We start from the raw sequence: 72,089 nt of genomic DNA on the forward strand, positions 1-72,089 counted from the left end.
TTGGTGGGGCCTGCGACTTTGTCCAGTGGAACGGTCCCCGCATCCAACCTCCACAGCATCGCTTCCACCCTTTTCATCAGCTGCAGCAACCATGGTAAAGGAGACACAGAACAGCAACATCAGTGTACTACGTAAATGCCGGTGTTCAACAAAATTCAAAGGAAGATTAATTGTCCAGGCAATACCAGCATCATCCACGCTCAAACACATGGAATTCACATCCAAGCAGACACAACAACCCAGAATCAATGTCAACCACAGTCGTGACCCATCTACTTGTGAAAGGCAGCCCAATGTGGGTAGTACACAGACACATACCAAGAGAAATCACATGTTACAACGTGACCCAACGGCAACCTAATGCACATCCATTGTGGGCAGAGAGTAAACGGGTATGATGTATACATGTAAAGCATGTGAACACAGATGTGCAGTGCCACTGCCAGGGACACATTTTGGGCAAGACACGTAGTGGAATCCTGGCCACCAGTGATCAACCATGATTGCACCACTCACAGCATGGCCATTCCAACACCTTCCTGGGCATCTCTCCACACAATCACATCAAACTACTTGACTCTGTCACCCCCCCACCCTGTACACATGCAATACATACATGCATCAATTTCACAGGCATATGTGAGGATGCCATGCTGCCAAGCACATACACATGGCATGCACACACTTCAAACTCTGAGTACACAAGTTGCTGCATGTAAAATCACATCAGAGGCCCAGAAACTACAATGTCCCAACTTCTCGATGCCAAACATCAAAAAGCATGTGTCACCTTCAGATGTGGGGGAAGCAGAGTCACACATTGCTGTAGTCTGCACATCATGTTCATCATGCACGCACCTGACATGGGCACCACGCAGTCACCCTGCAGGATTTCCATCAAAGCACATCTCAGCCACAAGTGACATTGCATGTGCATGTTTTGCACAACTGTACAATGACACACACTGCAAATGCTAGTGCATGCCCAATCCACAAATGTCAGACCTCACACATGGGGAGCATTGGCCAGGACCTGCATGCTGCTGTCAATCCCAGAAATATACATGCTGCAAACATAAGGGTGTCACTACAGACATGCAGGCATATGCACAACACACATGCACCATAGAGCAGTGAACCACATGCCTACTCAGCAGCAGACTTCATACGTTGTTGCAGACATGGGTGTGCAGCTCCAGGTAGAACCTTGCGAGGACCTGCATGTCATTTGAGAACTGGAACCTGCCTACATAGTGCACCTCCACTGTTGCACCAGCCTTCAAGGTGCACAGGGGTGTGGGTCCTGGGTTTGAGTTCCTCCCAGTGCATGTGGATGGTCCTGTATCAACAGACTGCCACCCACTCTGCATTGATAGCAGCTGTTATGTCCACCCAGATCTGCATACATCCTTCCTTGCCACATTGCTGTGTTGGGTCGAAGGGGACATCATATTTCTCCAAGATCTTCTTCACCAGCATGCCAACTTCCCTTGAGCTGAAGTTGAAAGCCCTCTGCCTCACTGCCGTGGGGTTGCTGCTCTGGTTGGAGGAAGATGGGGCTGGCATGGCAACCCATGGCAGGTGTGGGTGGGCAAGGTGTTTCTGGAGATGGGCTGTGGAGCAGTGGTTGTGGAATGGTACGGTTAGCGTACGACATAGCAGCTGAGGTGGTCACAGGCCCATACACAGAAGCATTGGCAATGGCTAGACAGCAGGGACTCCCAACACAGTGCGGGTGAGCAGCAGGAATATACACTGGACAGGCAGCAGAAGATGACATTGTGGAAGGCAGCACAGGGCAGGAGGAGGATTGTAAAATGGCATGGAGTCAGGAGGGTGGTTCTTCCTTGTCTAACTACGAAGGCAGCCGGAAACAGAGTAAAGGCACTGAGCACGTAAGTTACATGACACACGCTGCACACAGAGCACCAGTGTTGCCCAAGGCATTGACGGGGATACATAAGGATGTGGAAATGCAACACTGTTTGTGTGCATGAAGGAACGAAGATGGACAAGTGTAGTTAAGATGTATTTTGGGTGCCACGAAATCTGTTACCTTGAGGTACCACACACATACTTTTTTGGGGGAGGGGAGTTTAGCCTATGCGCATATGTGCACATTTTCCTACCAGTGTGAGGCCTGTAGTGTGTCCCATGCGCAATATTTGTGTCTGGGGTTGCCACTGCGTATTGCGTATCACTTTTTTTTTGTCAGAAGCCTTACTAGTGTCACATACACAATTTTTGTTTTTGGGGGTACCACTTTGTATCGCGTACCGTTCTATTTTTATTCTGAAGGTTTCTGGGTATCGCATACGCAATTTTTGTTATTCAGGGTGCCACTGCGTATCGCATACCATATTTACCTAATTTTGGGGTACATTTTAGCCTTGCTCAACCGCACATCTACATTGCACATCACGTAGACTGTTCACTTACTCATATTGCCTAGTCCAATAACTTGGGGGTGCCTTCCATTCATCCCTTACACATTTGACATGAGTGGAAAGGCCCAAAGAGGGAAAGGGGATAGATGGGATCGGGCTCTGGATTTATTTTTATTTTTTACATTTGTAGAGCGCACTGCAGCCTGCGGGCATGGAGGCCTTGTAAACAGAGCGTAAGAAGGCTTAATTAAGGGTTACATAAAAGCCACCCAAAGAAGTGGTCTCGAGAACGATACAGTGTTACATATGCAGCAGATACGGTACAGATTACTTTGTTGCAGACAAACATGCACCATTATAAAAAGAGACTAGTTTTGATGGCCTTGCGAAAGGCTGCATGCACATCTACTTGCCTGATGTGAGGTGGGAGGTAATTCCAGTGGGTGGCAGCCATAGTGGAGAAGCTGGTGCCACCAGCACAAGCTCTGCGAATTTTGGGCACAGTTATCATGTTTGAATATGCCATTCTGGGTGACCTGGAGGCAAGGGGTTTAGAGAACCTTTGAACAAGATACGGAGGGGCCAGATCATGAAGACACTTGTGAGTTAAGGCAAGAGTTTTAAAAAATGATTCTTTTCTTAACTGGTAGCCAATGGACCTGTCGCCTGAGGCCTGAAATATGGTCCCTGCTTGATAGACCAGTGGTGGCCCTAAGAGCATTGTTTTGGACTAGTTGTAGTTTAGCAAGGTTTTACCTGGAGTTCCTATTAGAAGGGCATTACAGTAGTCCAATCTTGAGTCAATTATTGCCCTGGCAATGGTGAGGCAATTCTGTTGGGAGAGATATGGTCTCATTGCGTTAAGAATAATAGGCTCAGGAGGATGCAATGGCATTAACCTGCATAGTCATGGTCAGGTTAGGGTCCATGTAGACTCGCAAGGTCTTGACCGTTTGGGAGACAGTGATGGGAATTTTGTCTACGGTGAAGGAATTATACTGCTTGTCCAGCTTGCCCAGGGTGGATGGGGAGCCAATCAGCTGAAGCTTGGTTTTCTTACTGTTGAGGCATAACCAGGGATGTGGTCAGGGCACATATTCCTCATTCCCAGGGGGTCAGAGACATGGTGTGGAGACATCTGCCCAGTCCCGAGGGGTCAGGGACGTTGTGTGGAGACATCTGCCCGAGCCCCAGGAGGGCAAGGCAGGCCTAGGTCCACAGGAGGCCCGGCACCTGTACGCCAACGTGGTTTCAGCCAGAGAGGGGCAGCACCAACACCTCATGCCACTCGTAAAGAGGAAGAGGCTCAACCACAAGATACGGCACAGGTCACTGGCCTGCAGAGGAAGAAGAACTTCACCGATGAAGAGCTCCAGATCCTCACTGACCACGTGACCAATCTCCATCGTGACATGTGCTTGTATGCGCGGAGCACACATAAACACACACAATGTATGGTGCATTGACAGCGTGTCACAAACCAGATCAATGCAATAGCGTTGGAGATGAGCATTGCAGAACAGGTTGTGAAGCACAGGTATGATTTCACCCGTTGCACCAAGCACAAACTGAGTGTCAAACTGGATTCTGCAATGGCAACTGGAGGGGGTCCAGCAGAGGAAGAGCAGCTGACACCGCATGAAGAGACAACATGCCAATTCATTCTCCTTGAGCCGGTGCAAGCATGGGAGGCCTGGAGAATTATGAGGACACATCAGTTGGGTGGCCATCTTTGTGCATCCTGTGTTTTGCCAGTAATACATCACCCACATCATTTGTGTATTGGCACATCTGCCTGCATTTGTATGACAGCCATGAGTAAAGCATGTCATGTGATGTAGAGACTCATTCCAAATGGCCATCATACTGGGAGTAACCCATGTGGTGGGCATTAGTGGCACATATCTGTGTGACAGTACACATCTTTCACAGGGTATTCTCCTGGTACCTGGGCACCATGAGACACCTACATGTACCATTGAGTGCTACATTCTTGTTGCATGTCACTCTGCACTGCCAGACAGGTGTAAGCGAATAAAGTTTAACTTTCACGGCATGTCATGCAGAGTTTCATGTTCCATTTGTCACCTGCTACTATAGGTTTCCTTGTCACGATGCAGATCTGAGCTGTCTGTCAAGGCACCTTGTGGTGTTCCCCGAGTGAAGTTGCATAAGTGCCCACAGATCACATCCCCAATGCCTCAATTCCAGTGACACAGAGAGCCTACTCATTGTGACGCCTGATCCCGCTTGCCCTCCCACACTCGAGCCCCACTCCATGGGGACACCCCCCTCACCCTCTTGTGGCTCAGTGAAACTTGTTTACACCGTCCAATCCGTTCTCCATCCCTCTGCACTTCACGGACCTTGACTAGATGGCCCACTTTTAGTTGTACCTTTCATGGGCTTTTCCCCTTTCCCCACCTTCCTGCAGGGCCTAATTGTCTCCATTTACCTGTCCCAGACCTGATTAGTGTGCCATGTGTTGATCGTGGTGTTGTATGTGGATATGGATGGGTGGCTGTTGCCATTTGATGTAATTCAACATTTGAATGTCACATGTGCATTGCTTTTCCCCTGGTATGTGTGACTCAACAGTTTCATGACTCCTCATTGTGCGTTAACACCACTGTTGAATGTCAATGTGTCCACTGCTGGCATGGGCATGATGGGCATGGGCATGATGGGTACGCATAATTGCATATGTTGCTTACTGAACAACGTGTGTGAATACACAATGTCTCATGGGTGCATGTCCTGCCATTTGTTGATTTAGTGCACTTTGAAGTATATGTGCATTGTTGTCGAATTGAGCTCAATCTGTCTTTCTCTGTCCATGTGCAGGTGAGGATGCACCAGATACAGGAGGAGGAGGATAAAGAGTTAGTGGTCCATCAGACCACCAGTGGAGGACGTGGTGTGGTATGCTATGATAGGCCAGTGGTGCCCCAGACCATCCTCAGTCGTGCTGCAAACTTTTCAGACTCTTCGTACTCAGCTGGCTTTGATGCTGAACCTGATGTCTATACCTCAAAGAGGGCGACAATGAGTGCCCCAATGGATGTATCAGATGGGGCCTGTGAGTCTAGAGCAAGGCAGCTGACTTCACAAGTGCAGTCAGTGGTTGTCCTCTGTCTGAGGTGGTTATGGCTTCAGATCCTGGGGCTGATGTCCAATGGAGGGTTGTAGACCTGCAGACAACAACAGGGTCACCAAAGCAAGGGGCATGATCCCTTGCATCAGGCCACCATGAGCCCTGCACACTTGAGGGATGTGTGCAGGCTGGAGAGACAGAGTGAGAGGAACAAATGTTGCGTGCCACCCTCTGACATGGGAAGTCCATGGCTCCACGGCCAGCGGTCCTGGAAGAGCAACAGCTGCAGGTCATGCGGTCCCCATGCCGCTCGCACAGACTGTGCATGGAGACCAACATCAAGGGCCAATGGGCTGATCTTCCGGCACACAGAGAGACCCTGAGGCATGAGATACGGGCCACAAGGACTGTTATCCGTGAAGAACTCTCAGCCACTAGGACACTGATCCATCACGGGTGAGCGTGTATACAGACTCTGCAGGCATCTGTGAGGAAATGCATGGAGACCTTACCAACCGCACTGTGCTGGTGCATTCAAACATGTTCACGGTTGGTTGTGGCCAGTGCAGACCAGGATCCAATACCACGTCCCCTTGCAGATGAACCGCAGGATGGGGGTCCCAGCACATACCTGTTCCTGGTACACTGTTGCTGTGAGGTCCATGAGCCCATGGAGGACATGTTTTTTTCTTTTTCTCACATTTCTGTGCCCCCTTCTGTGGACATTTGCATGCACCCTACCCCTGCCCAGTCAATGATGGACATATTTTGTCATATTTGCTGTCCATGGCAAGTGGTTTTTCTTGTGTTTTTGGTCCGCTGGATTCAGCGTGGACGCTTTCTGTTTTTCTTTCAATTCCCCTAGACCAGATGTTGGCATGTATTTTTGTTTTGCCCTTTCCAAGGTGGATTTTTTTTAATTTACATTTATTTTTGTTCTCCCTTGAGATGTGCATTTGACCTCTCAAGGGCATGATGAATGCAGTTGTGGACAAGCAGCCATGCACAGTGAGATCAATTGACATGGTTGCCTCGTGATCAACAGGATGGCATGTGCAGGTAACATTGGGTGGAGGGAATATTGACCAATGTGGGCTGCATGATTGTGAACTATGTCTGTTATAATGCATTGTCCCATGTTGTTGCAGTACCCCTGAATCATGCGGTGGCGGCTCTCCATGGGATGTCCATCCTGCACCCTTTCACATCCCTAGTCCACATGCCCTCTGCTAGGCACTGGCCCTCCTCTTACACATTTGGAGGCACAGTTCCTGGTGGAGGTGATGAGGGACTCACATAATGTCAGTTCAGTGAGCAGGTAAGCATGTGCACTGTCTCGCATGTTGTGTCTGTGTTATAAGTCACCTTGGTATTTGCATGCAGTACATATCTTGATGAACTGGGGGCTTAACCTTGTGTCACATTGAATGTATGTGCAGATGTGTGTATGTACACATGCATGAGTGTATGTGCAGTTGCACTTCTATGCATGTGCATTGTTTTGGTGGATGCCCTTGGATAAGTGACACCATCATTGGAAGTGATGGTGTAGCACTATTCACACTTTACACATTGGCAGTGTTTCATTCAGTGTGAATGTACGTACTGATTGATGGCATGCTTTCACTGTGCATCTGCACTCTGTGTATTTTTGTACTCCAACACTTGCCTCACTGACCGTGATGATATCTCCTTACTGCCTCCCCTCAACTCCCCCTGTCCACATTGACCTGTACAACTTCCCAATCCACTCTCTTCTCTACTTACATGACCTGTCCAGCCATGCCACTGTTCAACATGTACCACACACGTTGATTGACATGTATCCTCACCCTCCGCTACAGCACTTCATGGCATAGCCTATGGTGACTCAATTCTGGCATTTTGTGTGCATTGACCCCACAGGACATGTTTTTCACAAGTAATACATGTTGGGTTGAACAGATGTGCACATGTGTTCCCATGACTGACTGCTTCTGTGTTACCCAATGATTGTACTTTTTTTACAGTGTTTGATTCTGTTGGTTATCTGCACCAGGGTGTCTTACATGTTTCATGGTGTTGATACCTTCTTCATGTTATCTGCCAATGTCAGTGAGTGTACATTGTGTGCCCACAGTGTGGTCACATGCATGCGTGAGATTGTACACTCCCAGCAGCTTGTCTTCATCTGTTCTCCCTGTGTGAGTTGCAAGTGCAACCTGGAATCCATGCACACTTACTGCGACAGTCTCTATCAGGGTGTGTGGTGTGTTGGGAATGAGTGAACAGCTGCATGTTGTCAGGAGGTCCTGTTGCAGTGTTGTAGAACAGGGATGTATGTTGGTTAGTTTAGGGTATGGGTATATGGTTGGAGTTGCAGGGATGTAGCGTACATGGGTGTTTTTGTGATTTGCATGCCATTGTGGGTGTTGCCAGTGGTATTTTTGGGATATAGAGCTGATGATTGACCTTTCAAATGTGTCCATTCTTTGTCAGTCTACCCTGTGGCTAGTCCCTTACCGCATACCGGGTCTGGGTAGGCGGTACGGGGACTTACCGGGTCATTCCAACCCTGGAGGACCCGGTAACTCCCCATTCCAAATACCATTCCCCATTCCCATTTGAGCCCCCGTAGGGCTCAATGGGAATGGGGAAGGAGCTAATAACGGTACCGCAATTTGCAGTACCGTTATTAGCTCTGAAGTCCCTCAGCGGTTCCCGTCCTTAACGCCTGGTTAGACCAGGCATTAAGGACGGGACCCGCTGAGGGACCTCGTAGTAGGGCGCTAAGGGATTACCGAAACCGATGACCTTACCGGTGCCGGTAATCACTTAGCGCCTACCGTGTAATGAGGCCCATGATGTTTTTAGGCTGGTGTGTCTATGCATGCTGTTTTCTCAAGACAATCATGGTGGCCCTGTTTCAGTGATCCTAGTTGGGGGATGCTATCAATGTAGGGCCTTAGTTGGTGAGTTGCATTGTGGGTGGCTGGCCCGGCTGTTTGTGTGCTGTGACAAGTGTTTAAGGTTGTGGTGGTGAGTGTTTCCTTGCACTTTTCACATGTCTCTTGGCTTCCACATGGCGTCCCATACAATGATTTTGAATAGTAATTCCTACCCGCATAGGCAGTCAAATTTTGGTCTTTCTTCCCTTCTGGGGGTGCTGTCGCTAAACAAATCACCACACATCACAGAATTGCTGCACAGTTCTGGGATGCAATGTTCTCCAAAGACACCAGGCACACATGATTTTCCAGTCTTTGTTGGTTTCCATGGTGAGCCTGTACCTTGCACGGTGCACCGCCACTTTTTATGAGACCTGTTGACAGCTACTGGGTGCATCTCAATGCACATTTGACCCAATTCAATCGAGTCCCGGTGAAGTCTGCGTTCCCTTGCACTTTCCTGTTGCCTGCTCCCATTTGTGCATTTGTCCTTGGCCTCTATTTCTCATTGCTTTCTCCTGTCTGCTTGTGTGTTTCATGCCAGTTGACTCGATGCACTGCCGTCCAGCTGCCTCTGTGAAGTGTTGCCTTTTGCAAGATCCTGTTTTCTGTGCAATTGGTGAGATTTTGTGTTCACGTCTTCTTGGGCTTAACATCATCTGATCCCCTACCAGTGTTTACTGAATTGTCCCACTGCCACGTCGATGAGGGGATGGCATATCATGCATTGAGAATATTACAAAGCTGCTACTGGGGTCTATCCTCTATGTGCTCTATTTTGCGGGGTCCTCTCAGTGTCATGCTGAACGTTGCCAGATGCATTTGTTGGGAAGGTACCATCAGCATGATGATGGGTAAATTTGTTGTTCATGTTGCATTGGCATGAGGTCGGTGGATGTGGCTGCACGTATGCCTGGGCACATGGGGATGGGTGGCTGGGGAGTTTTTGTATATACTTGTTCCATGTCACTGAGGGGGTACATGTTGCTTTATGTTTGGGTGCATGGATGTGTTGCCAGCGCGCACATTGATTTGTATTTCTCCACAGATGAATTTGGCATGTAATGATGGATGCAGGAATTGTGGAGGAAGTAGCTGCTGTATGAGTGCACAGGAAAAAGCTAACATGTTTGGTGGTTTCTAGGATGAGAAAGGCGGAGTTTGGTGGACTGCACAGTCTAGCTGCTGCATGCTCACGTGGGATGAGGTAAGATGTGCATGGGATGAGGAAGGATGTGCATTTCTCTTGCAGTACACTTTTTTCTTTCTGATTCAACATGACTTCTTTGATTTGACTGTGTATTGTGAGCATAGTGGTTGTCAGGGAATGGGTTGGCCACTGAACCTGTTCATTGTTGTTCCAGGGTGCATTGTGGGTCTAGGGCTGTCCTTGCATGAGTTTGTTGGCATCAATTTTGTATTATGCCTTCATACTTGTGGTCTCATGTGTGTGGTTTGATGTCTACATGCAGTACAGTTGTTTTCCATGTGACGATGGTTAGGGACTTTGTTGGTTGTACGGTGTGCTTTTGGATGTACTACATGGAAACTGTTTTTTAAAGTTTCTATGCATGTGTTGTTCATTTGTGCACTGACATGCAGATTAGGTACATGCGTCACAGGCTGTTTTCATGTGTGATTGCACCTTTATTTGACACTTCAGTGAATGTGGCCCTTGGGGTCTGTCAACCACTTTTGCTCACTTATAAATTTGCTCTTATTCAGTGTTTTATTTTAATGAGGGGTGAAATGTATTCCTACAACCGGTATGTATGTAACATGTGGAATCTTGCACCCCTGGTTTCACGCACACAGCAGCATGGATATGTATGTGTCTGTAATGCACATGGCCCCACAGGTGTTCAATACGATTTTGGTTTGCTTGTAGGAATTGGTGATGTTGCTTTTGGTGTCCATGAATGGCTAGGTGCTAAGATTTGATTGTTGCCTAGTTGACACATTTTTCTGTAGCAACATATTTTTGCTTGTTCTTGTATTTTGTGCATTATTACAGTTGTTCAGCTTCAAGAACGATTTCAATCCATACTTCGCAAAGTGGTAGTGGTATACTCCTACTTACAAGTCTTTCCTGGGGCCTTTGTTTGTGCATGTTGTTTTATGTCTAATGGACACACACAATTTGGCACTCCTGGCACATTCTCAGGGTTTTGTTGTGGGTATGGAGGATAGGCCCCAATTTGTCATTGAATGGCACCTTGGAGGTGGCTTCAGTGTGTGTACTCCACAGGGGATGGTATCTAGTTGAAGTATGATTGCACAAGGTGTGTGCGTGCAGCCTCTGCATGTGCCCTTTGGCCAGGCATGGTCAAGGGTTGTGCATGTGGGTGCGGTCGGTGTCCCATCCTCATGTCCACTGGTACCCCTTTCTGTGTGGCAACATTGTGCAGGACACATCTTGCTGAATACCGCTGTGTCTCTTCTCGATTGTGCTACGATCCGCGGCTATTGGCCCTCACCAATTGTATTTGACTTTTACACATGGGCATCCTGTTTGCGACCTTAACCCTCCATGCTACAAACAATCTGCCAATAACTTGCCATACCGATTGTATCACTGTGCTAATTTTTCAGGCACCATTGCTATTCCGTTATTTAACTTGTCAGCCCCCCATCTATAATGATCTCAGCATTATGCTGCCAGTTATGCTGCATGGCTTACTAAACCTTGTTTGAAGGTAGCACAATCTTAGCCATGCTACGCACCTGTTTGCATTTTATTGTTTCCACATTATATCCTGTGATCTATTACATTTTCAGTGATATCTAGGTTGCGGACTCCCCAGGTCATCTGAGAGAACCCATGAATTTGCTCTTACCAATAGACTGTGACAACTCTTGTACCTATATTTGCATTACCATACAATGTTACTATTCACAAGATGGTATGAGTCCCTTTTTCATTGAATGCCCTTACTCCTTTATTATCCTCTCTCTGCTTACTACTGCTGCACTCTATCTGAACAATGTATGCCACAACAGACCTGCCGTTATTACTATCATGTGCCATACTAGCCATAACCCAACAGGCTACAGGTAGAGCACCAATTTCATAGGCCAGCAAGTCTGGACTATGGTGAACAAAATGTTCCATTCAGAGGAGAACAAACCTACCTCTTTCCTGCCCCCACTCAAAATCGGCCTACAATCACAGGGTATTAAGCCTACAAGATTTCTACCTACGATTCTTCATACTAAAGCCGACCAAGCAAGTAATTGTTCTGATATGAACTTTCTCCCATTACCTCTCCTAATGACAAACGCCGCCATAATCAAATCCAATAGACCATGCCCTTTATTTTCTAGAAACAATAGACTCTGCGTCAGATTACCACAACTCTATGAGCCTCCTACTAGTACTTTAGCAACCCACGCCTTGTCAGTAAGAACATCCTTAATGCCAAAACCTACGCCAAAAATAACAATGTAGCTACATCTAACTTTCAGAATCTCAAAATAAACAACCACATGAAGATAAAAGTAAGTCAGGGTAAACCTACGGACCATCAGAAAACCAATAACACTGTGAACATCAAGGGTGCCCTAATTAATGCTAGATCCTTATTGGCACATGTCACTGAAATAGCGGACCTCATCATAACAGACAACCTTGACTTCTTAGCTAGTATCGAGTCATGGTTACATGCAGAGGCAGGCCTTGCACTTTCTCTAGCAGTTCCAGACAACTACAATATTCTAAGAGTAGACAGAGCTGACGCTAGAGGAGGGGATATTGCCCTCATTGCTAAGTCTAACCTAGCTATAAGAATAGTCCCTTCACTAGTATTCAAATCCTGTGAACTTCTCACAGCCAAAGTACCTATCTCTAATTCATGTACCTTAACTGTCCATCTGGTATACACACCTCCTGGACCTATTGGTACTTTCGAGGAGGATATCTCCATAATACTATCTGACAAAACTAAAGACTCTTCACGAATATTACTGTTGGGGGATTTTAACGTTGGATTCAATGATCCTAAAGACCAACAAGCTATCGCTGTGTCAAATGCACTTAAGGAATTTGGACTTAGTCCAAGGGTGACCCAGCCTACCCAGGTCAAAGGTGGAACACTAGATTGAGTGGCTGACCTGATCTGAGAAACCTCAATCACGTCCATAACCCCTCAACTTTGGACTGATCACCTCCTGATAACATTCACCTTAGCAGAAAATAGCACAGTGTCCAAAGTTAAACCTATAGCACTGCCACTCCTCACCAGGAATAAAAGAAATATCACAGGGGATAAGATCCTACCTCACATTATCCCCTCCCTCAAATCATCGTCGACCACCTCTGATCCAGATACTTTAGTTGATGCTTGCAATACTACTCTGACCAAAGCTCTAGACTTAATTGCCCCACTTAAAATGCGCAAAAGCAAACCCAGAGCTCACTTGAATTCCTGGTTTACGCCACATCTAAAAGCCCTTATAGCAGAAAAAAGAAAACTGGAAGTCACCTGGCGACACCTTACTTCTGAGGAAAACAAAACAAACCTGATTAATATCTCCAGCACTTACAAAAAAGAAATAATTTGTACCAAAAAAGAAACCTATAATCAAAGGATTAATAAAGTGAGTTCAAGCACCAAGGAATTATTTATGATTTTAAGAGAAATGGAAGCTCTTAACCCTCCCACAGGCAACTGTATGAAGGATAAACTCTGGTGTTCTAATATCCAGAATGCCATAATGAATAAAATTGCCTTGCTACAAAATAAGATTGCCGACAAAAAAGCAAACCTGCCCAACCCTGACATGCATGTTAGAACGGCAGATGAAGCCGCAACAGTTCAGTTTCTCCAAAGTCTCTATCCTTGAGGTAGAAAAAATTATTTCCTCCCTCAAACCCTCTAGATGTCAGGGAGACAGTTGTCCAGTCCCAGATAATTAAAGATGCAGCCAGAGATCTGGCACCATTCATTTCTAATTTAATTAACACATCCTTTTCATCAGGTATTGTTCCAAGCAACCTAAAAGAGTCTTGGGTCTTACCTCTGCAAAAGAAAAAACTCTGGACCCTACCATTCCCAGTAATTACAGGCCGATTACAACGGTACCTTTCTTACTTAAAATACTTGATAAAGTTGCATATCAGCAGATACAGAAGTATTGAGAAACCAATCATCATCTAGCCGTCCGCCAGTCGGGCTTTAGGCCACAACATGGCACGGAAACAGCACTAATCGATCTAAAGACTCAGATTGATGAACTTAAGGACAAAGGGAAAACTGCCTTGCTACTCCTCCTTGACCTGTCTGCTGCCTTTGATCTGGTGGACCATAAAGTATTATGCAAACACCTAGCATCAGCAGCTCACTTTTCTAAGAATTCGATACCATGGTTCCAATCCTTCTTGAATAACAGGACCATGAGAGTCTTCTCCCCGTCAGCCGCGGCAGACCCAATCCGAATAACCTGCGGTGTACTACAAGGTTCCTGCGTCTCACCAACAATGTACAATATATTCACAAAGCCTCTGTTCGACAAACTGGACAATCTGGGTGTCACCTAAACTAATTATGCAAACCACACCCAGATCCTCATACCTCTCTCAGGAGACTATGATAAGGACATGGCCCTGGTGAATAAAATCTACCTAATCATTCAGGCATGGATGGCAGCCCATGGACTATGCCTGAATGAGGAAATGGAGCTCCTGATACTTGGAATCGTCACCAACCTGAACAAACTAAACACCAAATATGCCTCTTTCAATATTGACGGGAACAATATTAAAGTTGTAAAGTTGTAAAGTTGTAAAGGAGGTAAAAACCCTAGGATTTTACCTTGATTCTGCCTTGATTCTGCCTTAACCCTAACTAAACAAGTTAATGCTATGGAATCTGCTACTGCCTACACTTTTAAGTTAATTAGGGCCTGTAGGCCTTTCCTAGTCAAAGAAAGTTGCATCATCCTGGCAAACGCCCTGATCCTCTCAAAGTTGGATTACTGCAATGCCTTGCACTTAGGTGCGAGTAAGTACATTGTGAATAAAACCCAAATCTTACAGAATAACGCCCTCAGGACTGCATTAAGTATTCCTAACAGAGAGCATATCTCAGAGTTGAGGAGACAAAACAAAAGAATGTCCGTCAACGACAGAATCCTGCTCAAAACCGCCTCCCTAACTTACAAATGCCTCAACAATGCGGCACCTTTATATCTGGCATAGAGAATAGTCAAAAAATCTACATCCCGCCTCACTAGAGCAGTCAATTCCTTCTGTCTGGTCATCCCCAGATTCAAATTAAAAAAATCTGGAGGAAGTAGCTTCCCGGTTATGGCAGCACAGACTTGGAACGCACTCCCATATTCACTGAGAGTAGACCAATCCTTCTACAATTTTAGGCGCAATATTCTAAATTGGCTTAGAACAAATGACAAGTGAACCCTTGTCGCCTGCTTGCTTCCTGTACATTTTTTTGCATTATGTAAGATAGCTCTTATTCCTGTTTATCACCACTACTTATGTTAAATCCTTGTCGCCTGTTTCTTGCACATACTACTGTATTATGTAATATAGCTCCTACTCTTGCTTATCACCACTATTTCTGCCTCCTGCACTGACCACTGGTTTATGTATTGTAGTGTCCCCTTTTCTATCTGTCTTTGCAATCTCAATTACATTCTAATTATATCATGTGTATATCCTATTTTGTAATGTCTGTAAACCCTAAGCTTAAAGTATACTTGTAACCCTTGTGCACCCAGATGCCCCTGGGTTCGGTGCGCTTTACAAATAAAACAAACAGACAAACATGCAGCCACAGTGATTCTACAGATTACTGGTGGTGCATATAGCAACACCCCAACAGAGTGTTCAAAGGAGTAGAACTGTGACTTTAACACTCCAAATGTGTGCTCCACTATGCACCTAGTGGCTACATGTGCAGTATTATATCTCACCTCAGCTGGTATTGTGGGGTTCCTTATGGGTGTCATCGTGAAGGTAGTCAGCAGGTAGGCCCTGTCCCCTGGAAATGTCGACATGGTTGTTATTGTCATTTATTGGCAGGGTCAATAGTTCAGCGAGTGGCATGCATGCATGTGCATGACCGTTCATACTCACCAATAAGCCATGCATTGCCATGTTTTCCAGACTCCAGGGCCCGGTGCAGTGGTGACATGCGGAAGATGTAGCTGTCATGTGTGCTGCCCGGGAAATTGGCATAGACTTGCATAATGATTCCCTTGGCATCACACACTACCTGTACATTGATGGAGTGCCACTGCTTTCTGTTCCGGTAGATGTGCTCTGTCAATCGGGGTGGCTGTAGAGCAACATGTGTGCAGTCTATTGCACCTAGTACACGGGGGAGGCATGCCATTGCATAGAAATCCTGCATCCCTGTCTGCTTTTCCGCCAAAGTTCAGGTCATATATATGTGCCTGTGCACACATGTACATGCTGTTATGTATAACAGCACCTGGTGTAGACAGCTTGATTGTGTGGCCTGCAATATCTCACCAACTATTGCAATGTTCCACTGGAAGAACCCAGTGGCAAGGAAATGGAGTGCATTTAGCTGTTTTTCTAGCGTGGTAAGGTCCTGGGAGCAGATGATAGGTGATCTTAGGCTATGTTCCCACTCCCTGACAAGGTCTAGGACTATATGGGGGGGAACCTGTACCTGCCATAGACCTGGTCATCCAGCATTCCAAAAAGCGCAGTGAGTGTTGTGAAGATCCGGGCCCTGGGCATCCACCTCTTCCTGCAGTGTCCTTGCACAATAACTCTGACTATTGTTGGATTCATCGTCATTTGGTGTCTATTGTGTGCTTTATAGGCATTGAATCCTATGCGCATTGACGTCTACGCCTGCTATCATGTGGCGTATGGGTTCCGGGGTATGCTTTTTCACGCTCTGATGTTCAGATTTCAATTCCATGAATACGGTTGTATTTGCACAGGTATGGGCGTGCAATTTCTTGGCCGTGCACCGTCCCTCAACATGCCCATATTTTTGCGTGTTCTTTCTCACTCTGCATGACCCGCCCCCTATTTGGGTTGCTGCATAGGTCAGGCTGACACTCTGCGTGGAGTCACGCGCAAGGCACTCGTCGACTCACAGAGATGCTTTGTGCCTGTTCAATTATCACACAAGTCCCGGAGAAGTCCTGTGCAGCTGGTTCCATGGATCAACGAACAGGGATTTCAGTACAGATTGGCATGCAAATCCTCGATATTCCACGCTAATATTTCCATGAATCAGGCCCATAATCAGAAAACATGTTTGGCAGTGTTTCTGCCTCACAAACCACCAAACTCAAAATGAGGACCATGAGCGACAGGCCGTGAATGTAGTTTTCTTTTCATTAAAATAAAGTAAACCAAAAGAAAACCATCATGAACAGTTTTTCTAAACATACAAGGATTTAACTAAATATAAAGAGCACTTTTCAAACTAGATGGTGATTTTTTAGAAAGAATGGCTTTTCATGAAGCACACAAGGCCTATTTCCCTGCTCCCACCGTAATAAATTGACCCACCGCAGGAAATGATGGTCTATTTGCATTCTTTCATCAGCTACCACTCTTTCAGAATACAGTATTGCCACAGAGTATTATTTGGCCTGATCCGAACCATCTAATATTTGTATCTATACGAGCAGACTGAATTCTGATTTGAAAGCTTCGAACCGTTTTGAGCTTCTGCTCCAAATGCTAGATAGGTAGTTCGATAGTTAGGTATAGAAGTTATAACGCACAGCAACATGCCTCACCAGAGGTATCGAGGAGCAAGTGGTTTGAATCATTTCAACCTGTTGAAATCCCTGTTGTTTAAATAGACATGAGTCGAATTCCAGCTGGTTCACCCATCCCTAGTTAAAACTCAGAAGCACATTTTTAAAGGCCAAGCATTCCTCATATTTCTGGTCACCAGTGCACTATAGCAATTTACAAACACACCTACCAGAGGTAAATTAAATAATTGCCAATTTCTTACTGCAGCAATGCAAGAACTCAAACAACCATATACATGGCATCTGTAAAATGATAGATAACAGCATCAGAATAAAACTACATGTCCTAATTGAGCTACTCCCCCTTTGACATTACCATTTTAAAGCACAGTTTACTACTCTATTTATAACGTGCCTATACACAAGTGTTTCAAGGCACGACGCAGCAAGGGAGGGGGAACAGAGGGAAGACAGACAACGATCCTACTAGGCCAGGTATAATTCAGATCACGCAAGTGCATGGGAAAGGGGAGGGGAAAGTGCAGTACATGGGATTAAGAATAATAAACAGTAAGTAACGTACAGCGAACTGTTGGCAAGTGCAAGGGTAGTGCAGACATCAGGTGTCAAGTGCTGGTGGTGGAACTGTAGGGATACAGAAACAGTCCCTAAGTGCGGGGGTTGCCAGGAAGGCAGTGCAGGTATGCTACTGGCAGGGGGGGCCTTGGCCAAAGATCAGGGGGTGGCCAGGTAACCAGTGCAATTTCAGAATCGGCCAGGAAGTCAGCAGGGGAGAGAAGGAGAAAACGCAGAAGCAAAGAGAAAGGTTTTGAGGTGCTTCTGGAACCGGAGATGATTCTCCTCAAGTTTCAGGGAGGCAGGGAGGCTGTTCCAGAGGGAGGCCCCAGCCGAAGAAAGAGATCTACCACCAACTCGATGCTTGGAGAAGCGACGGACTCTGAGGGAGTTTGAGGTAGATAAGCAAAGAGCTCGAGAAGGAAGGTATTTGGGGAGAGAGAGTTGAAGGTATTGAGGCCCGAGGCCCCAGAAGGCTTTGTGGACGATGCAGAGGGTTTTGAACTTAATCCTCGCAGCCACTGGGAGCCAGAACAGAGATTTCAATCCTGTAGAGATACGATCCCTGGGCTTGAGGCCAAGGACAAGTCTCGCAGTCGTGTTGTGGATGAGTTGCAGGGTGCGGAGAATAGAAGCAGGCAGATAAAGGAAGAGGCTGTTGCAAAAGTCCAGCCTAGAGAGAACCAGAGCTCTGGAGACAGCAAGCTTTTCGGGGAAGGGGAGGAAAGGAAGAATACCTCAGAGGAGGTGCAGCTGGTAGTGTGACTTCTTAGAGATGTCAGAGATGTGAGGAGAGAAAGAGAGTGTGGAGTCGAAGATGACCCTGAGGTTTTTGGCCTCACGAGTAGGAGCAGGAGGAGGGACAAGGGAGGTCGGCCAGGGAGTGACTGGAAAGGAGAGAGCAGGTGTTCGAATAAGGAGAATCTCGATCTTACTGGCATTAAGGCAGAGATCATTGGCGGCACACCACTCCTGGATGTTGGACAGGCAGTCAGAGATGGGAGAGGGAGAAGAGGTGGCTGGGGTTAGCCTGAAAATGAACTGAGTGTCCGCATATCACTAGAAGTTGAGGCAGAGCACAGCAATGTGGTGGGCAAGAAGTGCCAGGTATAGGTTGAAAAGCCAGGGAGAGAGGTTAGACCCCTGGGGAACACCACAGGTAGAGATAGAGATGGAGGAGAGGAAAGACGCAAGTTGAACCTGGGAGGGTCGATTGGAGAGGAAAAAAGTCAGCCACGCCAGGGCCTGACCAGTGATACCCAGGTTATCATGGAGACATTTGAGTAGGATGGCATCGTTGACCGTGTCAAAGGCAGAAGAGAGATCAAGTGGGATGAGGACACAAGGGGTATTGGAATCAAGGTTGGAGAGTAGGTCTTCACGGATGTTCAGGAGAGCAGTTTCCGTGCTTCTGGCAGCTCTGTAGCCAGACTGATGATCATGGAGACAACCAACAGATTCAGTGTGAAGATTGAGCTGGCATATGGCCAGCTTTTCCAAGAGTTTGCCCAGGAAGGGAGTGATGGAGATTGGGTGATAGTTAGCAGGGCAGGATGTGTCGACAGAGGGTTTCTTAAGAATTGGGTGCACAAGGGAGTGCTTCAGGGGGAAGAGAAGACTCCAGTGGCGAAGGAGTGGTTGCAAAAGTCGGCCAGAGCAGGAGCCAGGGAGTCAATGTGGTCCTTGATGGTTTTGGAGGAACAGGAATGAACCTGAGAGATTATTTTCGGTTGCATTCTGACATAAATATTGTCCTGAGAATGATATCACCAACTGGCAAAAAGAGGATTTAGTGTAACTTGTGAAGAGGTTATTGTCAGCATGGAGTACTTGCATGACATGCATCATACCAGAATGCTGCTTTCCTACCAGGAAGAGAACACTTAGTTGTGGCAATAGTAGAGAAGTATTAGAAATCCAACTTTCCACATGTATGAGGTGAAGTGTGTAAAAAAGGTATCACACACCAATGTCCACTCCAACAGGATAAGAACACTTGTCTGTAGTAGTAGACTGATTTAAAAATCATCTGGCCAACAAAGTTCATTAAGTTATGCCTTTGCACCCATGAACACCTGACAGCAGATTTTGGATAGGTAAAGTTATACATATGCATTAATCAAATTCAGCAAAGCCTTCCCCCTTTATTTAGTGCCTTTCCCCTTGATTAACACAATTAACTCTAATGGGAAACAAAAAACACAAATCAACATTTACTGGCTTCTTATAAGCCTTATAAGTACAAATACAGTGCACACATATGTGGAAACATACTTATAGATGTAATTCACTAGCATATTGAACCGCTAACAAATGTACTGATGCAAAATGCTCACCATACGTTTCCTGAGTTTAAGTGGTTTCTGAACCTTACATTTCTAGCATTCTTGGGGTTTTCCTCACCATCTGGAAGTTTAAGTGGTTTCTACACCTTACATTTTTAGCATTCTTTGCGGTTTCCTCACCTAGGTTTTCAGTCTCAGGTTTAAGGCTTATTGCACCCTGTTTCACATAGTTCTCATGATCTTTGTCTCTTGCAAAAAATATTTGGAGCTTGTGGTTGAATTTGATAAGCGGGATTGTGAAATCCATGTCTTCTAGGATTGATTTGAGCCTGAGGATGAGTGGAAGATGCCCTGACACTGGGAGAGGACTCTCACTTGGTTCTACACTTCTTTCCTCTCTGTCAGCCTCCTGCTCCTCCAGGTAACTGCTCCGATCCTTCGCTCCACCCTGGCGTCTTCCATCAAGATTTCCCTCCACAAATCCTTGCCCTTTGGTTTTTGTCTTTTTAGGTATACCCTTTTGTTGCTTCGGGTCCGCCTCTGTCTGTCTTCAGAAGTCTTCACTCCCCACTTTGCTCTAATACACCTCACCTCCTCAATATCTTATACTAACCTGTCACTTAACTCCTGAAAGACACACAACATTCTCCTTCACTTCTTTCTGTGACCTCCTTTTCTCACTTCTGGATGGTTCTGTACTCCTTCAGATTCTTTAATACTTACTTTTGTCTCCTAGTCTTTTCTTATCCATCCCTCATCAATAGCTCTTTCGATAGCTGTTTGATTTTCTCCATTTCTTCACCCCCTTGACTGCTTCTATTATGCAATTATGGTTCCCACTTTCACCCCTAACCATCCAGACCTCTTCATTGATTTGGGCACCTTCTTCATAAGCACAAGTGTTTTACACTTCTCCACTCTCTTGGACACATTCTAGATTTTCCTTTCCCCAGCCTCCTGTGCCTCTTTCCCCCAGTCAACTGTGTTTATCAACTCCCCACCTTTAGGATCTACCATTACCCAGACTCATAGGTCCTCTTTGTAGTCTTCTGTCTTCTCTTTACCGCACCCTTCTGAGACTCTCCTCCTGTCTCTGCTTCGTGCTCTCCCTAGACGCTAGGGGCTCTTCTCCAGTCTCCAGCTCCTTCCACAGCCTCTTCTGTATATCTCTGGCCATTTCCATAGGTGCTCTTCATCCTACCACCACCAACCACTAAATGTGCTCTTGAGTTTCTATTGTGCTTTATCCCCTCCTTCATGACTCCCTTCAGTGGAATGGGGATCGGCTGTGGCGGCTTTGCATGGGGAACCTTACTTGTACTTGTCTGGGCCTAGATGGGTCTGGACAACAGCTTTTTGAATCATGTCCACCATGTTAGCATTTCCAACTCCCTCTTGTTCTTCAAGCTGTTGACTGTTTTGGGGACAACTTGGCATAGCTCAGGTCTCTCTCTTTGGATCCTGTAGCAAAATCAGCACTAGCATGAGGTAAGACAAGAATATCAAAGCTGCAAACCATTAGGAATGTTCTTTCTCAACTTTTTTAAGGAGGCTGAAGTAGATTTACTTTTCCTATCACGAGTGCCACTTTGGCAACCCATCCATCCACCCACTCTTTTTAACACTGCACTTCACTAAACCAATGCATAATTGTCAGTGATGCACTCATGTATGTGCCTATTGTTTCATTGATGTAGCACTGCAGGTTGGTGTTGTAACCTTCAGAAGGGGTTGATTTGAGTATGATTTGGGTCATGAGATGTGGAGTCCCTGGACAGAGATACTCTTCAGTACATCCATGGTGGTGGCTGCATGTATGCCATGCAGATCACATGGTGTGGTCCATGCATTGCATTCTGGGGTGTCTCTAATATGTGGTGACAACTGCATGCTTCATGTTGTTTTGCCTGGCATGGCCTATGGTGATCGGCATGGGCCATGTCGACGGGCTTGATTACCTGGCTTGAGAGGTTGTGCCGAGTCTCTTGTACATGTTTCTTTGTTGGGGCATCCTTGCCTATGTGCTGGACGTATCACCGGTTGTTGAGCTGGACCTATGTTGTGGTACTTTAGTTTTTCCTTGTGGCGTGCACACGTTTCCTTTTGGTATGTCTGGATTACATATGCCAGATGGATGAGATTAAGTTTGAAGGATTGCCTTTGGGATGTCACATGTAGAGAGGTAATCCAATTTGTTTTGCAGGAACATTTTCATTGGATGTCATTGTAAGGTGTTGGAAAAGAGCATGTGGTGATTTATCAATTTCTGTTCATGAGTTGTTAGGTGTTCAGATGCGTGCTGGTGGATCCCCCTACAATGTGTACTTGGGTGGCAGTTTGTTAAGGTTGTTATCTGCTGATTTCAGTTTTGGCTACTGCTTGTGGTTCTACCGATTGCAATGGATATATGGAGGTATTGTTCTGTGGGTATGCTTTACAGTTTCGCAGGTTGTTTTGTGTGCATGTCAACTCACACTGCTAAATGTTGTGCTGCTGTTTGGAGTGTGGTTTTGGGTTCAATACAGCCATGTTTCCTCAGGGTGCATGCTTTACAATTGTGTGTTTTGCATTGTTGGTATGTGGTGGGTTGCCACACCTCAGGAGGGAGTATTTGGTGGAAATGATGGACATGTTTTGCTAGTATGCCAGTTCACAGTTGGTTGTTCCTGTGAACATAGATATGGTTGTTGTTGGTTATTTGTAATTCTACTGTAGCTTGCATTGGTGTTTTCATGGGCATCGCCATGGGATTTTGGCCATGGGATGCTGTGTATGTGAAGTGGTAACTGTGTGTTGTGTGTGGCCTGGCTGGATTTACCTGAAGGTGTGTTCTTTTGGGTTTTGTTGGTATGTGGAATAGGAGGTGCACTGCACTGTTATTTGGCAATGGGCATGACATTGTTTTTTAGGTGAACCACACTTGGTAGTCCATCATGACATGCTGTATGTTGGAGCAGTTATCGGTTCTTTTTTTTGCTCCACTCAGTAGCTAAATTCGCCTATTTGGGTCATTGTTTACTTTTGCAAAACCCCTCTTCGACCTTCTGGACTCCTTGAGTATCTCCGACACCAACTATGCGGATGTTATAAAAATCCTCCTACCCATCTCAGGCACCAATGACACTGACTCCAACACACTAGGTATGATATGATATTTATTTGTAAAATATACCAAACTATTCAAGCCTGGATGGTGATCTAGTCCCTGTGCCTCAACGACGAAAAGACTGAGTTGCTCCTCATCGGTTCGCAGACTATAATAAACATACTTGATAGAGCCTATAAATCTTTCATCGTTGATGTTAAAAATATCCCTTCACCAAAGAAGTAAAAAAAAATAGGGGTCTACCTGGACTCCTCGCTATCGCTAATTAGACAGGTTAATGCAATTGCCTCATCTGCAACATATACTACTAAACTCATACATTTATGTAGATCTTGCCTCTCTGCGGACAGCTGTATCACAATTGCCAGAGCACTGATTGTCTCTAAGCTTGTCTATTGCAATCCCCTTTAGCAGGTTCTTCCACTGGGAACATAAAGTAATTACAAATTATTCAAAACAATGCAGTAAGAGCAGCACTAAACATCCCTAAAAAGACCACATTTCAGAGGCGAGAAAAGATATTCACTGGCTTCTCTTGCGAGAAAGCATCCTGTTAAAAACTCTCACCCTAACACACAAATGCCTCTCAAACACACTCCAAGATAGTTATCCAGCAAATTCACCAAATCACAGTCCAATAGACCAACCAGGTCCTCCCACTCATACTTGATCTCCTTAGCTAGATTAAAATTAAAAAGTGTCTGGGCTAAAGGTTTCCCGGTAGTGGCCGCCAAACACTGGAATACCTTATCACTACCCTTAAGAAGTGAACTCTCCTTCTTGACTATGCACAAATTGCTCAAAACGTGGTTGCTTACACAAGATCAATACACGAATAACACTACATGCATTGTATTTATGTAACTGCACTCTGAAACTGTCCTACTCATCTGCATAAACTGTACCATAAGTATTCATTCACAAATTACCCTAAATGTAACCATCGCTTGGTGCCTCCGGGCTTGGCGCGTTATACAAATGTCAAATAAAATGAAAAATAAATCCTGCTGTTCTGCATGCCATCCTCTTGTTTTGCTCACCATCACTGCTATTTGGCACAGCATGCTGTTGTTTTGCGGGACCTGCGTGAAATGACCGAGTGCAAAAGTCTGACTACCAAAAGTATGACTTTCTTTTTTTTTTCTTCATTTGTTCGCAAGTAAATATGTGGAGGGAGACCCACCACAGCCCCCCCACCTTACCCCTATACATTTTTATTAACTTTACCCCCCACATATATATCTGGGAAGAAATAGGGGTTGGACTTTTGGTCCTCAGACTTTTTGCCCTCTGTCATTTTGTCCTATTCCGTTTTGCTCAGTACATTTGCTGGGTCCAAGGCACAATGTCTGCCTAACAGGGGGGCATGTTGTGGGCACCCACGGCACAACATTTTTTCATTTGTGCTGTTGGAGTTTGTGCTGCATTCTCTTTGTGAATTGCCTCATTGCAATGTAATCGTGCAGCACAATATTTGTCCTGGCACTAAGACCTTGTGGTATTTTAGTGAATGAGGTCCATCCAGAAAATTGTGACATTTCATAAGAGTATTGTTAGTGACTGTACAGGCACCATCTGTCATTAGCAGCATGATCAGCGTGTACTTACCGCATTGGCGCTGCTACATGACAGAAAGAAATGTGCTCTTTATCATCGCTTGATCATCGGTTCTAAGCGGAGGGAGGTAAACAAATGAGGAATTTTCCCATTCCCGGGAATGCGTGGTCTACATATTTGTTAGCTGTAAACAATCGTACAAGAAACACAAAAGATCATGTCTAATTGGGTACTCTCTGGTTGAGAAGGCCAACATATATTTTTTTATCTTTTTTCATTTTCAGAGCGTTTAAAGCCCTGAGTAATCGAGGCGCTGTGCAATGGTTGCAGTAAACATATACAGTAGGCTTAAGGAGGACACGGTTGCTCTAGGTAAACAGCCATGTTCTTTGGCTTTTATACAGGATGACTAGTACAATTGGTCTGCTCTCAGGTTGGGCGGTACAATGTTCCACAGTTTAGCTGCGGTGACCGGGAAGCTGGATCCTCCGGCTTTGGTCAGCCTGAATTTTGGTAGAGTCAGGCAGTTGGTATAGGCGTTTCTTGTTGTTCTGGATGCTTGGGTTCTGGAGAATTTCTGGATGAGATAGGGGGCAGTCATGGAGATGCATTTGTGGGTGATGGTCAGTGTCTTCAAATTAATCCTTTCTTGAATGGGCAGCCAGTGTGCTGCTCTCCTTGCAGTGGAGATGTGCTCCCATTTGGGAATGTTTAGGGCCGAGTGGAGGGCATTGTTTTGTATCACTTGTAGTTTGTAAATGTTGCACTGGGAGGTGCTGGCAAATATGGGATTGCAGTAGTCCAGCCCTGCTCCTATGACTGCCCACGCAATGGTGAGGCAGCTGTCGGTGGAGAGGAAGGGGCTGCAGACATTGATTAGTTTGATGGTGTGCGCGGCAGAGAAGGCTGTTGTGCTGATTTGGCAAGTGAGAGAGAGAGAGAGAGGCATCCAGGTAGACTCCTAGCATTTTTACTGATTTTGAGACAAGGATGGTGATGCCGTCTATAGCGAAGGAGGCGTATTGGAAGTTTGTTGCCATCCACGCTTGGATGATTTGATAAACAGAGTTGATCTTGTCTGAGTTGCAGGAGCCTTGGATGATACCACATGTGATGGGTGTTGGTGGCACACTCGTGTTTTCCACAAAGACTCTAAAGGTTCTGTGTTTTAAGAAGGAGACAATCCAATTAGAAGGTTCTGGCAAGAAGTTGGCGGCTGAGGAAAGGTGTTTGCTCAGAATGCCATGGTAAACCAGGTCAAAGGCTGCTGAGTGGTCGAAGGAGGAGCAGGAGGGTGGATCTCCCTGAGTCTATGATTTCATCTAGGTTGTTTTTTTCAAGCCCAGTAGGGCTGATTCTCTGCTGTGGCATGGGCAGAATTCGGATTGGCGGGTGCCCAGGATGTGATCGCCTTTAAGGTATTTCTTAATTTGGTTGTAGAGAGCCCTGTCATGGATTTTGAGGAGGAAGGGCACTGTTGTGACGGGCCGGTAGTTGGAGGGGGCTGTTGTATCCAGTATGGGCTTCTTTAGCAGAGGGAGAACCCATGCCTCATTGAAACTGGATGGTACCAGACATGATGCAAAGAAATAATTGGTCATGAAGGGAAGAAACGCTTCAACGCATTCTCTGCTAAGAGTGGCTGCGCATGTGTCACATGTGCCTATGATGGGCTTTAAGCCTTTTAGTATGGTGCTGACTTCGTCCTCAGTGATCATCCTGAAGGCAAAAAGAGGGAAGTCTGGAGATGTGGATGGGTGGCAAGAGGGTTGGGTGGGTAGATTGATGGTGACAATGGTGCTTTAGTTTTGCTGTATTTTGGAGTGGGGTGTGTCAGTTTTCCCTAGGGGGTTGTTTTGAATTTCAATGCACCATGATCCATTTTTTTTTTAGGTCCGGAGCGGGTGCAGTGGGGCTGTCTAGCTCACATAGGATAGTGAAAATCTCTTTGGGTTTTGATTGGCGTTGGCGATTCTGTTGTATGTGGGGCTTTGGCTTGAAGGATTGCATGCTTGTAGGTTTTCACGGCAGTGGTGAAATTGGCTTTGAGGGAGGGGGAGGGCGTCTTCCTCCAGGCGGCCTCAGCAGCATGTATAGTGGCACTGAGAGTCAGGAGGTCTGGGGTAAACCATGTGTTCTGGTGGAGGGAATGTTTGGTTTTGCGGGCGGCTAGAGGTGCAATGGTGTCACCTGCTAGCTGTAGTGTTGTGGTGTAAACGATGGCTAGTGTTCTGCCTGTAGAGGGCTGAGCATAGGCAGGATTCAGTCTCTTGTACGTTTGAAATAGGAATGGGAATGCAATTGACTGCTTACATATTTTGAAACATTGGCAGACAACTCATGCGTCTCTTATGTCAATTATGTTGTGGGATGGGATATTGCACTACTGTCCTAAGCACGCAAGGTCCAGCCATTGCCAAACCAGCATGACCAATTTTACCGGCTTATTCACCATGTGCATTCTATTGTGTGCCACCAGATCTTTGCAAATGATGGCAATACGTGAGTGAAGCAAAGGAAATGTGTCTTTTCCCCTTTAAAGCAAGTGAGGTCTGATACTGACATTGGGAAACCTCCTTAAAATCCAGGTCTCAACCCAATGGTCAGATCCGGTTGAGCCTCCAATAAGTTAAACGAAGACATGGCAAAGTCACCACAGTATTTTACTTTCGTAGGGTTATTGATGTTGCATGTGAATCAACTAAGTAGTAAGCATGTCCCTGCATGCCACATGCCACATGCCATTATCACCGAAGCCAGGTTCCCAGAGACCCGCGTTGGCGCTGACTGGAAGCATGTTTCCTCTGGACTCTCCATTTCATGCCCTCCCCCAGTGCAACCCTGGGTCTCCAGGCCCAGCCCCTTTCGGTTCTGTTTCGCGCATCCCTCATTCCTTTACCCCTAACACATGTGTACCTGACCCCGGTCCCACTACTTACCTCTATTATAGTCAGCAGCCGCTTCTTGGTCTCCTCTTCCCCATGTGCACTAAGCATTTAAGCTGTGCCCGTGCAGGCTGTTGTTAGCGAAGGAAGCTGGTCATAGAATTCCTTTCGATTAAAGTGGACAGAACTGTATGTAGCACCTCAAATCCATACTGACACCCTGGCCATCCCGAAAGAACGCAGAAAGAACCACCTAAATCCCAATTCACTCTCTGTCCAGCTGCAACCGCACTCTAAAAGCATATAGAAGCTAGGGGAGAGGATGGACAACAGAGCTCATATTTATTAAGTTTGCAAGTAAGCCTATCCTAAGGTTCGGTCCATTAAGTTTCACATCACTCTTTCTCTCTCCAACTGAAGTCTCCAGCCAAGCCCCAATGAGTGCAGTCTAAGAGCAGCAAAACTATCACCAGTAGCTTTTACAAAGGTACACGTCTTCCCACATGATCCCCTTACCACAAACACAAGCCAGCAGGATTGTTCAAGTTATCCTCTACCACCTTGAAACTGCACAACAGGAATTGAGTAGCACTAATCACCATAATCACCATATCATGTGCACCACTGTCCAGTGTCCTCTCACCTGAAATACAGACCCCTCTTTGCCTTGGCCGCATGCAGCGAAATGTCTGACAAATTAACCTGACAAGAACTGTACACATAATCACAGTGTTCTTGTAGAGCTGCTGCCTTTCCGCCCAATACGATTGCGATTTCTCAGCCCTGTTCCTGTCGGAATCTTAGAAGGCTTCATAGGGTCACCGTTTTCTCTTATTGGGCAGAGCCTTAGAAACTACGTTTGTGAACTAGTCATGAAGACAAGGACACCCAATCTGTCACGCTTTGAAACACTTGTATATAGGCGAGTTATAAATGCCATATCATATATAGCTATGAGGTTTCCACTGTAGTTCGAGTAACTTTTCTGTTCAAAGCTGATTACAAAGGAGAGTAGAACAGGTTTACAGTGCTGCACACTGTATTCGAAGAGATTTAGGGCCTAATTCAGAGAAGTGTTTTATAATGGCAAAACCCCATTGAAAAATGCTCCGTGAATAAGGGTCTTCATTTTGAAGACATTGACAATGTATTTTCGATAGCCCCAGTAACCTTAAAGAAGGACCCCTAGAATTCTTGGACTTTAATTCTAGCGTAATGCCTAATAGGGCGATCTGCGACAGGCCATTATGGAAAGGAAGAAGGGACTACACGTCGCCCCTTCTTCCTTTCCATGGCAGCCATTTTTTTGTTAACTTTTTTAATGGGCGCCAAGCAAAGAAAGAGGGGACTACATGTTATCCCTTCTCCCGTTTTTGTTTACTTGTTTCTATTTTTTTCAATGGCTGTCATGGAAAGGGAAAACAGACTTCGTTTTCCCTTCCCTGGCAGGTATTTCTTTTACATAAACAAGCATTTCGGAACAGAAAGAAATCCTTTTAGTACCCCAGTCTTATAGCCAGGGTACTAATAGCAATAGGTCCCTCGCAGGGGAGACATTACCACCTCAGGTAATGCCCTGGCGGCCTTCGTTAACTATGGGCTCCAGGGCATTACCTGAAATGGTAATGCCCCCCTGGTTCAGGACCTATTGCTTAAACGTGGTATTACCTTTATGTTACTTTATGCATCTTGTGATCAATCTTATGATAATTACACTGGGTCATAAACCTACTAGTGTGCTATGTATCCCCATTCACTCTATCATCACACTGATTGATCCCAGTAAAGGGTATCTTGACAGACGTTCACTGATACCTCACGCCTTTGTAAGGCTTCGTAAGGCTTTGTAAGGCGCACTTTTTTTAAGACTCACATTACAAACGTTTCTTACTCAGTACAGCACTTTCTCTCTGGGATAATTCCTTTGACTGGTTAACTATAAGACTCACATTACAAAGTTTCTTACTCAGTACAGCACTTTCTCTCTGGGATAATTCCTTTGAATGGTTAACTATCTTCACCATTTTAGCGCAACACGTTCTTTGCTAATTTACAATGCACATCCTTTATTTGAAATTTGAACACTTTTCAACTTAGCCTCTGCCCTCATGACAGATGTTTCTAGACATGGTTGTTTAATGAGACATAAAGCTACACTCTTACGTGGACAATGGCCCTCATTCCGAGTATGGTGGTAGCCATGGAGCAATTAGCTCCATGGCTACCACCCATACTGGTACCGCCTACGGTGTTGTTCAATGGGAACTTAACGGTCCATTCCAACCCTGGAGGGACCAGTAAGTCCCCATTGAACAAACCATTCCCCATTCCCATTTGAGCCCCCATAGGGCTCAATGGGTATGGGGAGGGCGCAAATAACAGGCTCGCAAATGGCAAGCCCGTTATTTGCGCCCTGGTCCCCTAACAGGACCCGTAAGGGACGTGTGGTCCGACCACACATCCCTTACGGTTCCTGTTAGGGGACCTCGGAATCGGGCAGTATGGGATTACCGGCCCCGGTCTCCTTACTACCGCCAGACTCGGAATGAGGGCCAATGTGCCCACCAGCCCAGCCGGCTTCCTTACTTGTGCCAGTGACTTCTGCACTAAGCACATGTGCAGGGTGTGTAGGTGAGCATCAAAGCGTTTGCTTATTTTTTGTCAATGAGCCACACTGTTGTAGCAGACATTAGCATTCCTAGTCTCAGTCGCTTGCCTCCCTCATGGTTTTATTTTCAGCACCTGCTTCTGGCTTTGAACTAAATGGACAATGAAAAATGATGGGTCGTCCTTTATAATTGCCCCATGGCTGTCAACACCGGCTCACCATTTATTTGGCAAGAAATCCCTGTCACTGATTTATGTCGATTAATTTCACATACACATATTTTAAAACATAAACATTCTTTCCTGCTTGTATACCTGAAACACACACAGACTTATTACATAGCCACAGTAGTGGCTCTGTAGTTATGGTTAAGTTGCTAATCCCATAGGAAGAGCACTTTTTAGGCGGCTTATAACTTCGCTCCCCCTGGACGAATCCTCACCAAAATGCAAAAAAAAGTATATGGCCCACTCTGAATTGTCAAAGTTATAGGGGGGTCCCAAAATGTATTTTTTTCTCATAGACATAATGGGAAAAAACTTTGCGCCACGCCTACAGCTCAAACCGCTGGACGAATTTCCACCAAATTACCGGCAGGAGTGGCTTAATCCCAAAAGTGTGCTTTTGTTAATTTGGTGTAAATCCGTCTTGTAGTTTTTTTTAAAATGGCCAAAACGTAAGGCAAAAATATTAGTGATATCTATGTCCACTCCGAGGACACACTTCCCTGTTCGCTTCGCGGACAGGACATCGATTGGTTAGTCGGCTTGCGTCATGTCCGTGGACATGCAACATGTTCGCCGATTGGCTAGGTGAGGCGTGAGGCGTGTCACATTGTTTTGATGCGCCCGCCATCTTGGATCCGCAGACAACGCGGCGGCGAACAGAGGCAAAACAATGCAATTTTGGGGAGTGTTCGCCATGCCCGCGGTCGTAGCGGCTGTCCGTGGACATAATGAATGCACTACTAGCTATTTTACTTTAGTATGATGTTGGTTTTGGGTTGTTAGTACAGCATTGTTTATAATTAATATGATCTATAAGCAGCCCACATACCACAGTCAAAATGTTTGGTATTATAGGTGTGTTATGCTGCAGTGATTGTGGCCATGTGTTAGGTCACCCGAAAGCCTGGCTACAGAAAACCAATAGCTTTTCAAATTTATTGTTGTCAATATTGGTTGTAATATGTTTATATAGATAAAATCTACTATCACTTGTCACTAATAGGTGGTGGTCACTATTCAATTCCAAAGCACCAAAATGGAACTATATTTGTGAAAAAACTTTTTCGAATTTACAAATTTAAATGCAAAGGTCTACAACATTGCAAAAGCCTTTGATAAAAAACTAAATACTTTGGGTTACTAATCCCTCTATGTTGAGATGCATAATTAATAAATGCAACTTTACCATATGTGAATATGTGAATCTTTAATTCTATTTGTGTTTAGGTTTCACCTTTATTACACATGATTGAATACCTGTGACATGACTAAATAACTTAATGTGTACTTCAAAAAAAGAGTACCCCCTCTAAATCTAGTTGTCAGAGCGAACCCACTTGTGTATTTTGTGATTGTGGCCAGGGCCTAGAGTCCTGTGTACTGTTTCATTTGTAGAGTTTGTATGTGAAGCTTTGGCTAGGTTATGCAGTTAAGATTGTGGAGTTTGTAACAAGGAGTGCAGTGTTTCTGAGTTTATTTATTGGATACTTACTGGTTCAGTTTTTTGTGGTTGTATGTAGTTTTTTCATGACATGGGTAACTGGACCAGACATACTTTTTTGATCTCTGTGATAAAAGAAAAGATCATATGTTAGAGCAGGTAGTTCATAATGAGTTATTCATTGCATAATAGACATTTCTGTATTTTGTTGACCATCATATTTAGTACTTTACAAGTACTATATTTCCAACCAGTGTACTGTGCATTTTGCTCCGTTTCTGTGTTTGTTTTCTAAATCATTGGGTCTGTGTGAAAAAAAAATCCATGCTGTATTAAAAAAAAAAAATCTTTCATGGTTTTACTGTTTATTTCTTGTTTCTTGCTAATATTCTATCTTTGGCTTGTTGTAGATTTGTGGGGCAATTAGATACCTGTTGGCGTATTCTAATTGTTTATTTTTACTTTTATGCTATTCATCTATCTGTTAGGTTGTTGCAGATTTTTTGGGGCACTTAGGTACCTGTTGGCGTATTCTAAATGCATATTTCTTGTTTGATTTTAGTAGTATTTGTTTATCTGTTTGCTTGTTGCAGATTTTTGGAGCAGTTAGATACCTGCTGGCGTATTCTAACTGTATATTCCTTGTGTGATTTTAGTAGTATTTATTTATCTGTTTGCTTGTTGCAGAAACTTGGGGTATTTAGATACCTGTTGGCATATTCTAACTGTTTATGTCTTGTTACATTTTAGTGATATTTATTTATCTGTTTGCTTGTTATAGAATCTTGGGGCAGTTAGATACATGTTGGCGTATTCTAAATGCATATTTCTTGTTTGATTTTAGTAGTATTTGTTTATCTGTTTGCTTGTTGCAGATTTTTGGGGCAGTTAGATACCTGCTGGCGTATTCTAACTGTATATTCCTTGTTTGATTTTAGTAGTATTTATTTATCTGTTTGCTTGTTGCAGAAACTTGGGGTATTTAGATACCTGTTGGCATATTCTAACTGTTTATGTCTTGTTACATTTTAGTGATATTTATTTATCTGTTTGCTTGTTATAGAATCTTGGGGCAGTTAGATACATGTTGGCGTATTCTAAATGCATATTTCTTGTTTGCTTTTAGTAGTATTTGTTTATCTATTTGCTTGTTGCAGATTTTTGGGGCAGTTAGATACCTGCTGGCGTATTCCAACTGTATATTCCTTGTTTGATTTTAGTAGTATTTATTTATCTGTTTGCTTGTTGCAGAAACTTGGGGTATTTAGATACTTGTTGGCATATTCTAACTGTTTATGTCTTGTTACATTTTAGTGATATTTATTTATCTGTTTGCTTGTTATAGAATCTTGGGGCAGTTAGATACATGTTGGCGTATTCTAACTGTGCATAGTCTTGAAGTTGAAGTTTTGCCTATGTTCATACACAGATTACGTATTAAATTTTGGTTTTAAGAATATTAAGTAAGTGTTTACAAGATTTGCTGATAATCTCTGCTTTAGAGTAATGGTACTATCATTACATTCGAACCACCCACAATTCTTTTTTTATATATGCAGTGTAGTGGCTTGCATTGGTTGTGGCTCCTGCGTGGTAGATTATACCTATTGTTTTGAAGGTTTTCATACCAAGTGATACTTGACCATGTGTGAATCCAGTCAGCTTACAGTTGTTTTTGGTATCATCTGCATTTTAACGTAAAAGCATTACTATTATGTATTTACTATGTGTCTGTATTTGTAAGTTGGAGCAATTATATGATTTGCAGGTAGTACATAACCTGCCATGGTTTGCATTTTGTACAAGTTGCTGAAATGGAATGGATTCACAATTAGGTATGGATATATACACAAAGCGGTCATTAGGGACTTCTTCCTGTGATTCATGGTTAGCTTAGAGTGCAAGTATGTTTCCACATGTATGAAATCTGAAAGATTTCATTTATAGGTACGTTTTTGTTTTCCAGTACTTGTAGTAAGTACATTAGAAATTCTTGTGGATCTTCGTGTGAGTTTATAGTGAATTTGACAATTTCAGCACAGTAGTCCAATTCTTGTCTTATTCCATGAACACTGTACGTGTTGTCAGGATTGTTGGTTGCATTTCTATGAAGGACTAACATTTGCAAACACAATTGGTCTGTACTGTGTAAGTAAATGTTCTCAATAATTGGTGGCAATTGGAATAGAATATGTATTGCTACATTTGCATAGCAATTTACAGCAGTTATATTTGAAAATTTGAATGGACCTGTGTGGAAGTCATTTGTTTGGAGTTTGTGTTGCTTCTTTGAAGAAGTAGTTGAGTTACTTTGACCACTAGATTCTTGTTTCATTGTGGTACTTGATGAAGTATTAGTTTTTTTTTTTTCTTTAGAGGAATTGTAGTGATATCCTGTATCGTTTCAGTTTGAGGTAGTTTTCTTTTACAACGTTTTGCTTGTTGTGGACCAGGATAGGTATTCAGATGGGGGGGGTGGAGTGAACGCAGCCTGTGTGGAAGTCATTTGTTTGAAGTGTGTCTTGCTTCATTGAAGAAGTAGTTGAGTTACTTTGACTACTAGATTCTTGTTTGATTGTGGTACTTGATGAAGTATTAGTTTCTTTTTTTTTTTTGGAGGAATTGTAGTGATATCCTGTATCGTTTCAGTTTGAGGTAGTTTTCTTTTACAACGTTTTGCTTGTTGTGGACCAGGATAGGTATTCAGATGGGGGGGTGGAGTGAAGGCAGCCTTTTGTATTTTAGAATGCAAGGAATATCAGCATTTAGTTTACTTGCATGAAAGTTGATTAGAAATAGCCTGTCAAGTGCCTTTTAACCAAACTAGCTATCAACGACAAAACCACTATTAACTTCGTTGTCATATACAGAGCGCCCAACTCAAATAGCCATGCTGAAATAGATATCTATCCCCCTCCTGCTCGCCCCACTAATCAAACCCAATACCAAATGCATCATCCTCGGAGACATAAATCTAGGATTCAATAATAGTCGCGACATCAAAGCAGAAGCCCTTCATTCAGCTCTTAAGGATATGAGCTTTACACAACATATTAACACCCCTACTCACATCAAGGGCAGACCATAGATTGGATCCTTACGCACAACTCCACCATTGTTTTTGATTCTATATCTCCACTCAGCTGGACAGATCATGTCAACGTCCAGTTCACTATTATTTGTGATGAACCCCTCCCCACTGAACAATAATCTACTCACACTTATGAAGCTAGAAATCATCGTAATCTCAAACCAGATAACATTAGCCCTATACTGAGTACAGCTTTCACCAGTGATAACCCTTGTCTCCTAGCGGGCATTTACAAAAACTGTCTTACTGCTACCATTAATGCGGTAGCACCCCTAACCACCAAAACGAAACGTACCGATAAACGGTCATGTTTCTGGTTTAATGATGATTTAGTCGATCTTAGAAGAAAGAAACAAGCCCTGGAACATGCCTTCAGGAAAAATCCAACACCAGAATCAAAAAAGGCCTTCATATTGTTTAACACAAACTACAAGTCAGCAATAATTTCAACCAAAGCGAATGCCTATAACACGTTGATCAACAACGCACCCTCTGATTCCAAAGAGTTATTTTCCATCTTGAGAGAATTGGAAAACCCAATCCCCATGTCTAACCCTACTCAACCGAGCAAAGAATGGTGCACCACCATACAAGATGCTCTAGCAACCAAAATTAAATTGTTACAAACTAAAATTACTACCAAAAAGGAACTGCTAGCAAGCAAACCGACCAATGACAAACACCCTATTAACCCTATCACTAATACCAGCCCACTATTCGTCTTCACTCCAGTCTCCCAAGAATTAGTTTGTGACACCATCTCCAAACTTACAGCTTCCAACTGCAAAGGAGACTCTGTCCCAGCTCACATAGTTAAATCCTGCGCCCATGCACTCACACTCATTATTACTAACTTTGTAAATGCCTCATTCAAAGCCAATCTGGTCCCAGCTAGTATCAAAGAAGCCTGGGTCATCCCATTGCTAAAGAAGCCTTCTCCCAAACCTGACTGTACCTACAAATTACCGGCCAATAACGACAGTCCCCTTCCTACTCAAAATCATTGATAAAATAGCCTATAATCAAGTACAAACCCATTTAGAAAACAACCAACTTCTTGGATCAAGACAATCTGGGTTTAGGCCAAACCACAGCACCGAAACGGCCCTACTGGACCTCAATATCCAAATGGACACCATTAGAGACACAGGCAAACTATGTATCCTCCTGCTATTAGACCTTTCTGCTGCGTTCGATTTAGTGGATCATGATAAACTCTGTGCCACACTAGCTAATGATTTTAACTTTTCCACGGATGCAATTATGTGGATTAAATCCTTCCTAGCTGACTGAACTTCTAGAGTCACTATAGGCAAAGAAGCAGCTGACCCCATCCCCGTCCCCATTGGAGTGCCACAAGGCTCCAGCCTCTCACCCACACTTTACAACGCATACACTAAGCTCCTATTCTCAGCCTTAGATGATATGGGTATCATCTATACCAACTTTATCGGAGACACCGAGATCCTTATCCCACTCTCAGGTAACTACTTCCAGGACACCTTACTCATTAATAAAATCTGTGCTATTATCCAAAACTGGATGGCCCTAAATAGCCTTTATTTCAATGATGAGAAGACTGAAATTTTCATCGCGGGCTCCCAATCTAACATTAGTACCCTCCACCCTGAATATGCATCCATCAACATCGATGGTACCACCATACCAGTTTTGAAACAAGTAAAAACCCTAGGAGTTTACTTGGATGCTAATTTTTCCATGACTAAACACATCAGCAGCCTCTCGTCCACTAGAGCATACACAGCGAAATTAATTTCACTAAACAGACAATTCCTCACCCCTACTAACTGTGTTGCTCTGGCCAGAGTACTGATTCTCTCACGACTTGACTATTGTAATGTTTTACAATTAGGTACCTCAAAATCTAATTTAAAAAAATTACAACTGATACAAAATAAAGCCCTAAGAGCAGCTCCAGGCATCAGGAAATCAGACCATATATCTAAGATCAGGAAAGATCACCACTGGCTACCTGTTGCAGAAAGAATCATCTTTAAAACACTCTGTATAACCTACAAATGCCGACAAGACACAGCTTGCAAGTACTTAAACAAAGCCATTCAAAAAAAGTATTCACAAGAACACTAAGGTCCAACAACCTCCAACTGCTAGAGACAACTTGTTACAAGAATACTAAAGCAGGGGGCAGCAGCTTCCAATACTTAGCCCGCAAACACTGGAATTCCCTCCCCAACAGCATCAAAGAAGAATGTTCCTTCTCTGGATTTAAAAAAAACACTAAAAACTTGGCTCTTTTAATAGAAGAAAGGATAACGGTCTTGAGTGGGTGTAAATATGCTTCATTCAACCTGTATCACCCATCTTAGTGTAACTGAATGTAATCATGTTTTTGAATGTCTGCATTGTGCAATATGTGAATTATTGGGTGTAATATGCTAATTGTTGCTCTGTAACCACGCCGTGATACCCAAGGGTCTGGGTGTGTAACAAATGTAATAAATAAATAAGTGCAAGTAAGCGTGATAGTGCTACATAGCTCATGCCTTCTTTAAAGACTGTGCTACCAATATATATTAATGCTTTAGCTAGGGTAAGTCCTTGTGATTTGTGAATGGTGACTGCGTATACTAGAGTTAGTGAAAATTGTTCTCTGTGTGCATACATGTCTTTGAAAAGAAGGAAGCAAGCTGTTAGAGCTTCCTGTCCTTTTAACTTCTTATAGTTTGTCAAAGAGAATATTGACAAATTGAATGTTGTTGTCACGTCGGTATGTTTGAAAGCCAACAACTGTACCAAGTGCTCCATTAACTAGTCCTTCCTACACGTCAAGATTACGTTTACGCATTACTCTACAGTTTAAAGATATTTTTAATATTTTCTCCAAACCAGCTGTGTTGGACATAGAGTTTTCTAGGGTATTTAGTCTTGTTGTGGCTTGTTGACACATGGGTAGTGTCATACCATGTACATCCAGTTTATCTGTGCAGCAAATTTCAATTATTGGTTGCATTCCTTTTTTCAACATTGTTTCATTGGATTTGGAACAGCTTGCAAGAGTTGGCATCAAGGACATACAATTGACATTATTGTGTGCTAATCGTTCCATGTCATGAGTAACACATGCGTTATGGCCATAGAGTGCGTGGATGTGCCTGGTTTTTAATATTGATTGTGCTTCTTGAAATAGTACACCAACTCTAATACTTTTAAAAATGTTTGCGTATGTGAGGTCTGCAGACTGGTGCATGTTTTCAGTTAATTCTCTGTATTGGAAATATTGTCAAAGGTTGACATTTCCTATGCAGCCAAGAGTTTTACGGCACAGTTTGTGCCCTAAGGTTTTAAAAATAGGTTCAGCTTTCACTGGTGTCAATTGAAGAAGATCTCCGAAAACAATAATGTGTTTTCCTCCAAAGAGCTGGTCGTAGTCTATTCTGAGTACCTCTTGTAATCTGAGGTGAATCAAAGCCAACACTAGGTTGGAGACCATGCTCACCTCATCTATTAGCAGCATTTTCATTTGTTTGAAAACTCTGCGTAGTTCCATTGCAGCTTCTGTGGAACGTTTGTAATAGTCTAATTTGTTTTGGTGTTCTACTGGAAGGAGTAGTAATCGGTGTAAAGTGACACTGCCTATGTTGTAGGCAGTTAAACCTGTGGGGGCAGTTACAACAGCTGACAATTTGTTGTTTGTCAATTGTTGAAGGAACTTGCTGATGATTTTGATTGAGAATGTTTTGCCTGAACCAGCTTCACCACTCACGTATAGCACTATAGGTTTGTAGTCTTGGCAGGTACAGTTTTTATTTTCATGTTCCACACCATGTTCAATTTGTTTTTGTTATTTCTTGGAAAATGCTACGCTGCTCATTGTTCAGTTGGGATTTCAGTGCAGCAAAGTCTTCTGTAGCTTGTTCATACTGACACATGGGGCCTCATTACATGGAATGCGGTAAAGCATGGTGCTATTAGCACCATGGTTGCCGCCGGTACCATACCGGTTCCACCATGGAGGAAAGAGGAATTACCACCCCATTACAAGGTTGGCGGGGAGGTAATTCCCCCTTTCTCCATGGCCCTTCCCCATTCCCATTTTTGCCCCATAGGTCTCCATGGGAATGGGAAAGGGGCTAATTACGGTACCGCAAATTGCGGTACTGTAACTAGCACCAAGGTCCCTTTGCGGGTCCCAACTTTAACGGCTGGTCTACACCAGCCGTTAAGGTCGGGGCCCGCAAAGGGACCTCGTAGTAAGGTGGTAAGGGTTTACTGGTACCGGTGCCCTTACCGGTACCGGTAAACCCTTACCACCTTCCGTGTAATGAGCCCCATGGTGTTTTCTACTTCTGTCATGGCTAATTCTGCCTCATTTGCCATTAGTGGCTGCGCAAGTGGTTCTTGGCTTCGTGTTACAGAAGGTTGACTACTGTCGGAGTGTCCACTTGTAGATGGGCCTGGAGTTCTTCTTCGTGTTGCTGTTCATTGTACAACATTGTTTGGTACTGTGTAAAGTTTACGTCTGTTATAGTCCTTTCATTTGCTTTGAAAGCGTCTTCATAGGAGTCATATGTATCCAGTACAACTTCTTCTTTTCCCCAGGTTTAAAAAGTTGTAGCAGAGACATGTAATACAGTTCTTTATGTTGAGGAGTTTTTAATGACAATTTGATATGATTAATTAAGCTGCATTTTGTAAGTTTCACTAAGCTGCCTTCACAATTTACCACTCTGTATCTACCTTTCTTTCTCTGGTTTAACATTATTTTTGTATGTGAAGCATTGGGGTACGTGGTAGAGACAAGTGGTACTCCTGTTTGGGTAGTATGTGTCTAGTACATTGTTTTTCAAAATGTCTTGGCTGTTGGGATCATTTTTGGCTATTGTTTCTATTTCCTCATATGATTTGTTAACTCTTTTTCTAGATTTAGCAGGACCAAGACTTAGCCATACTATTGTCAGGTTTTCCATACATGGCAATACCCGTTAAATGGTCTGCAGCTACATAGCAGCCACATTCTCTATGAGAGAGGCATTTTTATGCCTAAGCTGTACAATTTCTGTGATACTGTTTTGTCAGATGATATGTCATCCCAGAGGTCCTGAAGCACAGTTTTTTCTGCTTTGGTAGGCTGTGACATTTCGTGCAACTGCAGTGGAATTGTCTGCAATGTACTGCACATCTATGTTTGTATTCCATAGGAGAGCAATTATTGCATTGTAATCATTGATGTATTTTGATTCTTCTGTTCTTTTTATGTAATATGTGTTCTTAGGTGATTTACCTTTGACACTATGTCTGACTGAAGACATGAAGTTGTTTACTTGACCTGTTGCTGAAACTGGTCTAGGGAAACCAAAGCGGCATTTGGTGTAGTATTTCCCTTTTTTTAAAATATTTGCGTCAGCAATATATCCCACATTTTTGTCTTCGAAATTGTAAAATCTGTGCATGAAGGTCACTATGAGTTGTTTGTGAAGGGATTTCACAAGTGACATATTTTTGGATGAACTGCAAAACAGTGGCATCAATGTCCTGACTACAGTTAGGAGCATCTTTAATCCATAATAGCATGTGGATGTGTGGTGCTCCTCTGGCTTGGTATTCTTTTCTCCAAAAGAAGTGTGGAACTTCTCCGAGGGGAGGAACAGTCGTATTACAAATAAAGTGTAGCATAGCAATGAAGCGATGATGGAAATACCTTGATACATTTACAGGATCTAGAAAGCAGCGTTCTCCTGGTGTTTTTATATCTATGTTTGTTTTATTTTTGTTTGCTATGTGTAGGAAATCAAGTAAATCTTCCCATGCATGTTCTGCACAACTTAATGTAACAAACCAAGCGGGTGGATCAAGGTTTCTTATCATACAGCGTACATCTCTGTGACGTCGGAACCAGTATTCTTTTGTACCATGCATGGTTGCTAAAAGATTTGTAATACTTGACTGTAAAATCTCATCTTTTTCTTGAACTTTTTGTAATAATTGCGTAGCTGTCATACTTTGTAAATGGGTACCTGATTTTAATGTGTGTGCAAATCTGTAGCATAGAGTTGCTAGTTCACTTTCAAAGAGAAGGTGGAATATGTATTCCACGTTTTGTCTGAATCTGGGGTCTTCAGAATACAATCGTAGAGAGCGATATTCTGATGCTGTTATCTGAGTGGGTCTATCATCGTACCTTCCTCCTTTTCCAGTTGGAAAGAGTAGCGGAAAGGCCTGTACTTCTATACTTTTTTCCCATATGGTGATTGGAGATCCTTTGGCTTGTCGCATTTTGTAAATTTCCAGTGCATCATCTATAGCGTCTTTAGAGTGTGATGGATGAATTGTATAATGGTCTAAAACATTGGATTCTGTATCAGCATTTAGCAGTTCAAATTGGCCAGTTTCCGGTGACTCTTGAATTATTTAAATGGTTTCTCTCAGGTTTTCTTCAATATTAACTTCTTTGTAGTATTCATTGTTGTTTTTTAGATATTGCAGGGCTTGTCTAACTTTATGTAAATTCACGAGTTGTTGCCAAATTATTTTGTCTTTTGTAGGTACACCATTTACTAAGACAATTAAAGATTGATCTATTGGCCATTGCACTCCTGGAGTGTGTACATTTTCTTTGAGATCTAACAGTAAATAAACTACTTTGCCACAAATGTCTTTGACTAATTCAGAGGGAGGTAATTTTGCTGTTTTTGGTTGAGGCGTATTATTGCTTGAAATGTGTGCCCTGTTTGAATTATGATCCTCTCATATAAATGCAGTTGTTGCAGGGGTTTTGGTAGTGGGATGATTCCAACTTATTTGTGATAGCATGTGAAGGTGTTTGGTTGTTGTCAAGTTTTGCAGTGCAGTAATTGCAAAGTATTAAGGGATCAGTAATGTCGTATTTGTTTTCTGCTATAAGGTAGAGAGCTAATTGGAACCATTTCAAATCTTCATTGTCTTCTATTTTGTACATTATGTCTATAGATTTTGTGGTACTTTTATAAGAAGTCCTGCGGCAACACACACACACATGGTTTGTTACTTCAACGGAGGTACTTTTAAACTTTAGTGTTTCTTTTTTGTATGTGTTTAATAGAAGGTTGGTATTTATACCGTAGTTTCTAGTTTGTTCTGCATCTATTTCATTTTGTAAGTGGCTTTCAATTCCAAAATATTTTCTTTGGACATGCTCTATTTCTTCGAGTAGTTGCTTGGCTGCACCATGTAGAAAATTGTTATTTAAACTGGCTAGTGCTAAAGCAGGACTTTTAGCATAGTAGAGTTTTTAGACTAGATTTCTTATAGTTGAATGATGTGTTGATATTTTGATCTGATGGAAGGTGCTTTTGCAAATAGGTCCTGAAATGCAGGCTAATGAATGTCCTTATAGTCCTGGGTATTTGCGCACTGGACAGGCATCCATATTTTGTTGTAGTTTCATTTTGATTAAGTCTTTGCTTTTTACATACTGATTGAGGAACTGCTGTAAAGATTTGAAAGATTTTCTGGCAATGTTACACATTGATGTGCACGGCCATTTGTAGACTGGAGGTTTTGGTTGAATAGAATGGGGAGGTGATTCTGAGTTTTCTGGGATATTTTTGTTAACAGAGTTTCCTGTTCCATAATGGTGTTATTATGTTTTTCATACCCTTGTCTATTGCAATGGCAATTGGGTTTGTTTGCTTTTGTTTATATGCTTCTTCATTACAAATATGGTTCTATGGTCGTGGTGTGATTCCATTCACCTACATAGATGTTTAAGAAGCTATTTTTGTTGATATACCGTTTATTGAGGAGTCTTTTTTGTAGTTCAGTAGTTAGTTTTGTTAGTGGGTTCATCCTATTCAAAACTAAAATAAATAACTTCCTTTTGAGAAGGATTGCACTGTCTACGAGAGCTTCTAGGATAAATTTCTATGTATGATTTCTCTCCTGTTTTTAAAAGGTCTGAACGATTCTGTGGCGGACATTTTTTGTAAAACATTTCTTTTGGTATGCTTACTTGCCACTACATCAAGATTTATAGATGTAGAGTTAGCAGTAGTGGTAGCAGACGTCTTGTTAATCACTTTCTGTTTGGTTTTACATTTTGATAGAGGAGGGAAAGTTTCTGTACTGGAAACGGTACAACCTTACGAATAGCCCCATCAAAGAATTACTTTAGGTGTTGCTTCATTGATGTAGTGCCATAGCTATATGAACCAGCCTTGCCACGACTCAGCACCATGTGGCACTGAGTGCAGATCACCTTGTTTGCTTGACTTTTTGACTTTCCATCAACAGTGGTAAATAACCGCCACACCCAAGACTCATGATGAGTGTTAGTAGTAGGGATTTCCACTACCTCATCCTCTTCATCCGTCTCCTCTGCATCCTCATGCCTGTTGCCTCTGCAGGCCCTTGGGGACATGGTGGTGGTGGAGGGGTGCTGATGCCGAGGCAGTAGCAGCAGAAGCAATCTAGGATGCCATCTGGAAGGTTAATAACCAGGAACTAGGAACGAGGAACCACGAACAACAACCTGCACAATTGTCCTGTTGTAAATCTTTGAAATCCAAAAGCAGAATGAGGATCAGCTCTGGGGTGTGGCCTTTTATAGGGGTGCTGGGGCGTGCTTCGTGGACACCCACGCCATCCCTGAACACTTCGAACACCAAGAACAGCTCAAAAAAATTCCAAAAAGTATGTAGATTGGCAGGGACATTGTCTGGGGCATATGCAATGGTGAACTTTTACTGTCAAATACCTTGGATTGCTCAAAAAAGCAGTTTTTAAATGTTTGAGGGTGTGGACAGTGTCTGCAAATAAGGACACACGCTCAGCATGGGTGCGGTCACATGATGATGTCGCAGACACGGTCGCAAATGGGGCGGCTGTCCGCAGGACACCAAATGCGCAGTGACAGTTGTGCGCATGCAGGCGGGTGTTATATGGACAGTGTTCGGGTCTCCAAACTAATTAAAAGTGCGACACATGTGCGGCAGACAGTTGCGGAGAGGCACGATGTTCATAGGATCCAAGTGTGTGATGCGCATGTGCGCGGGTGTTCTGCGAACAATGTTGAAGTCCCTGAATAAAATAAATGTGCATCAAAACTTTGCAGACAGGTGGACGGGATATGTGTTCTACGGACATATTAATTCTGATTGCGGACAATATGAACAGCGGGGGTGTTATTAGGACACCCCCATTTTGGGTGAATGTGAGAGGCGGACATCTTGTGTGTTCTAAGCACACCTCCATTTTAATTATGGACAGTACGAACAGGTATATTGTCCTTAGGACACCTGCATTTTGCTTAATTACGGACAGGCAGACATCTTGTGTGTTCTAAGGACACCTCCATTTTAATTACAGACAGTACAAACGGGTACTATGTCCCTAGGACACTGCTGTGTTGGTTAATTAAGAACACCCCGGACAGCCACGTTGTCTGCGGGCACCCTGACTGCCTTTTAAAAAAAGAAAATAACACACGGGCATATACTAAGAACACATTTAAAATGTTATTATTGTTTGGCAGTAGAAAAATTAGGAAAGGGAGAGGGAAGCAGAAACTGAAACAAATATAGAGGAGTTAGGGGTTTGGACATGATGTATGGGAGGGGGCGAAGGGATGGAAGTATCATCGTACCATTTTTCTTGGTGGGGAGGGTTTGGGGATAGTTGGCTGGGACATGGAGAGGGGGAACAAGTTCATGTGGGACAGTGATATTTAATGTTTTCTTTAATGTGGTCCACAATACACTCTTTTAGTTGATTGAAGTGTTGTAGTAATAAATCCATTTTCAGTTCCATTCATTTGAGATTATCTTCTATTATCTCTTTTGGTATATTAGTTTTATTGGTTGTCTGGTCTGTTAAAAAAAATATGTTAAGTACATATAAAGTAATAGTGATTAATTGGCTTATATAGAGAAATGTTGTGTCTACCATTATTATCACTCTCTTCACGCATTTCTTCTTGTGGGAAATTCTCTTCCAGCCATTCCAAAGTACTGGACATTTCTGTGTAAAGAAAATAAATATTAGTTTTAGTGTACATAATACAGAAAATGTACAAGTATTTGAAATACATGTAGTGTACTTTTTTTTACAAACGTTTGCTGTTACTGGTGTGTAAGTATGCTCTTGCTTCTTGCTGAGCAGTTTCTGTGAGGTAATTCAGTTGGAGGCATATTTATTTTGTTTAGGTATATTCCATTATATTGGAAATGTGACGTCAGTGTATTGTTGGTGTCTTACATATACAGTTTCCACTTCTTATTTATTATTAAATGTAATGTATTTATGTGGTGCTTTTTGAATATGTTTGTGTGTTTTTCTTGTATGATACAATAATGGAAGATACCCTCTAAGTTTGTGGATAGTGCTGATGGTGACCGCGTGCACCTGCGGACATGGGCACGGTCCGTGGACATCAAAATCACTAGCAGGGCAGGCTGTTTAGTATTTTCTATGTTATATAAATGTAAGGTAAGGGAGTCTTAGTAAACATTTGTCACATTTCCATTATCTATATTCATATTCAGTGAAAAAACATTGTTAAAGGGACGTTATGGTTAATTTGTGCTACTAAAAACCTATGAAATTCAGTGAAAAAAACTTTGTTAAAGGGATGTTATGGTTAAGTTGGCTACTAAAAACCGATGAAAATCAGTAAAAAAAACTTTGTTAAAGGGACGTGATGGTTCGAAGTAAAACCGAAAAACGTCATCCTTCATGACTAAAACCGGGGCGGGAAAAGGTCTAAGGGAGAGGGACCGCAACATAGAGGTCCACAGGGCAACCATAGAAGGAGGGCCCACCGCTAACTCCTCAGTTGTGTCGCTGTCCAGCATGAGCCATTTTCTACTCATCCAATCCACCGCACCTGCCAAGCAAGCCCTAAATCGGGATGTAGTCTCGGCTGAGGAGAGATATAAACTCACAATGATTTGCACGTCATCCACGAAGGAATAACAAAGGAATCCATGGAAGGACATGAGTTTGGCCAGAGGCTGAATGTAGATGTTAAACAAAAGGTTGTATACGAATTGTTCGAACTACAATTGTTTGAATTACAATTGACCTTTGCACAATTGACCGAATTGTGAAGGTCAATTGTTACATATATGCCGGGGGAAACCCCTGCAACCCCCCATTATATATATAAATATATATATGTGTATATATATATATATATATACATATGCGGTCAATTCTGCAAAGGTCAATTCGGACCCTTGACTTTCGGTCAATTAGGTAATTCGAACAATTGTGTTCGAACAATTTGGGTAATACCAAACAAAATGGGTGAGTTGGCAGACCCTTGAGGGACGCCACAACTGAGATGTGAAGGGGCAGACCGAAAAGGAGGAAGTGAGAGAGATTGATTCTGGTTGGGCAAAAAAGATCTGAACCAGGCAACAGAGATGCCGGTCTATGCAAGGTGTTCGAACAAGACAGGTCATCCACAGCAGAGACAAGCACTCCCTTGGTGCTGCGGCCCAGACAAAAACTGGACTGCGAGGCATCAAAGAAGAAATTGGTATTTTTACTGTGCCAGCTCCTGTTTGGCTCTTACAGAGAAGCCAGACTCCCCTACTTGGCTCTACCAATGATTTCTACAGCTTCCCAACCTCTTTAAATTGGTCTAACCCTAAAGATTGGATGGGATGGGTGGGAGTAGATGTAGCATACTGTCAAATTGCAAACTGGGACATGAAGAAACCTTGGCTCACATCGCAGCATTCCAATTTCACCAAATTGAATTATTCTGGTCAAATAATGTTATTATGTTTGGTATTTGGTGGAGGTTCCCTGGGCCTGGATTTCTAAGAACCTGCAAACATATCTGAAAGATATTTTGCATAAAAGGACAGTAATGTCAATAATGTACAATATATATATTTGGGAATGTGGAGGGAAGGTAGGGGAAGCTGGTTAGTTTATTATGAAACACTTGTTTTGCTTAAACTAAGTATTTAAGAAGCACATTAAGACTAACCCAAAGCCTGAATACATATGTATTGCAATTAGCTCTGGGAAGATATTCGCTTAGTGCTTTCATTGCCCACATCCCAGTTTCACCACTTAGCCAAGGTGTGTGATGATGTGTAAACCAATTATTCTCATTTTGTTTTATCTGGAGTCTCTGTAAGTGATTCTCTTCATAGCTTTTGTTATTATTATATGTTATATGCTATTATAAAATAGCCTCATTAATGGTTCACTCGACTACAGAATTGCTCCATTTATAATAACAATGACCATTCATGCATTTCACATCACAAAATTATTTGCTTCTCCGTTTAACATGGAAACATCTTGCAATGCCACTGCCCATGCTGCCACTAGGCATCACACACTGATGATGCTCCTTGCAATGTCCGTTTCTGTCTAGTAACTTCTGTTGGTGTCATTACATATGCAAATTAGGAGGTTTGAATGTCTTCTATCACACTGGTCCTGGGTAGATCTCCAACTCCTATCACACTGGTCCTGGGTAGATCTCCAACAAGCCAAGATGCTACATGCATAATGGTCCTGCATTTGTGTTATTTTTTGGTGCTGTGTATATGTTGAAATGCCATCTGCCACTAATGTTACCCAAAATATTGATGAGGGGGGGATGAGCATGAATGACACTGCATGGAACGGTGTGCACTGCAGACCACTTGCACTGCGCTACCGCGTCTAAAGTGTCCTGGGAAACCATTTTGTAAAGTTGGCCACCATACTGCCATGGTCCACCTTCCTAGTCTTTACTCTCCCTGTACATTTTACTTCCCTTGTGTTCTGCGCCAGGCCGCACAATACAAGCTCAGTGGTCTCGAAGTGAAGCTGTAACATTGGAAGAAAGCAACTCTAAGTCCCAAGTTGCCAATTCCGGCTGCTCTCCCACTCCCCAGAAAATGAAAACCAGACTCGCCGTCCTTCTTCTAGCCATTCCCTCTGGCTTGTACTTTTCTTGTTGACAAGTTCAGGTCACCTACAAACACATGTAGTCATTAAAAGCTAACCTGGGCTCAGCACATGGAACCAATTCATAAACAAAAAGCAATGCCCCTTTCACATGGATAGATGAGGTTTACGTTTAGGAATGCACATCTTGCCATTCCAAAATAGATCACCATATAATTATTAAAACCATTCTATAGGACCTACTCCCTAAGCCATTCAGGCGCGGATTTTGATGAGTGTTTTGCTCCTAAATTTCTCTACGTCTGCGAGAACAAGTTCCTTAGTCACATAGGAGGCATGAGTGAAGCAGGAGGGGCTGGCATTCATGTGTACGTTTCGGGCGTATTGCCAACGATTGAGTATGCATTAGGCTACTAAGGTTCAGCCATCTCACCCCTTTCCACGTGGGCGCATGTACACGTGTGCAGTGACTGGCCTTTAAGAGCTGGTAAAGAGCACATGCAGTTTTAACATTTCCCCCTAAATCAGGGGAGAACATGAACACAATCATGAAAATGATCATGGTTTGCTTCCATGATTATGTCTCTCCATGGCAGTGGAATGCAGCAGGGGTTTGTAAAGATCCCTGTCTGCTTGCAATGTTCCCTGCAGTTGGCGTGCATAAGCATCAGCTGGGATGAGGCACAGTGACACACCGCCAGCCTGCAAAATGCTGTAGTAGGGCAGACACTGGCCGCCATAGCAGTGCTGCAGGCAGAGTTACCATTGTGAATCACCACCCACAGAATGTAATGACCTCACGCAAGAGGATGAACCTGACCGTGAATAGGTCACCAAGGACTGGCCAAATGGCAGAGAGCTTGCAATTCCTCACAGGCAGGCGGCGATAAACATAGCAAACATGGTTTTTGGTTAACACGCTGAACAACTAATTGCACTGCTCACTTGCAGCCCCAGGCAAATAATCTTAAATACTTCACCAAACCAAAGTCATTTTTGGAAGACTCCTTTGGGCAATGACTGAAACAATACACTATAGTGCAGCATAGAATGTGCTTCGCAGATTTACCAACGAAATACCAGCAACCTTGTAATGAGGCCCAAACTGCCTCGCTATTGAACTATTTTTTATGATAATGTGATCTTTTTATGCTTCACACAAACAATTATTCAGATGACAAAAAGCTAAATAATTCAAAGAATAGCAATACATATTTACAAGTGTATGTTTTGTGTCTACAACTTTATTTAATAAAAAGGCAACTATTTGTCTCCGTAGCAGGCCACATACTTTGTCCAACTATTGAGTATTCGGCCGAATTCCAAATCTACTATTCACTATGCCCCTAACCAAGTTGCTATTCCTTTTTTGCTTTCTGTTCCATTTTTCCTTTTCATTCACAGTCAAATGACTTCTGGTTATAGACCGTCCTTGGAAAGAGTTAATTGGAAATAACTTTTGCCCCTATGTGTTACGCTCTTCTCTGGACTTTACTGCTGACAGCCATGATGTAGCCCTTAAGAAAATGTACCCTTGAGCCATCTATCTTTCTTGGCACCCAGGTTCTGTCTCTTGATGCCTACCTTCATTTTAAAGCTAGAGTTTTACCTTTTGATCCTGTTAACCCAAATTATTTACAATGGAATTAACACTGACATATCTCTCACTAAACCTAAGAGAAGGCTTGGGTAGCATGCTATTCTGTTTATACTACACTACAAATTAATATTGTAATTAACTCATTATGTCACATTGGAATGCATAATTTAATCGTTAATCGAGTGGAGCCTACCATTAACCAAATATACTGAACTATTCCTGCCCCTTCCTCGGATGATCATTGTAAATAGATACCTACGTTCTTTTATGAAAAAGTCCAATTGATTAGTTCTGTTTTTTCTTCTCTGCCTTCTAATGTTGTTGATTCCGGGTTCTCTCGTTGTCCTTTCACCACGACGTTGCACTGTTTCTATTATATTACACCTTTGTACTTGTTTCATCTTCTGCCTTTTACTAAATATGGTTTGTTTCTGGATAACTTCCACATGAACATTTTCTAGAACATTCCTGGGGTTTTCTATTCTCCTCTTCTTCCTATACTTAGTGCTTCGCTTGATCTGGGAATAGTTCTCCCTTTAAATGTGCTTCAGTTTCTCCTCTTCTCAAAACTCCCATATTGGAACCCACTATTGTGTCAAAGCACCAATTTATTTCGAGTCCCCCTGGCTCCACAAAAATACTGGATCCATATATAACTTCCAAGTGTCAAGATTTTCTTCAAACTAATAAGTTTTAACCTCCATTGAAGACTGGATTTTGGCCGGACAATGAATCAGTTTTAGCAGTAACACTGGATGACCTGGATGACCTGCGCAGATTCACCAACATCTGTTGTATCGTGGTTTTGCCATAAGACCTTAAACATCAGTGTCATGGTTCTAGCTTGTTTCCTTCAATTTATTTGATAGGTTTCCAACTGTGATCATATCCTCTTATTGATAATCTTTGTCCGTGTCACCAGCCACACGGTTTGCTATTCAACTGCATATATGTAATGCTTTACTTTTTTCCATACTTATGCTGATGCCACTCAGCTCATCATCCATTTGGGCAATGATGGATCTAGTATCCTGCTCTCTTTTCAATACTGTTAAAAGGCCACCTTTGATTGGATGAACACTAACAGTGTTAAGCTTATTCTGGGAAACGGGCATATGTGGTAATACTGAGTTATCATGCTCCCGGTTTTAGCTCCCTCTATGGGCCTGTGCCCTGCCCTAATTGTTATTGTACAAAAACTCGGGCACTTTCTTCTCAGAGACACTAGTTCAGAGACGCTAGCTGCAACCCTTCTCTCTTTTAAATTGCAACATTTTCTGATAAATCCTTCCATTTCTAAATTATTATTCTTGGAATTTGGCCCCTAATACACTTGATCAATCCAGATTGGGCAATGGGAAGTTTATCTATTTGGGCCTTTCTGAGGGTAATGACAGGCTAATTGAATTAATTTAGAATGGTGCAGCCATTGCAGAGCCATTGCAGAGCACACATAACTGGACTATTTGTTCTTTACACTGGTTGCTGTTCAAACAGTGTACTGAGTTTAAAGAAATGTGCGTGGTTCATCATTATTTTTATGAAGGTAGCCCGAAGTTGTATTAGTTGGTATGTTACTTCCCGTCTAGAAGTCTCTGCGCCCTTTACAAATTCCTGTTTTCAATGCCACGTTCTTCTCGATGTAGGGAAGACCAAGCATAAGTAGTCCTAGATATAGATCTCCTTGCCTTTTCATTGGCGAGGTAGTCTACGTTTTGCTCATTTTGGATGATCTTTGAAATACTTTCTTTTTCAAACTACTTTCCCCTTCTTCATTCGTTATGCCTTTGTTTCTAGTATTTGCATCGAGAAGCCACTTTTGGTGGAGGTGTGCTCTATAATTTAACCAGAGCAGGAACAAGAACTAGCTTTGATGGTCCATGTGAACATTCTGGGCCACTTCCATACTTTTAATTGGTGCTCAGGGTTGGTTCGTAGTTGTCTTCAGTACAGCAGAGTAACACAAGATGAATCCCACTCTGCAGTGTCCTAGTGACTGGCAATTCATTATTATTCAATGGTCTTGTCCTCCTTGGATAGCTCACCACATGACCCCTACTATAAACTCCAGTAAAGAATAACACATAACTTCTAGAAGAAAGAGGACGCAGCAGCATCTTCATTGGCAACAAAGCAGCCACAAGTGACAACTCCACAAGTAGAAGTAGTGACAGTTTCATTTAAGAATCACAAATACCACATATCTGCCTCGACAGTGGTATCCCTTGATTCGCCTGATAAACATCAACCAGCTGAAATTTTAGATGATAGGCAGAGAGTTGGAAATGTTGCCATAACCAGCTGGTGAGGAAGAACCTGCAGTACACCCATACTGCACACTACACCATTGACCTCTGAGCCATCAGTGTAACAGGCCTAAACTACTTGATGCCACCCATACCTAGCCTGGCAACAAGTTAGTGGATATTGTTTTTCATAATTATAATTGTTTTTTTCATAACGTACTGAAGAGGATTCTAAGACTAGCGTGTTGCCGCTGAGCTATACTGAGCTATACCACCCGTGTCGTACCGGGAAAGACCAAAAGACACCCACTCCTAGGATCTCCCACACAGCTGTTGGGCATCCTTTGCTGTTCAAGCAATGGTTCATAGTGCAGGGTTGAGGGACAGAGCAGTGCCTTGTTTGTTTAAAGTAAAGTTAGGGGCCAACCATAAAAGGGGATCCAGGAAAAAAACAAATCAAACAGAAAATATTTGACACAAATACAGCAATGCAATGTGAAGCCAGGTATCCAGTAAACGGGTAGGGTAAAAAGACGATGGCAGATGCTTTGCAAACCTTTAAATATGAAAAGTATTAAACACAATCAAGTCCTTGCACAAATAATTCCGGGATCAAGTGGGTGAAAGAGTCCAAGCAATAGTAATACAGGACGCACCATCATCTCCAGGCATTCACCACAGCTTTAAAAGTGGACACACCAACATATCAGATCAAGGGGGCCAAAGAAGAACAACGCAACATTATCAGAACCATGATTAAGCTGTGGAGAACAGCAACACGTCGGCCTTCTGTTCATTAAATAAAATGTGTTTTAACTGCTGCTTTGTGTACTTACACACATGTTTGTTTCAAACGCACTATTATTCGTTTGAACGTTTGTCAGCACTGCACAATGTCTGCCTACATGAGAGTCATTCTTGCCGTTCCACTTGCGGTGGGGATTCCTCAATGTACGCTGCAATATAACGAATTATAAATATGAAATCAAACCTGGCCCACTGATTCCTGCATTCAGAGGGTAAAAGGAGGAAAAATACATTTGATAACTCCCTGAGTACATACTGAGTACATACTCAACTTTTGTCAAAATAACAAAAGGGTAAGACAAAGATCAATGGTTTTAGTTTTCTGTAGCCACTGGACGCATACCTCCAGCCACACAAAGGACTTATAGAATTGCTAGTGGGAGGTTCTTGGGGATCTTCATGGGTCCAGATCATTAAAGCCCCATTCTGCAGCTACTGCAATCCATATAGGCTGTAGTGTTTGAGGTAAAAAGCAACACCAATTAAAATGTCCTCAGCGCCAGTGACCAAATGTGGGAGGGAGAGAGGAAGGTGCCACGGCCATGCTGCAGGGTTCACTGCAGAATTAGTAGCTGCTGAAAGTGTCGGTGATGCACATATCTTGGGTTGTAGAGTAGCACAACATCAGTCAATAACCATAGTGTTGTACATCCACCACTGCTACAACAAGTGCTGCAGGCATTGGAACTGTGCCTGTGGGGGTGTCTTCTAGGCCTTCCAATATCGTTCCTTTCTGGCTTAGCTATTTCTGCCATTCCAGTTCAGCCAGTCCAAACCACATCTTCCCTAAGAGCAGACACTGGCACAGGTTGACACACATCCGATGCTTTCTATCTGCCACATACCAATGTATTCAACCAGATGCTGCCAGCAGAAGAGCGTTCCATCACATCTGTGTCAGAAGGAGGAAATATTCTTGAGTTGGGTTTGTATTTGCATCTCTCAGCAGGAGGTCATGGGCAGCAGAACCAGGGGCAGACGTCCTTGTTTTAGGAGCAGAATATTTTGCAACCTACCACAACCACTTCATCTTACATCACGTCTATGCCTTTGATTTCCATGAAGGCAAAAGTGGTAATGTTGTTGATGGGGCGTTGACCACACCCCTCTCCTTGTAAGTGAATGTTTCCAGAGGTTTTTACAGCTGCAAACTCTGATAATGACACCACTCCCATCAAAGGCAAAGATGGAGCGTTGGAGGAAAAAACACAGCGTGCAATCTGCTACCATCACAATCACCACACATGCTCAGAGGTTCACCACAAAAGACTTGTATTGTGTACAATCTCTTTGCGACACCTCAGTGATCCCGATGTGACAATGGTGTATATCAATTAACGATAACATTAACCAGACCATCACAGCAACCAGTGTTTTACCCATGTACGACTTGTGGAACACTACGTTCCCCCCATCTGCTCAACAGCCAATGGCACCCACTGAGAGTCTGCATAGCACCCAGGATGTCCCTGGGTCTTAATTAAGTGGAAATTATAAACCTGGTCACTATATACCATAAAACAACAAAACACCTTCCGTGTGTAGGGCAATGTTACCAATATGGGCTCTTGGGTAGGAACAAATGGGTGGTTAAGATGTTTTAATGCATATGCATACATCAAACAAGAAATGTACATGTAGTCAAAACAGATTTGTTGTATGGTCTTAAAATATTGAACATCTAAAAATCAAAATGTTTCTCTACAATTTGTATATCAACAGATGTGCTCTACCATGTGTTACGATTCTTACTGTTAGACAGTGCTCCCGCTACTAAGTGTCGCAGGTCCTAACTACTAACATACAATTACCTAAATCTAACCTTGCTTTAAACATGTTTCATTAATATTCCTTATACAAATTTGAGAAAATACATTCTCCTTGTGAGGGAACCCCGGGTTGCTAATTACAATGAGGACCTTAAGTGGGGTTTGACTTGGCAAATATGGAGAAGCATTGCATACTTGCAGAGGCCCATACTTCGCAGGGGCCTACTAGAGCTAAGGCTGGTGGGCAGATATCGGGGAAGTCCATGCATGCTACTTTATATTCCTACTGGCTCACACTACATGTTGCATAGGATCCACATCGTCCTCCTTCCATTAGTGTTTACTCTGCATTAACCCTCACAGGCTAAATATAGGCGACTGAGCTGTGAACCAAACAAATGAAATAACATAATGTTACAGTGGTTGTGGATGTACCTTTTAAAAATTGTTTCACAAACAGCCTTATGATCAAGCTGAGTTGTGGGTCTCTGTGACAGATGTGTTAGCTGCCTGACCTGCTCCAATCTTAAGCCGATGTGAGACACCTGAAAAAGTATGAGGATGCCAACCATTGGCCAAGTCAACACCCACTTAAGGTCCTCATTGTAATTAGCAACCCGGGGTTCCCTCACAAGGAGAATGTATTTTCTCAAATGAAATTTCATGTCTCCAGCATCAAATCAAGCTGTGGTCTTATAAATAAGAGAATAGGATACATTCGCCCATTCATATCACAAGAGAACTGCGCTCTTATTTCCACTGCACTAATTAATTCTAGATTGGATTACTGTAATAGCCTCCTAGCGGGCACCACAGCTCTCAACATCCAATCACTACAAGTGGCTCAGAATAATGCTGTGCGCAATATCTTCACTCAGTCCCGTCGCACACACATTTCCACCTTTAGGAAAAAACTTCATTGGCTCCCCATTAAACACCGGATAACCCATAAGATATTAACCACGACTCATAAATGTCTTAGTCTCAGCAGTCCCACCTACCTGTCAGACCGTATAAGCATTAAGCCAAACATTAGGAACCTTCGGTCATCCTTGGCCATCATTCTCAAACAGCCCAAAATTAGGACAGCAAAATTTGGTGGCACAACTCTGGATGCACAGGGACCCCTGCTCTGGAACAAACTTCCAGCCCAGATGCGGCAGATTCAGAACTACTCCGTCTTCAAACGCGCCGTAAAAACCCATTTATTCAATATGGAATAACTCCTTGACCTTTTTCCTTCTCTGCTCTATTTAGGCTTCTCTATATGTTTGTCTGTCCTGTTAAGTTTCTATGTGCACCCTGAGGCCTACGGGCATGTTGGCGCTTTATAAGAATTAAAAAAATAAAAAAAATAAAAAAACCTGAGGCACGCACTCAGTGCCCTCAAACCAAGGTGGTGTTGATACTCTGTATAATGCTAGATCACTTCCGGTATCTTCCTGGGTTTTCTTAGGTTTATGAGGGGGGGCAGGGTGAATCCAAAATTGAGATAGAAGTAGAGTAAGCAAGATTATTTTTACTGAGACCTTTGTGTCTTTATTTGTGACATTTTTATTTTTGAGTTTGTGTTTGTGTGTGTGTTTTATGTGTGTGCACTTGTTTCCTTTTGACAGCCTTTTTTTCATTTGTGTCCCATTCCTGCACTGTCTTTATCACAATCACCTTCTGAAGAAGAAAACTCGGTTCATGTGCCGGGAAAAACTGTGATGGGGCTACAACACACGTTCATTTTATGGTCCGACAGCATCACATCAAGGGATGTGGATGTGCTGGTAGAGGATAGGGGGTCAGTGGTGATTCCTGTACGGGTGGCGTAGCTCTTTCTTGTTGGTGGCTTTGGTGGACAGTAACAGCAAACAGAGGTTGAGGGGTCTATGTTGTGGTGAAAGAGTTTATGTGTGATGTGGAATACAATGCTGTGTTATGAGTGGCGGAGCAGCCTTGTGATGGTGATTGTGGAGAAGGTAATGGCTGCCTGGATGTGGAAGAGGCTGCAGCATCTATACGGAAGGAGGTGGATTAGGTGACGTCTGATGTAGAGGATGAGGAAGACAAGGCTTTTAAGCCTTCTGTTACCAATGTGGCAAGATGGGCAATAGGCCAGCAGGTTCCACATTAATACCAGTTAAATTGCCTTCATTATTGCACAATTCGTCCATGCCTGAGAGAAGGATGTAGAAGTCCACAAGGTGGGAGGATTTATGAGCATTATGCTTTGGTAACTATGGCCATGTGTAATAATATTTATTGGTGAGAAGTTCTGAGTGAGTGGCCACCGCCAGTATATACTGTTGGGGTTAAAGTTCAATATTTTTCTTAATCTTAGATAGTTATTTGGTCCTGTTGCTGGAATGCCCCCACTTGCACTGTAGGGTGTGGCAAGTATCCAGGTGTCCAGACAGGTGCATGAAAGAGAACTAAAGGTCATCAGGAGAGACATTATTCTGCAGGAAACCAAGGTCTCACAAGAGGACCTAAGGTCTAGAAAGCAGACCAGAAAAGGACATGAATTCTATAACCTGATAGAAGAAGAAGAAGGGCATACAGAAGCAAAGACACTATAGGCAGGACTTGGTCCCTGAAGGTGGTCCTTAAGATTGAACTGCATTGGACATCCTAGGAAAGCCAATGTCTCTGGAATAAAAACTGTTGTTAAGAAAATGCTGTTTAAAATATTCCAGAACTTAAGCACAAGTAATGAAAATGTCTGATTTATATGCAAACCATATGTGATACATTCACACTAAGTGAATAAAAACTGTTGTTAAGAAAATGCTGTTTAAAATATTCCAGAACTTAAGCACAAGTAATGAAAATGTCTGATTTATATGCAAACCATATGTGATACATTCACACTAAGTGCTTCCAGACGTCTGGAACATCCCAGCCCAGACTACATTTAATGGTACCACACTTCCAACTACATTGCCCATTTGCCACCCACCCACCAGCTCTAAATGAACTTCTCTTAACAAAGCCTTCCGTGATTTAGAGGCAGGCTCATCTGGAAAAACATCTGGGACTGTCTCACACCATCCTTAGTTGTGGTACATTTGGAATTGTTCCAAAACCTAAAGATCCACCTTTCAAGCACATCTGGCAGCAGTGACAAGGGCAACGAGCAGTGTAGTTTAAGTTGTTCATCCCCTTTGGGCGATAGATGTGTGTATTGGAAGACATTGCGATCTAAGGGAGCAATCTAGCTGTGCACCACATCCTGTAAGTATGCATCAGGAAAGAGGATCTTATAAGGACTATCTGTCCTCTGTCGGAGAGACAAACATCTTTTGAGGCAATCTCTGGTCTGTGGGAGAGCTGTCAAACCAATGAGAGCCATTCTGGCTGGGCGGGAAGGAGCAGACTATGGGCAATGGATGATGAATATTTGGTAGACGTCAGATGCAGTAAGTAGAGTGGAGTATTGAGTGATATTAATATTTGTGGTGATGAACATAATAGTCTATTAAAGAATATGATTATGACATTGGCTATGTTACGTAGTCTGACTATTTGGGCCCTGGGCATGCACACAAGATAGGTCTGTGTGCACCCACATTATTGTACTTTTGACCCACAGAAGAAGGCTTTAACAACAGTATCCTGATGTTCCCACAAAAAGGAGAATCATTTCTTAGAATCTTTACAGCTCACCCACAAAGAAAAGTTCTTCCTTCAAAAATGTTTGCGGTTCACTCACAGAAGGAAGACACTGTCAAAACTCTTTACAACTCCCAGGAAATGGTCAAATCTTAAACATATCCACGGCTGCACCACAGAAGAGAGTACTTCTTAGAAATGCGCATTGCTCTCCCACAAAGGAGAATTCCTATCTGAAAATGGGCATAATTCCCCCAGACTAGAATAAAAAATGCAAATATCAAAACATTTTTATATCTGTCATTTGCTATATCCACTTTGCTGCCCTCCTATGCCACAGGACAGCTATAAAATCATGTGGAGCATAACAGGAACGTGTTAACTGCTTTTATGCTTTAATGTTACGCTCCACTTCGATCCCCATTATCCTGCAAGTGTGCTATTGTTTTAAATGGGGCAATTCTGCCATGGCACTCTCCACTGCTCCACAGCCCCTTGGCTTTTCCCTTGTCAATTCCATTGTTTTCAGAAGGCCTCATTGCCTGCTAGGTTTTTACTACTGAACTCTCATTGACACCAGCTTTTTCCCATAGAACTTTCATTGCCGGTCGAACAGCTCATGTCCAGTCCTGCTACGATCTGATTTGTCCTATATCACTCCAATAACTCCAGAACTGCAGCATTGTCCCAGATGCACTTCACTTTGCTCTCTTTCCTATTAAAATCGTTTCGAGACACATCACACCTCACACTTCATCCTGTCACTTGTGAACATCTTTGCCCACAGAAACGTCCCTTTGCCCAGTCTTGCCCAACACCACTTTCAATACCTACAGAAGTGTCTCTTTACTTTTGACATGTCCATATGTCATCCATGAGTACCCTATGTCACTCTCATTACTCAACAGACTGTTCCTTTGCTTCATGATTTGCTTGAATCTCATTGCTCCCATTTGTATTCCATGACACTCTCCTTCCCCACCAAACTGACCCATTGCCCCCTCATTTGACCCATGTTACTGTTCTGACGCCTGTTATTTTCATGTAACTGTCATTTTACCCAGAGCTGCTACAACTGCTCCATTCCCCCTGACACACAGGTCAAACTAATTGCTCCCAGATGAGTCCAATGTCACTGTCCTGGCCCCAGCTAAAGTAATTGCCTCCTGGTCTTCTCCATATATCTCACATCCCTCCGAGTGTTTCCCCATATCCTTTTAATTACCCCAAAACGTCTCCATTGCCCCAGTTTGGTCCCACACCACACTCTTTGCACCCATAGGTGCCCTATTCCCCTTGACTTACCCATGAGTCTCTCTAATTGCCCCCGAGGAATTTACAACATCTTTTGACATGTCTTCAACACTCTCAAATCTTCCACTCTCTGATAATCTTGTTCAGAACGGGGCTCCCGGGGGACGGTCCCATTGTGCCTCCAAGACCGCGTGATTGGTAGTCTCGTCTCCAGACCCGCGTGCAACGGTCCACAGTTCGAGACTACCAACCACCCAGTTTTTGAGGCATCAATGGGACTAGCAACAAACAACTAAAATTGATCTACACAGCGATTCCAATTAAAGAAGAAAAAACATCTATCAGAAGACTTGTGTAGAGCGGGAGACCGAAATAGAGGAGGCATATCTATTGTAGCCCAGTGGGAGTGGCTACAGTTTAAACAGAAGTGAGCTCGGGACTCCATTTGGGTTTTCCGGATAGTGAATTGACTAGAAGTACCCCTTGTACCTTTGAGGGATTTATTCCATCACATCTGCTGCATCTCCGAATTAATGATAAGGAGATGGTGAGGCTTACTCCAGTCCATGAAAGGCAAGACAACCAACCTTGACTTTACGTCCTGAGGAAGGTCTACACAAGAAAGGGACATTATTATCAGTTCCAGGAGACCGAAACACCTGTCTACTATACAATTATAAACTATCTAACGACACCAGTAACAAAGACAGGGTCAGAATATTTTATACAAGTACTCTTATGAGATATGTGTAATATGAAGTTCTGTGTACACATAAAAGAAGAAAAGCCATTGCTATTCTTTGAGAGTGTATTGGAATGAATGTTGGAAACTATTAGGGTATGAGCCTGATGCTTTGTAGTTTTGTTAAAAATGTGTTTTTTTAAGCTATGGATACGTATGAGTATCATAATAAAATTGCATATATATTTTTATACTGATAAAATAAACTTTACATGTAATGTATTGTTTTAGTGGGAGTTGTCATCCCTTATTCACTGGTCCACCCCCTTATCGTGGCTGCTGAGGAGGTAGAGAAGACCCTCATCATACGGTAGGAGAGAAAATATTCAATCCACTTTATGGCTTCAGGGGAGAATTGAGCTGCTGTTGCCAGATGGTGGCATAGGATTTTGTGGTTGACCAAATCAAATGCTGAAGCAAGAGGAGGATGCAGAGGTCCCCTTTGTCCTTGATCTGGTTGATTTGTGTTTTTATATCCAGAAGTGCTGTTTCTGTTCCGTGACCCAGGTGGAAGTTAGACTGTCTAAAGCCTAGAGATTGTTGGATTCCAGGAACTTTTGAATCTGTAGATAAGCTACACGGTCTAGGATTTTAGGAGAAATGGAACTGTGGTAATGGGTCGGAAGTTAGTTGGGATGCTTGGGTCCAGCATTGTTTTGTTAAGCAACGGTAGTACCCAGGTTTCTTTTAGGTCATCAGGTACTTGCTGGAGGCAAATGAGCTGTTGATCAGTGTGGTAATGAAGGGTGCCAGCTCCTTGGCGCAATTTTAATGAAGGTGGCAGTGGAAAGTGTCGCTTTGACATCTTGACAGCTTTACTCCTTTGATCTTTTCTGTTGTGGCCAGACGTGTGAATGCAAATGTGTGTGCAACTTGCTGCAAAGTGGTGGGGTGTCTGCTGGGGAGGAGTCATGATTAAGTTTAGCTTTCTTGACTTTAATCCTGTTTTGTAGGAGAGTGATGTTATCAACCAAGGCATTCTGGACATTGGAGCACCATTGCTGGTCCTTGATACAGTAGTCAGGGGGTGGTGCTGCTGATTCCAGCTGGCAAAGTATGGCGAAGAGTTCTCTAGAGCTAGATTGGGCATTCTCAACCCTGTGGTTATAAGAATCCCTTTTGGCTTTAATGGTTGTTTCCTTGTATTCATTAGATAGGGCATGGAAGTGAGCCTTATTTGCAGTTGATGGTATTTTTTTTTCCAGTTGCATTCGGCTGACATTTTGGCTGCACGTACAGTTTGTAAGTCTGCTGTAAACCAGGAGTTAGCGTGTGCTATTGGTTTAGCTTTCTGGGTGCTTAAAGGAGCTACTTGTTGATGGCTGCTAGAATAGTTTTGTTGATTGGCAGTAGGAGGGGTAGCCTATTGTTTCGGTTAATGTTTCTCTGGCTTCTTGACGGCAGTGATGATGTGAGTAGAATAGGTCTGGCGGGTTTGGTGGTTATAGCAGTAGAGAAGAGAATGACATTGTGGTCCGACCAAGGACAGGGAGTATTAGCTAGTATGTTGGTGACTTAATTGGTGTCAGCTAGCCAATCTAATGTGTGTCCTTTTTTGTGAGTCTAGAGAGAGATACAGCGTGTGAACCCTTGGGCTTCCATTGAGTTAGCAAGGAGACATGCTTGAGTGTCTAGCAGGTCATTCAAGCCGAGGTTAATGTCAGCCAGAATTACTATTTTTGAGAGAGGCTTTGTGTTGGAGGCTAGAACTGAGGTGATATCATCTTCAAAAGATGTTAATGGGCTTGGGGGTCTGTACACGATGTGGAGAGTAAGGGTGCATGTATGCTTGAAGGTGATTTTCAGAGTATTTACTTCACCTGATGGGAAGATGTGTTCTGCAGATATCCTTAGATTGACAGCGGTTTTTGTGAGGACAGCCACTCCTCCTCCTTTAGCGGTAGTTCTATCTTTTCTGTAGATAGTATAACCTTCCGGGATGGCCATGGAGAGGGCAGGTCCTGATGCCGAGTGGAGCCACATTTCTGTGATAGCGAGAATGTCTAAGTCGTTGGTTTTAATTAGGTCTGCAATCTCTAGGGAGTGGGCAGGGAGAGATCTAGTGTTGATAAGGGCTCCTTTCAAGTGTGTCGTAGTGTCACTGCAGTCAGTGCCCTTAATGTTAGTTCTTGAGGTTTTCTGTTTCTTTGCTGGTCTTTTAGGTGTGAAGGTTGGTCTAATGGAATTTCAGCAACCTCTGAAGTATTGCAGCGTTTAACATGTTTGGGGTTTGAGGAGGAGAGTGTCTGATATCTATGTGAATATGATTGCTTTCTGTCAGTGGAGGGCAAGGTTAGTGATAGGGCCATTTTGGGGTGGAGGTAAGTGTGTGAGGCTAAGCATTTGTTCCTCAGAATGGTGGTGCAGGGGCCAGAGTGAGGGGTAGGTAGTTTGATAGTTAGCTCACTGTGGTCTAGGGTGGTCTCAGCAAGGGTGCACAATGGAATGAAGCAGGGTGCCTTCCGTAGGAAGTGAGCTGGAGGAATATTATGTGGATTGCGGAGTGCTGTAGCCATTTGCAGTCTTTGTTGACTGGAGGGAGGGACATCACTACCGAACTGGATTAAGCGCTTCCTCCTACCAGTAGCAGAGAGTAGTGATGGATTTGTAAGAAATTCAATGCTGGGCATATATTAGATTTTTCTAGTTTGAAATGAGAAGTTTTGGCTAATCACATTGGGAGCGCACTGGGATAATGGCCTGAGGTGAGTGCGCTAAAGTTGAGGGTCCTAAGTCAGCACTCACTGAAGGTAGTGCTACGTAGTTAGTGCTAGGTTGGGCAGCAGGCTAGTTGATCGATCATAGTTGACAAAGGCGATGAACGTCACTGAGTTGGTGTCCTGTTTAGCGAATAGGGAGAGGTAGGAGGTTCAAATAGCTATGAGGTGGCTGCATATGAGCACAGTCATTGAAGTATCCCTCTGCAGGGGATAGCATTTCACTCACATAAGAGATTGACCTGATCATTTGATCAATGCATCTTTCAAATTGGTGTAGAAAACCCCTATCACTAGGAAGAAGTCCATCCTCTTTATGGGGTAAGACAAAACAAGTGTGAAGGATTTCCATCTGGGAAGGGTGTGGAAGCCTGGCTGTATTTGATTTGTATTTAATAATAAAATTATACGGGAAACCCATCTCACATAAAGGCAGGTATGGTAAACATACCTCTACTTCCTTTTAACTCCATGCCAAAAGCATAGTGCACACCTATGCTCTGCTGCACATGCCTCCTGGTCTGCAGCTCCATTTCTGAAATGGCACAGATCAGGTTTAGAGGTCACAGGCGCTCTGTTTTATAGCTACAGAGGAGAGCAAAGTCACTGCAGAAGAGGGTGCATTTACTTCTGCCAATCTGATCAAAAACCATAATAATTATGTAAACTATTTCCGTGTTGCAGAATAATTTGAAATATAAGTCATACCTCGGGTTAGTTATGATAGATGGCAATTCACATAATTATTAAAGCCGCATCTGATGTATAGCATACTCGTGTCAACACTGTCAGTCCAAGCCTATGGAAGGGTTCCATGCATTATAGTCAGATGTACTGTCTCTGCCAGCGAGAATGACAATGGACAGGAAGATTGTGGCTTTCTTTGATTCGTTGTGATTTTGGGTAATACCTCTCTCCAGCCCAGGACGCCTCCAGCAGGAGGATCCTGGGAAACACCCTTCAAAGCAGCATACACTAAACAAAAGGACCAGCCTCACACCATATTGCACACCAAAGTCCCTATGAAGTTGCAGGATTGGGAATGGGCAGGATTAGACAGTCAGAAAGGGGAGAATTGAATGGAGGACTGATTCCTCCATCTTGGTTTTCTCTGGTTTTCCGTCCTGTCTCTTCCACCTCCCACACAGAAAAATACTTTGGGTATGATTCAAAAGGGAAAAACTCACATGTTAACTTAACAGGGAGTACACCCCTTAACGAAGGCTTGTATGTACCCAATCCTCTTGCCTTTAAGAGGGAGGTGTCTCACAATCCTTCCATGATTTGATCAAGTGACATGTATTCTCATATCTAAACCTGTTTAAAGCACAATATTTGAGGAAGCCCAAGCTGTTGATGCAAGTACAAAGGCATATTTCTTAAACACGTGTAATGCCTTAGAAATGCCCTTTGAATTACATTACATTCAGGGAAGCTAAGTGAAAGTGTACATGATTGTACTTCAAACAGAAAATAGTGTTTTTGTCTGGGAGTCTTGGATGGACACCAAGTGACCTTGTTATTAGAACATGGCATGCACTTAGTGTAAACAAACCCTCTGACTGCATGCCAGGCTTTCTGGGATAGGCACTGTGAGGAAACTGAAGGTGTCTCACCCAATAGTACCTGGGGATCTGTCAATCAGTTGCTCAGGACACAGCCATCGCTATTTCATCCAGTTCATGGGGGTGGACCAGTGTGGGATGATGACCTAGATGGGGAGCTCTTGAGGGTGCGGTAGTGGGGCACAGGATGGCGAGACATGGCATCCCCTTCCCTGTAACACATTTATCCCATCCTACCTGGCAGGATATTTAGGAATTCAGCCACCCCCCTTTCGAACACAAACAATTTCCCATGGACAACTCACTGAAAATGGACTATACCCGAGCCTTATACCAAACGTGTCCCACTACAATGGTCAGGCAGGGTAAGGTAATTACTGATCATTACACACACCTGACTTCCATCACACTTCCCCACATGGATAAAAGGTGTAGCATGAAAGTGCACTCTGAGCAAGGCAAAGCACACAAGGAAAGCAGCAGTTCCAAGATGGCAGTTTACTACAAGGCGGAGGACGGCAAGACTGCAGAGGATTTCAAGGAGAGAAGTGTCCTTGACCCTGTGACAGAAAGCCCATATCTTTCATGAACCTTCGAGAATAGGAAACAGACCTGGAATCAAAGTTGAAAAATCATGCATTGTGTGTCAGAGGTACCCGGGACTCTCCTGTGTTGACAGTCACTGCGGGGAGAATCGATTGTAGTTGTGGTACTGTCCTTGGCTCCTCCAACAAAGCGGCACCAGTGAAGTCAGCACAGCCGGTGAGTTGAGGAGACTGATACCAAATCGGTCTGTGTGTAAACCAAGGTCCAAGCGGCAATTTTTTTGAAGAAAATAGTGCATGAAACATATGTGCCGAACAACGCGAATATGATCAAAACAGCCAGTGAGGGATGGAACTTTGAAGCTCAGATACAATACCATAGCTGGAGTGGTCTGGAACCACATGGGTGCTCATTCAAAGTCTCTGTTAGGTATCCAATGAAAAGGTGACACATGTTAAAAACAAGCGGAATTGTGAAATCGAAGTGGTCCTGCAACGGGTCAAGCCAAACCCTCAGCTCATTCAAACGTCTTCTATATTTGAAGTAAATTGAGATTGGTCCGAGCCAGGCTGAGGGATACTAATTGATATGATGTGATGTGATATGGCATTTAAAACGCATCTATACACAAGTGTTTCAAGGCGCGACGAGGCAATGGTGGGGAAACAGAGCAAAGACAGAGACAACGATCCTACTAGGCCAGGTGACATTGAGATTGTGCAAGTGCAGGGGAGGGGCGAAGGGGAAAAGTGCAGCAGGGAAAGGGGGGGCAGTGCAAGTACATAGGATAACAGTAAGTAAATAAAGACAATAAATAAAAGTGCGGCCAGCTGGTGACCAGTGCAAGGGTAAGCGCAGACATCAAGTGTCAAGTGCTAGTAGGGGCTGCAGGGATACAGAAACAGTCCCTGAGTGCAAGGGTTGCCAGGCGGCCAGTGCAAGTGTGCAACTGGCACGGAGGGGACCTGGGCCCGAGATCAGAGGGTAGCCAGGTAACTAGTGCAAGTTCAGATTCAGCCAGGAGATCAGCAGGGGAGAGGAGGAGAGAAAGCAGAAGCAATGAGAAAGGCCTTGAGGTACTTCCGGAAGCAGAGATGGTTCTCCTCAAGTTTCAGAGAAGCAGGGAGGCTGTTCCACAGGGCGGCCCCAGCAGAAGAAAGAGATCTACCACCAACCCGCAGCTTGGAGAAGTGACTAACCCTGAGGGAAGTTGGAGGTGGATGATGCAATTACAAATATAGTTGTTCAGTCCTTAGATGCTTCCCTGTTTGCATTAAATCCTTTTATTTTTGCATTAATGATCTGCAGTAGCTCCCATCTTGTAATCTGCAATAATTTGGCATTCACTGCAGTTTGAATTCCTGGCAGAAATATAAATGTCATTAATAATGGTGTCTTGCTGAGCAGTCTATGTTCATATGGAATATTTTCATAGGCCTCCATTGATTTTGCTGAGACATAATTCTCTCTCTTCTGCGATGGAGGTTAGGCGACCTCTTCATCCTCAGATGCTCATCCATTTTTTGAAATTCATTGATATGAATGTCACTTTGGCGGATCACCAGTACTGGAACATGCATCATTACCATGGAACAGATTCCGCCCCAATTCTTAGGCAACTTCATGTAGGCTCTGGATTCACATGCCCAATATCGGTTGATCAATACTGCAGTTCCTCCATTCATTCCTTGGACTTTGATTATCTGTCCACATCATCTATTTTCTCCAACCAGGACCAGGCCATCATTCCTGAAGCATGTTGTTGCATTCCTTAGTGGTATTATAGACACAGGACCTGCTTTATTGTCGACCCATGTGAGTAACTTTGAGTACCTTGCCCATTATCCTAGGCATTTGTCACTCACTAGCTGCACTATCCTTTCTGATTCTTTCTTTAATAGATGTGCAATGCAAGCCAATAGTCCTTCTCCTATCTGGTACTGGTGACAACATGTCTGTATATCACAGGTTTTTCAGTAATTTCTGAACAATTCAACTTCTTTATCTAGACAACCTTTCCTTGTTCTCCAATCTCGGATGGATACATTAGCTTCTTGCTTGTCCCCCCTCGTCCATTCCATCCTTCATGTTTTCACATAAGTGTCTTCATATGGAAATGCCACTTTTGATCAACATCGTAACAATGGCCATTTTCCTTCAAATTTCCCTCTGGTTGTGCATACTGCTAGATAACTGAGGCACTTTGCATCATGTGTAGGCATTTCTCTTGCAATAAATGTTCTTGCGGCATTGATGTCATATGGTCTTAGGGAACAAACTTAAGAGCTTTCGTCTGAAGTTCTTTCACCCACTGCTTTCGTGTGCTGGTACCATAGTTTTTTTTAAGTGAATCAACTTATCAAGATATGTATTTATATCTTCTTGCTCAGCCTCAATATCCCTTTTATATCTAAAAAGGTTTCTATTCATTTCATGAAAAAAAACTGTACCTCCATTGGGAACAATAATAAATGTTTCATTGACATCATTCATCCCTGTATTCCCTTGCGTAACATGTTTAAATGCTATAATAATGAAGAAAATACAATTCATAATACAAAATCATATTACGATCAATACTCCATGAAAACAGACTTTCTGGATGGTAGTGAATCTCTGAAATGTTGAAACCTCTGAATTTCTTGTTACTTTAAAATGCCAAATTGTTATCTCCTTTTTGAATCACTTTTATATCAGAGACTGTGATATAATTGTGATTATCACTCTCCAAATAATACAATTATTCTTTGGATTGTGGTAAAAATGCAAGTTCAGCATGGTAAAAAGGCGCAAACTTATCAGCTGTGGGAGTAGCACTCTAAAGGATGAGGGGGATTCCTTGATAGCCACACAGAAATTTGAACTAGGCTGGAGAATGCCCTAAAATAATAATGTTTCACATTAAAGAAACAAAGATAATAAAGATGGGCTACAGGTAAGTATATCAAATTTAGCATTAGTCTGAGGTGTGCAAATAGGCCTCAAAGCATGCTTTTCAAAAATGTCTGTTTGTTTTATTAATTTGCTTAGAAGCCGCAGCGGCCAGTATACGTTGCAAATACCATGGTCCCAGGATCGCACTGTAGGAAGCAAACAATCTTTGTTACTTTCAAGGTCATAAAACAGAACTCATGGGTACCACTGGAAGGTAATAAATGCACAATCATTTTATAATTCTGAATATTAATTTACAAACCCTGATCTACTGATGGTTTTCAGAAAGCCCGTGGCAGTTCCAAATTGCCTGTGAGTCCATTTCTGCCTGGGAAGAAGCTGGAAGAGTTCCTAATGTGCAACATTGACAACTTGTTCTTGGTTCAAGGCACTGACAGGGTCATGGTAGAATACTTTCTCATGAGAACGTAGATGAGATGACCGGGACAGATGAATAAAGATCTGCTGGTCATCTCAAGTGTTTCAATGAAATGGCACTATGATGTGGGAATTGGGGGGTTGGATTGTGACATCACAATAGGTAGCTATGGGTGGTGTGGTAAGGTTTGAAGGACCCAATAATAGAAGATAATGTATGCCCTTCTATAGGGCTAAGTTATGGTTTTACTAATCAGCTTCTTGTGGAGAGACATTCAATGTTGCAAAGTGATTGATGTTAATTAGTTTAGATGGTTAAAAAAGCTTTTGATATAGGGGTGTTTCTTTGACAGTGCCTTTTCATGCAGTTCTATTCTGCGTTCTGTTTCAACAGTGCTGTCCCAGCTGTGTTCGGGGCCTTGAAAAAAACTGGGTTATTTCTTTCCCGGCTTACACTCCCTTTCGACTACTTTTGTCATTTTTTACTGGTGCGTTTTGAGGCAACCCCCTGAAAATGTTCAGAGTCACAATGAGATCGATTAGCTTTCTCGACCAGGCATGGGGATTCCAGCCATACTTCCGAGGGAGTGTGTGATAGAACACGCCAACCAGTCCTAAGAGCTCAAATATTCAGCATGTCAGCAGACACTGAGTTTCTGAATGTTTGCCTCGTCAGAACGCTACCTTTGCTCTGAAGGGGTACTGGCCTTTAAAGGGAGACTCTGAGGTCGAGAAGAGTGGACAATCTCCTAAAGGTATACGTGAGTGTACCCGTGCATGAATGTGGAGGGAGGGGTTATTTTTATGGTGTATAGGAGGGTGATTGGCTATAGTAGTTTTAGATTATAGGTCTATTTATCCGATAGGAGTTAGTAGGCGGTGGCACATCTGCTCTCGAGCAGAGGGTTGCGTAGTAAGAGGCGGACCTTGTTAGACAAGAGTTGTGCATAGTGCAAGCAATTGGTATAGTTGTGTCATTTTGTGTATTCTTTTGTGTTAAAGAATTTGAACGAGAGAAGAAAAAAGGGGAAGAAGCATACGTGCTAGCATTTTTGTGAGTAGTTGCCGTTTAATCTGGTTAAGTGGAAGTTGTTGAAGTTTTTGTTTATTGTGGTTGTGGAGATTATGGCTGAAATAATATGTAAGTATCGAAGGAGCTGTGTAGTGTGTGCAGGGGTTGCAGAGGACGAATGAAGGGAGGAAAAAACACACTCTCAGTATACTAACAAAGGATATTGCTGTTAAAGTGGCGGGACTGTGGAGAGCGCCATTCGTGTACTAATATAAACTAAAAGAATGGGCCTTTGGAGAAGGCCATTGTATGTAAGAGGTGTGAGGGGCGAGGCCTGTGGAGAGGGCCAGTGTGAATGAAATAGGGTGGACGAGTCAAGCTGTAAGTATAGTGAGTGGAAATGAGTGAACAAGGATACATTAATTTAAGGTTAAAATAAGAAGGGATACAAAGAAAAGGGGGAATGAAGATCACTCTAACAATCAGGAAGAGGGTGCGATAATGTCATCCCACTGAATGCATGCACCCCTTGTCCTCATGTGCAAACAGTTGCTCCAATATTGCGATAAAATTGAAAAGTACCACTTTCAGTGGGCAAACACAACAGTGGGGAAGTGTTATCAGGAATGGCCCGGGCAGGGAACATTAGATAAGAGTATTATCAAACATTAAGTATGCATACTTGCTGTCTGCTAATAAAGGAGCAACACTCAAAAAGAGATAAGACATTTTAGGACTCTGGAAGCTGTATGAAGAGACTAGGAAATAGAAAAGGAGAAGGGAGAACGAGAGGAGGATAAGGGTAGAAGGGGAGGAGGAGAAGGGGAGTGTGCCACTCCCTCCTTATGCAGTGTACCCACTGTGGAAACCAGCTGCAGGATATACAAATTCTAGGTGAGCAACTCAAGATAAGGAGGGAAAAAACAAAAAGAAAGATGGGTGCAAACCTAACTCTGGGAATAAGGATGAAAATATTTATTGGATATTAAAAAGAGCACACAACAGCAACTTGACTCAGTGTTCAGGGAAGCAGCTAAAGCAATGGAAAGGGAGATGGAGACAAAAGGGAAGGAACAAGAAAAAACAGCAGACGAGCAGGTATGGACATCAGGACGCATACAAATTAAAATTGATAAATGGGGATGGGACTTGGATGACAGCAAACTAGAGGGTGATCACACTGTATCATATTGGGAGGACAGCAGCAATAGCGACCATAGGGATGACAAATTTGACACATGCAATCTAACAAATGTAAGCAGGGGAATGAGAAGAGATGAGAGGGAAGAAGAGGAAAGAGAGGAATCATTGGGGGACTGGGAAAATAGGCTTTGGAGTAGGAAGAATAACAGTGGCAAAAAGACCTCATTGAGGGAATAAACCCGAGCGCGAACTATGATGCCCCTTTTGGAGAAAGCAAAAGGAGAGTTAACCTACGTGCATTGGCAGACAATGGACAGGGATCCTTTAGTCTACAGTTTACCTTCACTAATGGCAGGAGCGAGTAAATTGATGTATCTCCTATCCCTTCTTAATCCTAACATGAAATTGATCCTCTTCAGAGATTTTCATCTGTGGTTAGGTAGCTATACGGATGCTACTTCAGGGGCCATGGAGACTGCTCCTGGTTCGCTGGGCTTCTCACAACTCATTAGTGAGCTCACACACATAAATTAACATATCCTGGATTGGGTCACCACCCACAACCTTAATCTATCAGCCATTGAAGTAACACCATGCCACTGGTCGGATCACTTCTGTATTTACTTTCAGATGTGCATCAACCTCTTCTCAAAGAGACTGGCTGAGATTAAGGTATCTATACCAGTCAGAAGTTTCAAGGACCTGACCCCAGAGAATCTTCGAACATGGGCAATGACCCTGAATGCAGAAATTCTTAATACAGGAAGCTTAGAGGACATCACTGACACACTTGTTAAATCTTTGAGAGCAGCTACGGAGACCCTAGCCCCTCTAAAGGAAAAATGGCAGGTGAAACACAGAAGTAACCCCTGGTTCAACGCCAACCTTCAGGAGCTTAAGGCTCTAAAAATTAATTCTTTCTATGCATGACGGCAGTCGTGTGACTCGCCCCAGTCTGGAGTCCTTTACAAAAGCAGCTACCACATATAAAACTGCGACCCTTGCAACAAAAAAGGAATTTCTGAACTTTAGAATTATGAATGTTACGTCGGATAGCAAAGCACTTTTCAAAATATTAAAAGAACAGGAACTGCCAAATGGCCCTAATCAAGACCCCATTAAAAAAAATGAGATCTGGTGTACAGACATTGAATTAGCTATGTTTATTTAATTGGAAAAGATTAAAGAGAACATTGAAGAGAAAACATTGTCCTTCAGTAAAAAAAGATCTTGAAGCTCATCTCCACACCTCACCAAAAAAGGATGAGGAGTTTCAGACCTTCAACTTCTCTCCTGTTTCGGAAGCAGAACTATCCAAAATCATTGCACAGCTTATAAGCACCAGCTGTAAGGGGGAATCCCTGCACTGCAGTGATTATCAAGGAATGTTCACCATTACTTGTCACAGCCCTCACAACATTTGTCAATTCCTGCTTTGCTTAGAACTGTGTCCCAAATGATCTTAAGAACACTTGGATTACTCCCTTACTAAAAAAATCCAATCTTTGTCCACTGACTCATACCAATTATAGACCTATGTACTCCTTTTCTGTTTAAAATTCTGCATATGGTCGCACACAATCAGATCTCATTTTATCTAAAGAGCGCTCAGATCCTTCAAAAAAATCATTCCGGATTTCGTCAGAATCACGGGACAGAGACTGCCCTTTTAGCTTTAAAATCCCAGCTGCTCCAAGCTTTGGATGGAAGTCAAACATCCCTACTTATGATTCTAGACCTTGTGGCAGCCTTTGACATGGTGGATCATTCTCAGACCGGGCCACCCAATGGGTTACATCATTCCTGAGCAGTAGAATGGTGAGAGTGGCAAGTGAGGTAGCAGAGGTGAAACCAACGCCTTTGCTGTATGGGGTCCCTCATGGAGCTTGTGTGTCACCATGCTTCTATAATATCTTTGTGCCATTCTTCCATATGTGTGAACAAGAAGGGATCTTATTTGCCAATCATGCAGATGATACACAATGTGTCATCCCCATCACAGGTTCACAT

This window comes from Ambystoma mexicanum, chromosome 5q, assembly GCF_040938575.1.
Source record: "Ambystoma mexicanum isolate Mex_15411 chromosome 5q, UKY_AmexF1_1, whole genome shotgun sequence".
In the NCBI taxonomy this organism is placed as follows: Eukaryota; Metazoa; Chordata; class Amphibia; order Caudata; family Ambystomatidae; genus Ambystoma; species Ambystoma mexicanum.